Genomic DNA, 60,948 nt, shown 5'->3' on the forward strand with positions numbered 1-60,948 from the left:
GGTCCGCAGGGAGGCGAGTTTTCCTCCATTTCCGCTCGGCTGCCCGGAGCCCTGTTCTGTGAGCTCGCAATGAGTCATCGAGCCACGGAGCGGGAGGGGAGGACCGAGCCGGCCTGGAGGATAGGGGACATAGAGAGTCAAAGGATGCAGAAAGGGAGGAGAGGAGGGTTGAGGAGGCAGAATCAGGAGATAGGTTGGAGAAGGATTGAGCAGAGGGAAGAGATGATAGGATGGAAGAGGAGAGAGTAGCGGGGGAGAGAGAGCGAAGGTTGGGACGGCGCGATACCATCCGAGTAGGGGCAGTGTGGGAGGTGTTGGATGAGAGCGAGAGGGAAAAGGATACAAGGTAGTGGTCGGAGACTTGGAGGGGAGTTGCAATGAGGTTAGTGGAAAGACAGCATCTAGTAAAGATGAGGTCGAGCGTATTGCCTGCCTTGTGAGTAGGGGGGGAAGGTGAGAGGGTGAGGTCAAAAGAGGAGAGGAGTGGAAAGAAGGAGGCAGAGAGGAATGAGTCAAAGGTAGACGTGGGGAGGTTAAAGTCGCCCAGAACTGTGAGAGGTGAGCCGTCCTCAGGAAAGGAGCTTATCAAGGCATCAAGCTCATTGATGAAATCTCCGAGGGAACCTGGAGGGCGATAAATGATAAGGATGTTAAGCTTGAAAGGGCTGGTAACTGTGACAGCATGGAATTCAAAGGAGGCGATAGACAGATGGGTATGGGGAGAAAGAGAGAATGACCACTTGGGAGAGATAAGGATCCCGGTGCCACCACCCCGCTGACCAGAAGCTCTCGGGGTGTGCGAGAACACGTGGGCGGACGAAGAGAGAGCAGTAGGAGTAGCAGTGTTGTCTGTGGTGATCCATGTTTCCGTCAGTGCCAAGAAGTCGAGGGACTGGAGGGAGGCATAGGCTGAGATGAACTCTGCCTTGTTGGCCGCAGATCGGCAGTTCCAGAGGCTACCGGAGACCTGGAACTCCACGTGGGTTGTGCGCGCTGGTACCACCAGATTAGGGTGGCCGCGGCCACGCGGTGTGGAGCGTTTGTATGGTCTGTGCAGAGAGGAGAGAACAGGGATAGACAGACACATAGTTGACAGGCTACAGAAGAGGCTGCGCTAATGCAAAGGAGATTGGAATGACAAGTGGACTACACGTCTCGAATGTTCAGAAAGTTAAGCTTACGTAGCAAGAATCTTATTGACTAAAATGATTAAAATGATACAGTACTGCTGAAGTAGGTTAGCTGGCAGTGGCTGCGTTGTTGACTTTGTAGGCTAGCTGGCAGTGGCTGCGTTGTTGACACTACACTAATCAAGTCGTTCCGTTGAGTGTAATAGTTTCTACAGTGCTGCTATTCGGGGGCTAGCTGGCGAGCTAGCAGTGTTGATAACGTTAGGTTGCGTTAAAAGAACGACAATAGCTGGCTAGCTAACCTAGAAAATCGCTCTAGACTACACAATTATCTTTGATACAAAGACGGCTATGTAGCTAGCTATGTAGCTAGCTATGATCAAACAAATCAAACCGTTGTACTGTAATGAAATGAAATGAAAATGTGATACTACCTGTGAATGCGACAGGGTTGTTGAGTTCTATTCGGAAGACGTTGGCTAGCTGTTGGCTAGCTAGCAGAGTCTCCTACTATAAGGACGACAAATAGCTGGCTAGCTAACCTCTGTAAATTAAGATATCTTATCTTGGCCAGGTCGCAGTTGTAAATGACAACTAGCTCTCAACTGGCCTACCTGGTTAAATAAAGGTGAATTTAAACTTACAAAAATGAAATAAAATAATGATGCTGGCGCTGGAGGGTGGTGGCTGCAGTTTTACGGGCTCCTAACCAACTGCTATTTTGTTAGGGTTTTTTTGCATTTTCGCAAAGATTTTTCTTTAACGAGTTTGTCAAGAAAATGCCCAGGGGAGGAGGGTGGGGTACCTTGTAAGAATTTCCTACGAGTAGGTAAACCAACTCTGCCCTCCGTATTATTGGCCAACGTGCAATCATTGAAAAACAAACTGGACGATCAAGACTCCTACCAACGGGACATTAAAAACTGTAACATCTTATGTTTCACCAGAACGTGGCTAAACGACGACACAGATAATATAGAGCTGGCTGGCTTCTCCGTGCATCGGCAGGATAGAGCACCTATGTCTGGTAAGACTAGGGGTGGGGGTGTGTGTCTATTTGTCAATAACTGCTGGTGCCCAATGTCTATTAATCAAGTCTCAAGGTATTGCTCGCCTGAGGTAGAAACGTTCATGATAAGCTGTAGACCACACCACCTACCAAGAGTTCTCATCTATATTATTCATAGCCATCAATTTACTACCACAAACCGATGCTGGCACTAAGATCGCACTCAACGAGCTGTATAAGACTAAAGAAAACAAGAAAATGCTCATCCAGATTTGGAGCTCCTAGTGGCCAGGAACTTTAATGCAGGCAAACTTAAACCCATTTTACGTCATTTCTAGCAGCATGTCACATGTGCAACCAGAGAAGGAAAAAAAACTCTAGAGCACCTTTACTCCATACACAGAGATGCATACAAAGCTAAAAAAAAAACTAAAGCAGAAAGTACCAGAGACTCGCTCAATATGGAAGTCTCGCTCAATATGGAAGTGGTCAGATGATGTGAATGCTACGCTACAGGACTGTTTTGCTAGCACAGACTGGAATATGATATGGGATTCATCCAATTGCATTGAGGAGTATACAACCTCAGTCACCAGCTTCATAAATAAGTGCATCGACGTCGTCCCCACTGTGAACGTACGTACATATTCCAACCAGAACCCATGGATTACAGGCAACATCCGCACCAAGCTAAAGGCTAGAGCTGCTGCTTTCAAGGAGTGGGACACTAAAACAGACGCTTATAAGAAATCCCGCTATTCCCTCAGACCATCAAACAGGCAAATCGTCAAAACAGGACTAAGATTGAATCCTACTACACCGGGCTCTGACGCTCGTCCGATGTAGCATGGCTTGAAAACTATTACGGACTACAAAAAGAAACCCAGCCGTGAGCTGCCCAGTGATACGAGCCTACCAGACGAGCTAAATATCTTTTTATGCTCACTTCGAGGCAAGCAATACTGAAGTATGCATGAGCGCACCAGCTGTTCTGGACAACTGTGTGATCAAACAATCTGTAGCCAATGTGAGCAAGACAGGTAAACATTTACAAAGCCGCGGGGCCAGACGGATTACCAGGACGTTTACTCAAAGCATGAGCGGACCAGCTGGCAAGTGTCTTCACTGACATTTTCAACCTATCCCTGACCAAGTCTGTAATACCTACATATTTCAAACAGACCACCATAGTCTCTTTGCCCAAGAAAGTGAAGGTAACCTGCCTAAATGATTACCGCCCCGTAGCACTCACGTCAGTAGCCATGAAGTGCATTGAAAGGCTAGTCATGGCTCACATTATCACCATAATGCTGGAAACCATAAACCATAATAACACCAAAATGCTAGACCCACTCCAACTCGCATACCGCCCCAACAGATCCACAGATGACGCAATCTCAATCGGAACACCTATGTGAGAATGCTGTTCATTGAATACAACACCATAGTGCCCACATAGCTCATCACTAAGCTAAGCTAAGCTAGGACTAAACACCTCTCTCTTCAACTGGATCCTGGACTTCTGAAGGGTCGCCCATAGGTGGTAAGGTTAGGCATCAGGGCCTCTGCCATGCTGATCCTCAACACTGGGGCTCCTCAAGGGTGTGTGCTTAGTTCCTTCCCATACTCCCTGTTCACCCACAACTGCATGGGCAAGCACGACTCCAACACCATCATTAAGTTTGCTGACGACACAACAGTGGTAGGTCTGATCACAGACAACGATGAGACAGCCTATAAGGAGAAGGCCAACATTTCCCTCAATGCGAGCAAGACAAAGGAGCTGATCATGAACAATAGGAAAAGTAGTCCCAGATCCTCAAAGTTACAGCTGCACCATCGAGAGCATCCTGACTGGTTGCATCACCGTCTGGTATGACAACTGCTCGGCATCTGGCCGTAAAGCACTATAAGAGGGTAATGTGTACAGCCCAGTACATCACTGGGACCTAGCTTCCCGACATCTAGGACCTATATACTAGGCGATGACAGAAGAATTGTCAAAGACTCCAGTCACCTAAGTCATAGGCTGTTCTCTCTGCTACCACACGGCAAGCAGTACCGGAGCTCCAAGTCTAGGACCAAAAGGCTCCTTATCAGCTTCTACCCCCAATCCATAAGAATGCTGAACAATTCATTAAATGGCTACCCGGACAATTTACTTTGCCCTCCCTCCCCCTTGTTTTTACACTGCTGCTACTCGCTGTTTATTATCTATGCATAGTCAACTTTACAAATTACTTCCACTAACCTCTACCCCCGCACATTGACTCGGTACTGTTAACCCCTGTATATAGCCTTGTTATTGTTATGTAATTTTTTTGTTACTTTTTATTTCTTTTTACTTTAGTTTATTTTGTAAATATTTTCTTAACTCTATTTCTTGAACTGCATTGTTGGTTAAGAGCTTGTAAGTAAGCATTTCATGATATGGTCTACACCGGTTGTATTCAGCGCATGTGACATAACATTTGATTTGATTTAAATGAGTTTGACACCTATGGTTTAGGCAATGATTTGTCTGCCATTTATACTGCTGAGAACTGAGGCCCTGGCCTCCACTCTCATGTCTTCTCCTCCCCTCCCTTCCTCTCCACCATCCTCTCCTATCCCCCTCTCCTTAGACCAACCACTCCTCTCCTCCATCCACCCCTCTCATCTCAGACAGACCCACCACTCCCCTCTCTTCATGTGAGAATGTGACACATTCTCTCACCCTCTCCAGTAATCGGTCTGCTAAACGGGTTGGGTCCCAGCCACTGTCATCAGCCCAGAGATTGATGCACGCTGGCTGTCTGCAGGGAGCTGATAGGAGGAGCCAGGCATCGGGCCCCAGGTCGTGACAAAACCACTCCTAGGCAGGAAGGATCCTGGATTGAAGCACAGTGTGTGTGGGTGGGGGCGTGCGTGCGTTTGTGTGGATAGGACCACAGACAGGGGCAGAATACAAAATGGTTGGCCTGGAGAATCTGATTTAACTCTCTCTCCCTCCCGATTGCTCCCTCCCTACCATTCAAAGGACTCCAATATCTTCGCCTCCCGTTGGAGTCCATTCCAGGCACTCTCTCGCCCACCTATGCTGCTGGCCATTTTGCCAAGGCCACAGGTTCAGAGTCCAGAATCTGTTGGCGTGAATATGGTAGAGCAGAGCAGACACACAAGGTACTCTACAGGAAGGGTCCATCACACAGGGTTATACAGAGTGGAGCCATAGTGGAGGAAAAAAATCAGAGGATGGACTCATTGTTGCCCAGCCTTTAAAATAATTCCATCCTCTGATTAAAAGTGCCTTATAGAGGCAGCATGCTGACCTAAAGCACCACAGGAGATAGCATTACTCTGACAATGATGCACCTTAGTGAGGGAGAACTTTGTCATTTGAAAGATAATGTCATTATGACACCGAAAACATTTTGTGAATTTTAGTGGGGAGTGCAAATGAGCATTATATACATGTCTTTTCTAAAGAAATGAGTCTAGGAGGAGCTAAATGGAAATAAATTACCAAAGCACACTAGCACCTAGATGTTGGAAACATTTAATGGATAATAAATTCAGCTTCCATGCAGCTCGTAAATGAAAATAAGTTAACAAATATTAGCACACATATGCAAAGAATATTATTTTTGATTGCTACTTTTTTCTTTATGAACTGGTTTTGTGTTTGCATGCAAAGGATATTCTCAAGTGTGTTCTTTCATAATTTTCTCGGAAATGTGCATGTTCTCTTTTCACGCAAAGATTATGGATATTATTAATTGCCAAGAGAGTAACATACTGAACCACTACATGTAGAGGTACAGCTATTTTAAACGACATCAAACATCTGAAACTGCAATTTCTATGTTGATATCACATGAAAATCAAAACCTAATCATGTCAGGCTTGTTAACACTTTATTAATATTTTCTCTCTTGAGGGTTGTCGACATGAACACAGAGGCTCCAGGAGACCTCCATTCATTAATTAGCATTTGACACTAACCAGGTGGTTCTTCTGCAAAGGACCTTGGATCACATTAAAGGGCCTATGCTGGTGTAGAGAACATAACCCCAGAGGACACCCTGCTGGGCTGCCCACTGAGTACAGATATAGATACTTTCTTTAGAGCTATTCACAAAAAGATGTATTCACAAAGGCCTGAGGTGTTTTCAGAGAGTGAGAGAGAGCGGCAGATGGTTATAAAACCTTCATAATAGAACCATATTGTGTAGGATATTATTCTCAGTTACAAACATATCGAGTCAGCTCTATATTGCATTTACACCACACTGACAAATACAACACTAGACATGTCACAAATGTTGCTAGGCAGATTAAATCATAAGTGACATGTAAAAGGTAAACACATACAGGGAAGGAGGGGTGATGGAAGGAGTGCGAGAGATAGTAGAGAGAAAAAGAAAGAGCAGAGAGAGGACTTCAGGCAGGACCAGGCCATTATTCTGCATCCCTTAGTAATTTGTAGGGATTTCCCATCCCTCCATCCCTTTGTTCTCCAATCAATAGTCTCCTCTCAGAGAGAAGTGAGGCAACAGTGTTTATTCAACATTAATCATTTAACACTTTAGGCTGGTGGGAACTACAGCTTATTAAAACACTATCACTTCAAATACTGAGAAGCAACATGCAGGGAAATAAAGCATCTGACAGCAGCATTTAGGTTTGAGTACATTCTGGTCTAGAGACCTTCTAGCTAACAAAGGGATAGAAATGTGAGAAGGAGGAAGGGAGAGAAAGAGAGTGGGAAGGAGACTACTAATTATAGTTATTTCATCAGCTAGGTTATTGAGAGAGGAGAACACATTCTCTTTTATGGTAACAACCTGCCTATAACACAGAAGCAGACATTATCCTCTCTCTCGGCAGCTAGGGAAAGCTGCTCCTAAAATGATTTTGTTTTTAGTGAACATTATTGTTGTTTTAAAACCTGTTGCCAATCTCGGGGCAGTATTTTCATTTTTGAAAAAAAAACGTTCCCGTTTTAAATGGGATATTTTGTCAGGACAAGATGCTAGAATATGCATATAATTGACAGCTTAGGATATAAAACACTCTAACGTTTCCGAAACGGTAAAGATATTGTCTGTGAGTATAACAGAACTGATGTTGCAGGCAAAAACCTGAGAAAAAATCCAATCAGGAAGTGCCCCATATTTTGAAAGCGCTGCGTTCCAATGAGTCCCTATTGAGCTGTGAATGTGCCATCAACCAGCTTACGCTTTCGACGTATTCCCCAAGGTGTCTACAGCATTGTGACGTAGTTTTACGCATTTCTGTTGAAGAATAGCCGTAGGCGGCTACATTGCGCAAGTGGTCACCTGATGCCCCCAGAGAAATTATTGCGTAAAATACAGAGGTAGCCATTGCTCCAATCGGTCCTACTGAAAAACGAATTGTCCCGGTGGATATATTATCAAATAGATATTTGAAAAACACCTTGAGGATTGATTACAAACAACTTTTGCCATGTTTCTGTCGATATTATGGAGCTAATTTGGAATATTTTTCACCGTTTTCGTGACTGCAATTTCCGGGCGATTTCTCAGCCAAACGTGAAGAACAAACGGAGCTATTTCGCCTACAAAAATATATATTTTTGGAAAAAAGGAACATTTGCTATCTATGGTCCTGTAGCTCAGTTGGTAGAGCATGGCGCTTGTAACGCCAGGGTAGTGGGTTCGATCCCCGGGACCACCCATACGTAGAATGTATGCACACATGACTGTAAGTCGCTTTGGATAAAAGCGTCTGCTAAATGGCATATATTATTATTATTATAACTGGGAGTCTCGTGAGTGAAAACATCCGAAGCTCATCAAAGGTAAACGATTTCATTTGATTGCTGTTCTGATTTCCGTGACCAAGTTACCTGTTGCTAGCTGGACAAAATGCTATGCTAGGCTATCGATAAACTTACACAAATGCTTGTCTAGCTTTGGCTGTAAAGAATATTTTGAAAATCTGAGACAGGGTGATTAACAAAAGGCTAAGCTGTGTCTCAATATATTTCATTTGTGATTTTCATGAATAGGAGTATTTTCTAGGGATATTTATGTCCGTTGCATTATGCTAATTAGTGTCAGGCAATGATTACGCTCCCGCATGCGGGATGGGGAGTCAGTAGAGGTTTTAATGCAGTTCATGTTTTCTCCACATCTGGAGGGACTAGGACATATTTAAAAAGTTGTCTGCATCAATGCTCAAATTAAAACAATTACAATGTTAACAGTAGCAGGAGCATTCCATTTGATTTACCAGCATCACATACAAAAGCTGCAGAGGTGAAATGTTTTGCTGACAATAATAATAATAATATTGAACATGTATAGCGCTTTTCATTACAGAAAATAATCTCAAAATACATGAAAAGTAAAACAAACAAGAGATGGTGGAGACTGAATGTCACAAATGTCCAAATCACCTGTCTTTTCAATGCGATCTTTGTATACTGATAGCAGAAGTCGCATGTCAAGTGTAGACACTGCCAAAGACAGTCTGAAAAAACAGACCTGGCGCACTACATCAGTGCACCACATTTGTCTATTTGGAAGACCCATTTGCAACCAAACTTTAACTTCCTGACTGATGTCTTGAGATGTTGCTTCAATATATGCACATAATTTTCCAGCCTCATGATGACATCTATTTTGTGAAATGTACTCCTGCAGCAAAGCACCCCCACAACATGATGCCAACAACCCCCTTGCTTCATGGTTAGAATGGTGTTCTTCGGCTTACAAGACTCACCCTTTTTCCTCCAAACATAACGATGGTCATTATGGCCAAACAGTTCTATTTTTGTTTCATCAGACCAGTGGACATTTCTCCAAAAGTATGATCTTTGTCCCCATGTGCAGTTACAAACTGTAGTCTGGCTTTTTTATGGCAGTTTTGGAGCAGTGGGTTCTTCCTTGCTGAGCAGCCATTCAGGTTATGTCGATATAGGACTCGTTTTAATGTGGATATAGATACTTTTGTACCTGTTTCCTTCAGCATCTTCACAAGGTCCTTTGCTGCTGTTCTAGGATTGATTTGCACTTTTCTCATCAAAGTACATTCATTTCTAGGAGACAGAACACGTCTCCTTCCTGAGCGTTATGATGGCTACGTGGTCCCATGTGTTTATACTTGAGTACTATTGTTTGTACAGATGAACATGGTAACTTCAGGCATTTTGAAATTACTCCCAAGAATGAACCAAACTTGTGGAGGTCTACAATTATTTTTCTGAAGTCTTGACTGATTTCTTTTGGTTTTTCCCATGATGTCAAGCAAAGAGGCACTGACTTTGAAGGTAGGCCTTGAAATACATTCACAGTTACACCTCCAATTGACTCAAATTATGTCAATTAGCCTTTCAGAAGCTTCTAAACCATGACATACTTTTCTGGAATTTTCCAAGCTTTTGAAAGGTGCAGTCAACTTAGTGTGTGTAAACTTCTGACCCACTGGAATTGTGATACAGTGAAATAATCTGTCTGTAAATAATTGTTGGAAAAATGACTTGTGTCATGCACAAAGTAGCTGTCCTAACCGACTTGCCAAAACTATAGTTTATTATCAAGAAATTTGTGGAGTGGTTGAAAAAGATAAGTTTTTTAATGACTCCAACCTAAGTGTATGTAAACTTTCGACTTCAACTGTACCTGGGTGATGCCACGCTGCTGAAATGCGCACAAAAAACAAGAGTCCCTGAGCCACCTCTGAAGAGCATCTCTGGAAAGCATGCAGTACTTGTGATTCTTCGAGAGAAGAAACAATAAAAATGGAGTTGCATTATTTGAATCCAAAACAGGTCTATTAAGCCTATTCCAGAGCAACAAAAAACACATTTATAAAATGATGTAAAATAATAACATTATGTTCAATATGTACAAGAATACAATCTCTGACATGCTCTTCTATACAAAGCATACTGCTGCTTCGCATTCTGCTGCATGCAGGCACTTTGTCCATGCCAGACAGAGAGGAATCACTAATGGTCGACAGATCTTTGTATTTGATGAACAGGAGCCTGATAATGGACCCTTAACCATTAACACATACAACAATGGCACCGTAATGATTCATGGCATATAAGTTGCACTTATCCTCTATATACATGAGTTTACTGAAAGAGCTAGCAGACACATTGAAAGAGAATTAAGTGTAACAGAGTGCCAATCAGAAGATTGACCTGATATGAAATCAGTTAATTTCAAAAGTCCCCCCCCACCCTCATATCCAACCAAGCCACCATAGCAGACATGGAGTGACAACCTTTGGCATCATCTCCCTACTGGAGGTAAAGGTGAATGAGCTTCGTGGTGAGGTGACTGTTCTGAGGCAGGATAAGGAAGAGCTCAGAGAGGACTATTATTAGTAGAGAGATAGCTGACATCAGGGTGGAGCTACAAAGGGAGTTACCCACAACAACCCTCACTACCACATCCCCTCATCGGCAGGACCACTGCCGGCGGAGCCATGCTGGGACCCTCACGAGAGAAGACAACAAAAAGCCACCTGTGGTCCCCAGCCCACTCCATCCAAAGAACATAACTTGGGCCACCACAACCCACAACTGCAGGACACAGGCAAAGCACACCATGTTCTTCATTTGATATGACTCCAATGGGACATTTCTCAGAGAGAAACTGCTAAACAGCATGTCAGTCAGAAAGCTATTATGCCCAACAACAGCAAGTGCCTTAAATTCCATCAAGCAAAGAATTAAATGGGCCAACCATATCATAATTCACAAATCTGGCATACATCCAAGATCACAACCACTAGCCCCCAACCAAAGTGACCAGCACCATCGGGCCCCATCCAGAACAGCCAAAACCACCCTTCACCATCGAGCCCCTCCCAGAGAGGCCAGTACTTGGTCCCATTCTGTTAGCTTGTGTGGCCTACCACTTTGCAGCTGAGACCTTTCCACTTCACAATAACAGCACTTACAATTGACTGGGGAAGCTCTACTAAGGAAGAAATTTTACAAACTGACTTGTTGGAAAAGTGGTATTCTATGACGGTGCTATGTTGAATGTCACTGAGCTCTTCAGTAAGGCCATTCTACTGCCAATGATTGTCTTTGCCATGCAATGTTCAATGTGCTCAATTGTCTACACCTGTGGCTGAAATCGTCTAATCCAGGGGTGTAAAGGGGGTGTCCAGAAATGATTTTTGATATAAAGTGTATATTGGTGACCTGAACATTGACTGATTATAATCTAGTTGTCCTCTCAAGAGGAAGGTTTTTACTTTGACTAATTCCTGCAACATGACCCAGGTTATCACTCAAACAACTAGAGTGTATACCAATAGTGTTGGATCTGTGACTTGTGTTGATCATATCTTCACTAATGCTGCAGAGCTTTGCTCCTACGCAATATCAGTTCCCATTGGCTGTAGTAACCATAACATTATGGCAATAACAAGGAAATCCAAAGTACCACAGTACTATAGTTGATTATGCTTTCTCATCAATCTTTTTTTGAATTTTACCCCCTTTTCTCCCCAATTTTGTGGTATCCAATTGTTAGTAGTTACTATGTTGTCTCATCGCTACAACTCCCGTACGGGCTCGGGAGAGAAGGTCGAAAGCCATGCATCCTCCGAAACACAACCCAACCAAGCCGCACTGCTTCTTAACACAGTGTGCACCAACCCAGAAGCCAGCCGCACCAATGTGTCAAAGGAAACACCATGCACCTGGCGACCTGGTTAGCGTGCACTGCGCCTAGCCCGCCACAGGAGTCACTAGTGCGCGATGAGACAAGAATATCTCTACCGGCCAAACCCTCCCTAACCCGGACGATGCTAGGCAAATTGTGCGTCGCCCCTCAGACCTCCCTTGCGGCTGTCTGCGACAGAGCCTAGACCACTGCGCCACCCGGGAGGCTCTAAGACTTAAAATGTTTAATGTTGGTCGGTGAAGAAGGAGGAGAATCCAGATGCAGCAGTTGGAGTATTTGTATAATAATTGTGAGAACTGTTAGAGCCCCCTGGATCGCTGATGAATTGAAAAATTCTATGGTTCAAAGAAATGATTGGCTGACATACTGTTAATTGAGAAATGGTGACTAAACGTAACAAAATAAAATAAGAAATTGCATTACAAAAACAAGAAAAATTACAAGCTATGGAAAAAGACTTGAGCCCTTTAATTGGGATTTCTGCCCATAATATCATTTAATCTCCTTCGCTCATTGAAGTTGATGGGTAATCTATAACAAAACCTTTTGATCTAGCTATTAATTTCAATGACAGCTAAAGTAAACAAATTGACAAGTGAAATGACAACATTTGTTTATTGAAGATCTAATAATGAAAGAGAAGGCTGTATGAATTTTTTGGTTTGTGTGGAAGAAGTGGAAAAACAATTGTTATCCATCAATAATGATAAGCCACCTGGTATAAACCTAGATGGGGAAACTATTGAGAATGGTAGCAGACTGTATTGTCACCACTATTTGCCATGTCTTTAACCAAAACCAAAATAGTAAAGCACCCTTTGCTAGCTCAAACAGCTGCCCAATCAGTTTGCTGCCAGTTCTTAGTAAACTAATTGTTTTAACAAATACAATGCTATTTTTCGAAAAACCAGTTAACTACTGACTTTCAGCATGCATATAGGGAAGGGCACTCAACTTTTACTGCACTGACTCAGATGACTGATGATTGTCTAAAATAAATGGATAATAATATGATAATTGCAGCTGTATCGTTAGATTTCAGTGCAGCCTTTGATGGAATTGATAATGCTCTGTTATTGAAAAAACTTCACATCACCTGCCATCACATGGTTTGAGAGTTACTTATCCAATAGCACTCAAATTATTCTTCAATGGAAGATTCTCTAAAATCAGATAAGTACAGTGCGGTATCCCTTACGGCAGTTGCCTTGGGCCATTACTCTTCTCTATTTTTACAAGAAGCTAAAATTACTATGTATGCTGATGATTGCACACTGTACGCATCATCACCAACAGCCAGTGAGCTCTCGAAGACTCTAAACAAGGAGTTAGTCAGTGTCAGAGTGGATAATTAACAATAAAATGTCCTTAAAAACATCTAAAAACCAAAATAATTGTTTTTGGTTTGAAGAATTATCTTAGACCTAAACCTCAACTGGGGATGTGCATAAATGTGCACCAATTGGGAATACTTATGTTAGTTAAATTGTTACGGTTGTCTTCCATCGAAGGAGAGGAGGACCAAAATGCAGCGTGGTTAATTCGATACATCTTTAATGAAGATGAAACACAAACAATACAAAAACAATAAACGTAACATGAACACCGAAACAGCCTATGCTGGTGCAAACTAACACCGAGACAGGAACAATCACCCACGAAACACTCAAAGAATATGGCTGCCTAAATATGGTTCCCAATCAGAGACAACGATAAACACCTGCCTCTGATTGGGAACCACTTCAGGCAACCATAGACTTTTCTAGAAAACCCCACTATACCACAATCCCAATACCTACAAAAAAACAAGACTAAACACATCACATAATAAACCCATGTCACACCCTGGCCTGACCAAAATAATAAAGAAAACACAAAATACTTAGACCAGGGCGTGACATAGATACAGTTGAAGTCGGAAGTTTACATACACTTAGGTTGGAGTCATTAAAACTGGTTTTTAAACCACTCCACAAATTTCTTTAAACTATAGTTTTGGCAAGTCGGTTAGAACATCTACTTTGTGCATGACACAAGTAATTTTTCCAACAATTGTTTACAGACATTATTTCACTTATAATTCACTGTATCACAATTCCAGTTGGTCAGAAGTTTACATACACTAAGTTGACTGTGCCTTTAAACAGCTTGTAAAATTCCAGAAAATTATGTAATGGGTTCAGAAGCTTCTGATAGGGTAATTGACATCATGTGAGTCAATTGGAGGTGTACCTGTGGATGTATTTCAAGGCCTACCTTCAACCTCAGTGCCTTTTTACTTGACATCATGGGAAAATGAAAAGAAACCAGCCAAGACCCCAGAAAAAGAATTGTAGACCTCCACAAGTTTGGTTCATCCTTGGGAGCAATTTCCAAATGCCTGAAGGTACCATGTTCATCTGTACAAACAATAGTACGCAAGTATAAACCCCATGGGACCACACAGCCGTCATACCGCTCAGGAAGGAGACGTGTTCTGTCTCCTAGAGATGAATGCACATTGGTGTGAAAAGTGCAAATCAATCCCAGAACAACAACAAAGGACCTTGTGTAGATGCTGGAGGAAACAGTTACAAAAGTATCTATATACACAGTAAAACGAGTCCAATATCGACATATCCTGAAAGGCTACTGCTCCAAAGAAACCACTGCTCCAAACCACCATAAAAATGACAGACTATGGTTTGCAACTGCACATGGGGACAAAGATCATACTTCTTGGAGAAATGTCCTCTGATCTGATGAAACAAAAATAAAACTGTTTGGCCATAATGACCATTATGTTTGGAGGAAAAAGGGGGAGGCTTCAAAGCCGAAGAACACCATCCCAACCATGAAGCACGGAGGTGGCAGCATCACGTTGTGGGGGTGCTTTGCTACAGGGGGGACTTGTGCACTTCACAAAATAGATGGCATCATGAGGTAGGAAAATTCTGTGGATTTGTTGAAGAAATATCTCAAGACATCAGTCAGAAATGTAAAGCTTGGTCACAAATGGCTCTTCCAAATGGACAATGACCCCAAGCATACCCTTCCAAAGTGGCAAAATGGCTTAAGGACAACAACAAAAAATGGCTTAAGGACAACAAAGTCAAGGTATTGGAGTGGCCATCACAAAGCCCTCACCTCAATCCGATAGAACATTTTTGGGCAGAACTGAAAAAGCGTGTGCGAGCAAGGAGGCCAACAAACTTTGGCTGTATTTTAAAATATCTACATTGGTCAGTCCAACACTGTTTTTTAATTATGTCATGGAAATAAATGTATTTCCTATTCGCAAGTAATTTACGTTTTCTATGCCTTTTATTTTTTCCATGTGGAACAATTAAAAAATTGGGGAATTCTGAAAAGCTATCCAAAGATTTGTTCCATAGGGTTGTGTTTTTAGGGAGTGATATTGGTGCTTGTAGAATACGTTTAATGTTGTTCCATATTGTTATAGTGTTCTTAACTATTAAGTTGTTCATGGTCTTAGCTTTATCATTTGAAAATAGACATGTGAAAAGATTTTTGGGATGAGCATTGCTTCAGGGTTGTTTAGTGTAAGAAGGCTGTAGGATCAGTCCAACTATTGTTTAATTCTGATTTATATGATTTTCAGAGTTTTCAAAGTTTTTTAAAGAATAACATTTGGCAGCAATTACAGTGTGAGTCTTTCTGGGTACATCTCTAAGAGCTTTGCATACCTGGATTGTACAATATTTGCCCATTTATTCCTTTCAAAATTCTTTAAGCGCTGTCAAATTGGTTGTTGATCATTGCAAGACAACCATTTTCAGGTAGATTTGTCAGCCACTCAGGAACAAACACTGTCTTCTTGGTAAGCAACTCCAGTGTAGATTTGGCCTTGTGTTTTAAGATATTGTCTTGCTGAAAGGTCAATTCATCTCCCAGTGTCTGGTGGAAAGCAGACTGAACCAGGATTTCCCCTAGGATTTTGCCTGTCTGTTTATTTTTTATACTGAAACTCACCAGTCCTTGGTGATTGCAAGCATACCCATAACATGATCAAATAAAATAAAATAAAATAAAATTCAAATCAAATTGTATTTGTCACATACACATGGTTAGCAGATGTTAATGCGAGTGTAGCGAAATGCTTGTGCTTCTAGTTCCGACAATGCAGTGATAACCAACAAGTAATCTAACTAACAATTCCAAAACTACTGTCTTATACACAGTGTAAGGGGATAAGGAATATGTACATAAGGATATATGAATGAGTGATGGTACAGAGCAGCATACAGTAGATGGTATCGAGTACAGTATATACATATGAGATGAGTGTATAGACAAAGTAAACAAAGTGGCATAGTTAAAGTGGCTAGTGATACATGTATTACATAAGGATGCAGTCGATGATGTAGAGTACAGTATATACATATGCATATGAGATGAATAATGTAGGGTAAGTAACATTATATAAGGTAGCATTGTTTAAAGTGGCTAGTGATATATTTACATCATTTCCCATCAATTCCCATTATTAAAATGGCTGGAGTTGGGTCAGTGTCAATGACAGTGTGTTGGCAGCAGCCACTCAATGTTAGTGGTGGCTGTTTAACAGTCTGATGGCCTTGAGATAGAAGCTGTTTTTCAGTCTCTCGGGCCCAGCTTTGATGCACCTGTACTGACCTCGCCTTCTGGATGATAGCGGGGTGAACAGGCAGTGGTTCGGGTGGTTGATGTCCTTGATGATCTTTATGGCCTTCCTGTAACAACGGGTGGTGTAGGTGTCCTGGAGGGCAGGTAGTTTGCCCCCGGTGATGCGTTGTGCAGTCCTCACTACCCTCTGGAGAGCCTTACGGTTGAGGGCGGAGCAGTTGCCGTACCAGGCGGTGATACAGCCCGCCAGGATGCTCTCGATTGTGCATCTGTAGAAGTTTGTGAGTGCTTTTGGTGACAAGCCGAATTTCTTCAGCCTCCTGAGGTTGAATAGGCGCTGCTGCGCCTTCTTCACGACGCTGTCAGTGTGAGTGGACCAATTCAGTTTGTCTGTGATGTGTATGCCGAGGAACTTAAAACTAGCTACCCTCTCCACTACTGTTCCATCAATGTGGATAGGGGGGAGTTCCCTCTGCTGTTTCCTGAAGTCCACAATCATCTCCTTAGTTTTGTTGATGTTGAAAGTGAGGTTATTTTCCTGACACCACACTCCGAGGGCCCTCACCTCCTCGCTGTAGGCCATCTCATCATTGTTGGTAATCAAGCCTACCACTGTAGTGTCATCCGCAAACTTGATGATTGAGTTGGAGGCGTACATGGCCACGCAGTCGTGGGTGAACAGGGAGTACAGGAGAGGGCTCAGAACGCACCCTTGTGGGGACCCAGTGTTGAGGATCAGCGGGGTGGAGATGTTGTTACCCACCCTCACCCCCTGGGGGCGGCCCGTCAGGAAGTCCAGTACCCAGTTGCACAGGGCGGGGTCGAGACCCAGGGTCTCGAGCTTGATGACGAGTTTGGAGGGTACTATGGTGTTAAATGCTGAGCTGTAGTCGATGAACAGCATTCACACATAGGTATTCCTCTTGTCCAGATGGGTTAGGGCAGTGTGCAGTGTGGTTGAGATTGCATCGTCTGTGGACCTATTTGGGCGGTAAGCAAATTGGAGTGGGTCTAGGGTGTCAGGTAGGGTGGAGGTGATATGGTCCTTGACTAGTCTCTCAAAGCACTCCATGATGACGGAAGTGAGTGCTACAGGGCGGTAGTCGTTTAGCTCAGTTACCTTAGCTTTCTTAGGAACAGGGACAATGGTGGGAACAGCAGACAGGGGTAAGGATTGATTGAATGTGTCCGTAAACACACCAGCCAGCTGGTCTGCGCATGCTCTGAGGACGCAGCTGGGGATGCCGTCTGGGCCTCCAGCCTTGCGAGGGTTAACACGTTTAAATGTTTTACTCATTTCGGCTGCAGTGAAGGAGAGTCCGCATGTTTTGGTTGCGGGCTGTATCAGTGGCCTTAACGTAGGTGACTCTGCTAGCTAGCCAACTCTGCTAGCTAGCCAACAGCTAGCCAACGCTAGCCAACGTCTTCTGTATAGAACTCAACTACCCGGTCGCATTCACAGGTTGTATCACTTTTTCACTTCATTTCATTACAGTACAACGGTTTGATTTGTTTGATCGTAGCTAGCTACTTAGCTAGCTACATAGCCGTCTTTGTATCAAAGATAATTGGGTAGTCTAGAGCGATTTTCTAGGTTCGCTAGCCATCTATTGTCGTTCTTTTAACGCAACGTAACGTAAACAACACTGCTAGCTAGCCTGCTAGCCCCCGAATAGCAACACTGCAGAAACTATTACACTCAACGGAACGACTTGATTAGTGTAGTGTCAACAACGCACCCACTGCCAGCTGGCCTACTTCAGCAGTACTGTATCATTTTAATCATTTTAGTCAATAAGATTCTTGCTACGTAGCTTAACTTTCTGAACATTCGAGACGTGTAGTCCACTTGTCATTCCAATCTCCTTTGCATTAGCGTAGCCTCTTCTGTAGCCTGTCAACTATGTGTCTGTTTATCCCTGTTCTCTCCTCTCTGCACAGACCATACAAACGCTCCACACCGCGTGGCCGCGCCACCCTACTCTGGTGGTCCCAGCGCGCACGACCCACGTGGAGTTCCAGGTCTCCGGTAGCCTCTGGAACTGCCAATCTGCGGTCAACAAGGCAGAGTTCATCTCAGCCTATGCCTCCCTCCAGTCCCTCGACTTCTTGGCACTGACGGAAACATGGATCACCACAGACAACACTGCTACTCCTACTGCTCTCTCTTCGTCCGCCCACGTGTTCTCGCACACCCCGAGAGCGTCTGGTCAGCGGGGTGGTGGCACCGGGATCCTCATCTCTCCCAAGTGGTCATTCTCTCTTTCTCCCCTTACCCATCTGTCTATCGCTTCCTTTGAATTCCATGCTGTCACAGTTACTAGCCCTTTCAAGCTTAACATCCTTATCATTTATCGCCCTCCAGGTTCCCTCGGAGAGTTCATCAATGAGCTTGATGCCTTGATAAGCTCCTTTCCTGAGGACGGCTCACCTCTCACAGTTCTGGGCGACTTTAACCTCCCCACGTCTACCTTTGACTCTTTCCTCTCTGCCTCCTTCTTTCCACTCCTCTCCTCTTTGACCTCACCCTCTCACCTTCCCCCTACTCACAAGGCAGGCAATACGCTCGACCTCATCTTTACTAGATGCTGTTCTTCCACTAACCTCACTGCAACTCCCCTCCAAGTCTCCGACCACTGCCTTGTATCCTTTTCCCTCTCGCTCTCATCCAACACCTCCCACACTGCCCCTACTGGATGGTATCGCGCCGTCCCAACCTTCGCTCTCTCTCCCCGCTACTCTCTCCTCTTCCATCCTATCATCTCTTCCCTCCGCTCAAACCTTCTCCCACCTATCTCCTGATTCTGCCTCCTCAACCCTCCTCTCCTCCCTCTCTGCATCCCTTGACTCTCTATGTCCCCTATCCTCCAGGCCGGCTCGGTCCTCCCTCCCGCTCCGTGGCTCGATGACTCATTGCGAGCTCACAGAACAGGGCTCCGGGCAGCCGAGCGGAAATGGAGGAAAACTCGCCTCCCTGCGGACCTGGCATCCTTTCACTCCCTCCTCTCTACATTTTCCTCCTCTGTCTCTGCTGCTAAAGCCACTTTCTACCACGCTAAATTCCAAGCATCTGCCTCTAACCCTAGGAAGCTCTTTGCCACCTTCTCCTCCCTCCTGAATCCTCCGCCCCTCCCCCCTCCTCCCTCTCTGCAGATGACTTCGTCAACCATTTTGAAAAGAAGGTCGACGACATCCGATCCTCGTTTGCTAAGTCAAACGACACCGCTGGTTCTGCTCACACTGCCCTACCCTGTGCTCTGACCTCTTTCTCCCCTCTCTCCAGATGAAATCTCGCGTCTTGTGACGGCCGGCCGCCCAACAACCTGCCCGCTTGACCCTATCCCCTCCTCTCTTCTCCAGACCATTTCCGGAGACCTTCTCCCTTACCTCACCTCGCTCATCAACTCATCCCTGACCGTTGGCTACGTCCCTTCCGTCTTCAAGAGAGCGAGAGTTGCACCCCTTCTGAAAAAACCTACACTCGATCCCTCCGATGTCAACAATTACAGACCAGTATCCCTTCTTTCTTTTCTCTCCAAAACTCTTGAACGTGCCGTCCTTGGCCAGCTCTCCCGCTATCTCTCTCTGAATGACCTTCTTGATCCAAATCAGTCAGGTTTCAAGACTAGTCATTCAACTGAGACTGCTCTCCTCTGTATCACGGAGGCGCTCCGCACTGCTAAAGCTAACTCTCTCTCCTCTGCTCTCATCCTTCTAGATCTATCGGCTGCCTTCGATACTGTGAACCATCAGATCCTCCTCTCCACCCTCTCCGAGTTGGGCATCTCCGGCGCGGCCCACGCTTGGATTGCGTCCTACCTGACAGGTCGCTCCTACCAGGTGGCGTGGCGAGAATCTGTCTCCTCACCACGCGCTCTCACCACTGGTGTCCCCCAGGGCTCTGTTCTTGGCCCTCTTCTATTCTCGCTATACACCAAGTCACTTGGCTCTGTCATAACCTCACATGGTCTCTCTTATCATTGCTATGCAGACGACACACAACTAATCTTCTCCTTTCCCCCTTCTGATGACCAGGTGGCGAATCGCATCTCTGCATGTCTGGCAGACATATCAGTGTGGATGACGGATCACCACCTCAAGCTGAACCTCGGCAAGACGGAGCTGCTCTTCCTCCCGGGGAAGGACTGCCCGTTCCATGATCTCGCCATCACGGTCGACAACTCCATTGTGTCCTCCTCCCAGAGCGCCAAGAACCTTGGCGTGATCCTGGACAACACCCTGTCGTTCTCAACTAACATCAAGGCGGTGGCCCGTTCCTGTAGGTTCATGCTCTACAACATCCGCAGAGTACGACCCTGCCTCACACAGGAAGCGGCGCAGGTCCTAATCCAGGCACTTGTCATCTCCCGTCTGGATTACTGCAACTCGCTGTTGGCTGGGCTCCCTGCCTGTGCCATTAAACCCCTTCAACTCATCCAGAACGCCGCAGCCCGTCTGGTGTTCAACCTTCCCAAGTTCTCTCACGTCACCCCGCTCCTCCGTTCTCTCCACTGGCTTCCAGTTGAAGCTCGCATCCGCTACAAGACCATGGTGCTTGCCTACGGAGCTGTGAGGGGAACGGCACCTCAGTACCTCCAGGCTCTGATCAGGCCCTACACCCAAACAAGGGCACTGCGTTCATCTACCTCTGGCCTGCTCGCCTCCCTACCACTGAGGAAGTACAGCTCCCGCTCAGCCCAGTCAAAACTGTTCGCTGCCCTGGCCCCCCAATGGTGGAACAAACTCCCTCACGACGCCAGGACAGCGGAGTCAATCACCACCTTCCGGAGACACCTGAAACCCCACCTCTTTAAGGAATACCTAGGATAGGTTAAGTAATCCCTCTCACCCCACCCCCCCCTAAGTTTTAGATGCACTATTGTTAAGTGACTGTCCCACTGGATGTCATAAGGTGAATGCACCAATTTGTAAGTCGCTCTGGATAAGAGCGTCTGCTAAATGACTTAAATGTAAATGTAATGTAAATGCCTCAAAGCAGGCAAAAAAAAGTTATTTAGTCTGCCTGGGAGCAAGACATCCTGGTCTGTGACGGTGCTGGTTTTCTTTTTGTAATCCGTGATTGACTGTAGACCCTGCCACATACCTCTTGTGTCTGAGCCGTTGAATTGGGACTCTACTTTGTCTCTATACTGATGCTTAGCTTGTTTTATTGCCTTGCGGAGGGAATAGCTACGCTGTTTGTATTCGGTCATGTTTCCGGTCACCTTGCCCTGGTTAAAAGCAGTGATTCGTGCTTTCAGTTTCACGCGAATGTTGCTATCAATCCACGGTTTCTGGTTTGGGAATGTTTTAATCGTTGTTATGGGAACGACATCTTCAATGACTTTCTAATGAACTTGCTCACCGAATCAGTGTATTCGTCAATGTTGTTGTTGGACGCAGTGCGGAACAAATCCCAGTCCACGTGATGGAAGCAGTCTTGGAGCGTGGAATCAGATTGGTCGGACCAGCGTTGAACAGATCTGAGTGCGGGAGCTTCTTGTTTTAGCTCCAGACCAGAGAATCTTGTTTCTCATGGTCTGAGAGTCCTTTAGGTGCCTTTTGGCAAACTCCAAGCGGGCTGCCATGTGCCTTTCACTGAGGAGTGGCTTTTGTCTGGCCACTCTCCAATAAAGGCCTGAATGGTGGAATGATGCAGTAATGGGAGAACCTTCCAGAAGGACAACCATCTACTCTAGAGCTCTGTCAGAGTGACCAAGAACCTCCCTGACCAAGGCCCTTCTCCCCCGATTGCTTAGTTTGGCCGGGAAGCCAGCTCTCCACCAATCAGGCCTTTATGGTAGAGTGGCAAGATGGAAGCCACTCCTCTGTAAAAGGCACAACAACTCGCTTGGAGTTTGCCAAAAGACACCTAAAGGACTCTCAGACCATGAGAAACAAGATTATCTGGTTTGATGAAACCAAGATTGAACTCTTTGGTCTGAATCCCAAATGTCACTTCGGGGGAGAACCTGCCACCATCCCTACGGTGAAGCATGGTGGTGGCAGCATCATACTGTGGGGATGTTTTTCAGCGGCAGGCACTGGGAGACTAGTCAGGTTCGAGGGAAAGATGAACAGAGCAAAGTACAGAGCGATCCTTGATGAAAACCTGCTCCAGAGCGCTCAGACTGGGGCCAAGGGGTTCACCTTCCAACAGAACAACAACCCTAAGCACACAGCTAAGACAATGCAGGAGTGGCTTCGGGACAAGTCTCTGAATGTCGTTGAGTGGCCCAGCCAGAGCCCGGACTTGAACCTGATCGAACATCTCTGGTGAGACCTGAAAATAGCTGTGCAGCGACTCTCCCCATCCAACCTGATAGGGCTTGAGTGGATCTGCAGAGAAGAATGGGAGAAACTCCCCAAATACAGGTGTGCCATGCTTGTAGCGTCATACCCAAAAAGACTCAAGGCTTTAAATCGCTGGCAAATGTGCTGCAACAAAGTACTGAGTAAAAGGGTCTGAATACTTATGCAAATGTAATAGTTACAAATTTCCAAAAATCTGTTTTGCTTTTTCATTATGGGGTATTGTGTGTAGATTGAGGGGAAAAAATATTTAATCAATTTTAGAATAAGACTGATGTAACAAAATGTGAAAAAAATCAAGGGGTCTTAATACTTTCCGAATGCACTGTATATTGACATGATCCCATATGAAAAGGTGATTGTAGAGATGGTTGGTGCCTTCATATTGGACTTCAATCAAACCCACCATAGCAAAGTTTATGCAGGTCTTTGTTTACAAACTTCACCCTGCACTTCAGAGTATGATTGAATAGATAGAATTGTGCTCTTAGAAAAGTTTTGAATAAACTCATGCTTTAGTTTACCACCAGGGAACAGTGTGATTGGGTTCCGTGACAAGCCTGCCACATATCAACGTTTCATTTCATATGTTCAGTCCTTTTTAAGGAAGAAACAGTGGAGAAACCAGACTACTCTGGAAAAACAAGCGGTGATGATGAAAATGATGATGACTCCGTGACTGCAGGTGCATCACTGTCTATAATCGCCTCTGCTCTGCATCCACGGGTATGAACAGGCAAGCAATGCCACACACACAGATACACACAGGTATAGACACACACGGCAACTGGTAGTGCACACAAAACACACACATGGCATATATTATGGATTATTTTCACCCAGGAATGTACATGCGCATAAGCACATGAATACACACCCTTACTCATATTTACACATAATCCCCAATTTGTCCCTACACTGCCTGTCTATTCACACATGCAAAGACTTACGCAGCTTTCCACACCTCACACTATGACACAGATCCAGAGAGAGACGTCCTACACTATTCATGCTCTCAGATAGGTAATTCTGTTTCTGTTTGTTAGAAAGAGAAGAGGGGGGGTTGAAAAGAGAGAGTGTAAATGTAATAATTCTTACAGAGCAGGGCTTATGGTGAAGCCCTATAGGATCAAATCCAATTGTGGCTAGATGCACATTAAGCCCTGTCAATCAGTCGCAGCACAACACTGGCTGCCCTTCGAATCGAGAGAGGAATGTTGATGAGACTACTGGTGGTGGTGGAGGGGAGTTTCTCTCTTAGGAGCAAGAAATGAGTATAAACTCACGCATGCACACATGTGCATGTAAGGACAAACACGCACACACATGAGAACAAATGTGCACACACGCAAGGGATGAAGTATGTAGAAATGCAAGTACACACACATCTGACCCATCATCTACGCTCCAACACCAGGCACTGTACCACAGCCAATCAAACACTGAAAACAAGATTACGCCACACTGGGAACACTACTTTGTGCCAAATCCAACACATATGTGGACACACACTACAAATACACAGATACATGACACACACCCACCCAAAAGCAATGACGAGTCACTGTTTGATTAGGTTACCTTTCACAGCGAAAAGCTGTAGTAACGTACAGCCAAAAAGCATTAACGAGTCTATTTACGTTAGTGCTGGACTTTAGCTAACTGCAGAAGTAATTATCCTTCACTTCAAAGGCTCTGTCTGCATCCCAAACGTCACTCTATCCCAGCTTATGTAGTGTACTATATAAGGAATAGGTTGCCATTTGGGACGCATTCCGGTCCCACAACTTCCTGTGCAGACTGAAGCATGACAGATAATTGGCTGACCACTATGCTGCTGATGTGTTTGATGAAAGGACATCTGAGAAGAGCCCCTACAGGTTGGGTACTAAACGCATACTCGCACATGAGCATTTGCACTCACACACACAAACACGCTTGTAATTTGAGAGATAACGGGGATGCTACACATAGTCATTCAGTGGTTGAAGGTGTTAATGCCTGTTAATAAAGGTGCTATAGACATATCTGTCTTTCGGGGCAAAGCCCTGCAGAACGCGAGTAAAATCAACTTCACCCCAAATTCCATCCTCTGGCTTCAGGTACAGCCAGTCAAAACTAAAAGCCAACAGCGCCAGAAATGATTTTATTCCAAGTGCAATACTTCAGATGTACAACATGTTAGCCTTATATACACTTTAAGCACTAAGCACTTTGACATGAAAATATAGGTCCAGCTTGACTCAGACATTTTTAGATTTTTGCACTACCTTACTGACTTGTTTGTAAATATTCTGTTTTTTTTCTGTTGTGTTTTACATTTTAATATGTGATCTTGTCTGTATGTACTTTGACTGCTGCAAAATTAATTGACTCAAGGACATTAACATATATTCTGAACAACCACACAGTTTGTCAGGGCGACATCCAAGCCGTTACACTAGAGGTCCAAACCTCTCAACGAAGTATCTTCTGTTCGGATGCAGACTATGGATCGCTACAATATGACGAAAAGAGATTGTAATGGAATAATGCCCATTGGATCAATATATTAAATGTATGGGAAGTCCATTACACCATAATCTGCCTTGATTCACGACAGTTTACTCCTTTCACCTCATGACATTAATAGAATAATATCTAATCACAGTTGATTCAAATGGACACCTAATGCAGTTGTTTGACTGAAGCATGTGGCTCCATAGAGGGCATGATATCATGCCAACAGCATTGTGTTTGAATTTATTTAGTCACCTGTCAATAATTCTCTGCTGTTCTCTGACATTCAGAGATTGAGGCAGCATTCCAAATGGCACTCTATTCCCTATAAAGTCCACTACTAACCTATGGCTACCGGTCAAAGGTAGCACACTATAAAGGGAATAGGGTTCCATTTGGAACACACTCAGAGACAGACTATAAACGCAGCAAAAAAAGAAACGGCCCTTTTTCAGGACCCTGTCATTCAAAGATCATTCGTAAAAATCCAAATTACAATGAAGATCTGTGAAGATAAGGGTTTAAACACTGTTTCCATGCTTGTTCAATAAACCATAAACAATCAATGAACATGCACCTGTGGAACGATCGTTAAGACACTAACAACTTACAGACGGTAGACAATTAAGGTCACAGTTATGAAAACCTAAGACACTAAAAAGGCCTTTCTACTGATTATGAAAAACACCAAAAGAAAAATGCCCAGGGTCCCTGCTCATCTGCGTGCATGTGCCTTAGGCATGCTGCAAGGAAGCATGAGGACTGCAGATGTGGCCAGGGCAATAAATTGCAATCGCAGTGACAGACCACGTGTAACAACACCTGGATCGGTACATCCGAACATCACACCAGCGGAACAGGTACAGGATGTCAACAACAACTGTCTGAGTTACACCAGGAATGCACAATCCCTCCATCAGTGCTCAGAATGTCCGCAATAGGCTGAGAGAGGCTGGATTGAGGGCTTGCAGGCCTGTTGTAAGGCAGGTCCTCACCAGACATCACCGGCAACAACGTCGCCTATGGGTACAAATCCACCGTCGCTGGACCAGACAGGACTGGCAAAAAGTACTCTTCACTGACGAGTCGCGGTTTTGTCTCATCAGGGGTGATGGTCGGATTCATGTTTATCGTCAAAGGAATGAGCGTTAGACCGAGGCCTGAACTCTGGAGCGGGATTGATTTGGAGGTGGAGGTTCGATCATGGTCTGGGGCGGTGTGTCACAGCATCATCGGACTGAGCTTGTTGCCATTGCAGGTAATCTTAACACTGTGCGTTACAGGGAAGACATCCTCCTCCCTCATGTGGTACCCTTCCTGCAGGCTCATCCTGACATGACCCTCCAGCATGGCAATGCCACCAGCCATACTGCTCATTCTGTGCGTGATTTCCTGCAAGACGGGAATGTCATTGAGCACATCTGGGACCTGTTGGATCGGAGGGTGAGGGCTAGGGCCATTCCCCCCAGAAATGTCCGTGAACTTGCAGGTGCCTTGGTGGAAGAGTGGGGATACACAGCAAGAACTGGCAAATCTGGTGTAGTCCATGAGGAGGAGATGCACCGCTGTACTTAATGCAGCTGGTGGCCACACCAGATACTGACTTACTTTTGATTTTAACACCCCACCCCCCCTTTGTTCAGGGACACATTATTCAATTTCTGTTAGTCACATGTCTGTGGAAGTTGTTCAGTTTGTTGAATCTTGTTATGTTCATAGAAATATTTACACGTTAAGTTTGCTGAAAATAAACGCAGTTGACAGTGAGAGGACGTTTCTTTTTTTGCTGAGTTTAGTAATCAGGTTATCAAGTACAGTTATTAAATGTTCATTAGCTAGCTATTAGCAGCAGCCAATTCCAACATGCATGGCTGCATAGAAATGTAATGTACGACAGACTGAAATTATAACACTTGCATTTATATTATTTTGAAGTTGTTTGTTTGGCTTACCTTGGAAACACTCAATTCCTATTTCCCCTCTGTGTAATGTTTTTGCGGTTTGCATTAATATTTATATAAATGTACATTGGGCCCCTATCCAGCATAGCTAGTGTTTCCACCATAGCTACTGGAAAGCAGGCCTATTGGGGGGCGAAGGTAGGATAATGCTGAATATTTGCCAGTTTGGATGTTCCTCAGTTGAAAGTTAGACTGTTTGTGTGTTGTTTATGGAAGACATGCAGTTTTTAAATAAACATTAATTTAAATGTGCTATAAAACACCTCATACCCTTTTCTTCTGGTCACAAATGTCCCTAAAGAGATTCCTCTCATCAATTTGAATGTCTTTCGGCTGCAGAATTTTGACTAACCCAAAAAGTGTGTGTGTGTGCTTCATATGCGTGCGTGCACTCACGTGCACCAATGTGAAATGCTTTAAACCACTGACATTTCCTATTCCTCCCTAAGCCAGGTTGGTGACACATCTGTATGTTGGTGAGATTACGCATTCATCCCCTCCCCTCCTCTTTCTCTCTAGTTGTCACTATGGTTTCACCTGCTGGCTGCCTCCATGCCATCCTATCAACGTATCAGGCAGGGTGATGTCACGCACGTCGAGCCTCAGGCCCTGCCATGCTCTGCAGCCTGCGGCATGGTGTGTGTGTATGTGAAAGAGAGCTTCTCTCGCTGTGAGTGTGTATGCGGCGCCACATGCCACTAGGCTAATTAGAGGGCTCTTAATTCTGTCAAAGTCATTTGATGACACTGATGTGACAGATTAATATTCACACTTAACTCTCCCGTCCTCTCTCTACCTGAGTGCTTGCTGTTGTGTTGTTTACTTCCATACACAATTAGTATCGGATTGTTGATGGTTGGGGACTGAGTGAAGAGGTCTCACTGTGCAACCTGATGATTAGGAGATTGGAGGAATATGCCTATGTCACCGGCAACATTTTTCGAATCGTATAAAAATACCATAAAAATATAGGTTAACCCTTGTACTTTGTGGTATGGGTCAGATTGACCCGCACAGTTTAAACACACAAGACAGTCCAAGAATCAAGTAAAAACAGCCCAAACATTATTTTGTCTTGTCACACCTTTCGAAAAGAAGAAATACAAGAACATTTGATTTCAAAAACTCGATATTTAAAAAACATTTGCTAAACATATATTTCCTTTCTCACAAACAAGCATTTTCTGCCTGGAGCTAATTTGAGTGTGTGTCAGAGATCTGCTACTCTCACACAGAGAAGGACAAAGCTTGGGAAAGCTCCTTTTCACCCAAACATAACTATAAAAGTTGCAACCAGAACCAGTCAAAATAAAATACATCAAAGACACTTGTTAATTTTGGACCTGTGCAAATATCTGTACAGATGAAAGCCTCCGGGTCAAAATGCCCCACATGTTTTTATTCAAAATAAGATATAAACAGATATTCCACAACACATCAGTGTGTCAATATTTTGAAGTTAGGTTCATGACCCTTAATAAGGAAAAGTAATTTAATTTCATGGATAAAACGAGAGGTCAACTAGTATTTTAGACAAATTGAGGTCAAATTGACCTGCAACATAATATGAGGGTTGCTCTTTCATTCAGTGGTAAAAAACAAAACAATATTTTCTCTGAACATGTGGGCCTCAGTTGGTAGAGCATAGTTATTGTAAGGTCAGGGTAGTGGGTTTGATTCACGGTACCAAAAAAAATGCATGTATGCATGCATGACTACATGTTGCTTTGGATAAAAGCATCTGCTAAATGGCATATTGTATTATGTGAAATCCATGCACGCTGTTGGAGTGTCTTCATGAAAATATACATATCATAAAGCTATATAATGGTTTCTATATAATACTCTATGATTACACCTGGCTTCATCTGTGTCGTATGATGTGAGAGTAGAGTAAGCCTCTGTCTGCATTCTAATGGCACCCTATAGCCTATGTCGCCCTGTTGTATCCTGTACACGTGACAAATACATTTTGACTTGATGTAGGAAATAGGGTGCCATTTGGGACGAAACCTCAGTTATAGTTTTGTTTTGATTAATTATTTTGCACCAAAGAAAACAAGTGATAGATAACAATACAGTTAAAAACAAATTAAAATAGGGAAAATTAATTAACAGTTATTTGTAATGGGTGTTTTTACCATATGTTGACATGACACCTGGTATGTGTACAAGCTGCATGTTAACCAAGCTGATTCTCTAGCACACCTAACATAGCTGATTGAGGAATCTAGTTATGCCAGGGATCATGCCTTCTCATTTTCTATAGAGTCACAGCGCCCCTATGTGAACAGCCATAGAATGACATCCCATATGAATCAAATGATCGATCCTTAAATGTCCAATATCCCATTCTTCCACAAATCCAATGCTTTTAGATTTGTGGAAGTATTGCACACTCCAGGAGAAAGGAGATGTAGGTGCTTCTACACCTGCATTGCTTGCTGTTTGGGGTTCTAGGCTTGGTTTCTTTACAGCACTTTGTGACATCAGCTGATGTAAGAAGGGCTTCATAAATACATTTGAATGATATTATTGGGACGGACCGTCTGTTTTGAATGAGCATCCTTCCTCCCTTCTCCCTTGAAGTTATCACTGATGTCAAAATAATTGGTTCTGTGAAAGCTAGTACAGCCATTGCCTCCACCTACTATATGTACTCACCTGCATGCACTCACCTGACAAAGACTTCTTTGAAGTCGAAACAATGTTGATTTGGGTGCAAGAATAAAGCACTGGGGAGCTGAAATATTCTGCATAAAGGCCGCTCATTGCTTTTACTCCCCATACTGTATTAGATTGAGGGAATCACTGATCCAGCACTATGAAGATGGGAATTTGAACAGTATTAATTTTAGATGCAATCTTATCCTTCTTCAGTTTGATGTCGCTCCTGAGCTGTTCCATATGTGATCTCTGAGCGTCAATACTGCTGAAAGAGGCATGGCATGAGTAATAGATTGTATCTTAATAAGAGATGACATTGCTCAGTGATTTTATATCCTTGTCTTTTTATTGTCTGTGTTTTGATAATTTAAAAAAGGAAACAGTCCCAGCAAGACACAATAAAACAAATCTACTAAGTATAAAAGTATCAAAAACTACCTAGAAAAATAACATACAAAAAAGAATGTGGTGAAGTCTACAGCTAAACCGTCAAAATTACCCAGAAGTAACAAAGAAAAAAAACAACCCAAGGATTCACCACAAAATTTTCCAATAACCACAAAGTCTTACATGATTCTTGAAATATAAAGCAATGTAAATACTTTACAATAAATAACAAGCACATCTTCCTACATCTACAAAAAAGTTCCTAGATGTACTGTCAAATTACAGTCAAATTCATGATGTAAAAAATAAACTTTTCACAATTGCTTGCAATAAACTTTCACACCACAGGCACAAACAAATCAAAGTATAAAATTATCTTGGCAGCAAGTTTTGGGGTTTCTTGAGAACGCACATTTGGTTTCCATAACAACAAAACACTTCCCAACATGTGAGCATCTGAATTATACAGATATACAGTTGAAGTCGGAAGTTTACATACACCTTAGCCAAATACATTTAAACTCAGTTTTCACAATTGCTGACATTTAATCCTAGTTAATATTCCCTGTCTTAGGTCAGTTAGGATCAACACTTTATTTTAAGACCGTGAGAATAATAGAGAGAATGATTTATTTCAGTTTTTATTTATTTTTTCACATTCCCAGTGGGTCAGGAGTTTACATACACTCAATTAGTATTTGGTAGCATTGCCTTTAAATTGTTGAACTTGGGTCAAACGTTTTGGGTAGCCTTCCACAAGCTTCCCACGATAAGTTGGGTGAATTTTGGCCCATTCCTCCTGACAGAGCTGTAACTGAGTCAGGTTTGTAGGCCTCCTTGCTCGCACACGCTTTTCAGTTATGCCCACAAATGTTATGTAGGATGGAGGTCAGGGCTTTGTGATGGCCGCTTCAATACCTTGACTTTGTTGTCCATAAGCCATTTTGCCACAACTTTGGAAGTATGCTTGGGGTCATTGTCCATTTGGAAGACCCATTTACAACCAAGCTTCAACTTCCTGACTGATGTCTTGAGATGTTGCTTCAATATATCCACATAATTTTCCTGCCTCATGATGCCATCTCTTTTGAAGTGCACCAGTCCCTCCTGCAGCAAAGCACCCAACAATATGATGCTGCCACCCCCGTGCTTCACGGTTGGGATGGTATTCTTTGAAGCCTCCCCCTTTTTACTCCAAACATAATGGTCATTATGGCCAAACATTTATATTTTTGCTGCATCAGACCAGAAGACATTTCTCCAAAAAGTACAATCTTTGTCCCCATGTGCAGTGGCAAACTGTAGTCTGGATTTTTCATGGCAGTTTTGGAGCAGTGGCTTCTTCCTTGCCAAGTGGCCTTTCAGGTTATGTCGATATAGGATTCGTTTTAATGTGGATATAGATAATTGTGTACCTGTTTCCTCCAGGATCTTCACAAGGTCCTTTGCTGTTGTTCTGGGATTTATTTGCACTTTTCACACCAAAGTACATTCCTCTCGAGGAGACCTTGTGGTATGACGGCTGCGTGGTCCCATGGTATTTATACTTTTGTACTATTGTTTGTACAGATGAACGTGGTACCTTCAGCCGTTTGGAAATTGCTCCCACGGATGAACCAGACTTGTGGAGGTCTACACATTTTTTCCTGAGGTCTTGGCTGATTTCTTTTGATTTTCCCATGATGTCAAGCAAAGAAGCACTGAGTTTGAAGGTAGGCCATGAAATACATCCACAGGTAAACCTCCAATTGACTCAAATGATGTCAATTAGCTTATCAGATGCTTCTAAAGCCATGGCATTATTTTCTGGAATTTTCCAAGCTGTTTAAAGGCTCAATTAACTTACTCTATGTAAACTTCTGACCAACTGGAATTGTGATACAGTGAATTATAAATGAAATAATCTGTCTGTAAGCAAATGTTGGAAAAATGACTTGTGTCATGCACAAAGTAGATGTCGTAACTGACTTTCCAAAACTAGAAACAAGAAATGTGTGGAGTGGTTGAAAAGCGAGTTTTAATGACTCCAACCTAAAGTGCGTGTAAACTTCCGGCTGTATATACACACAGCTCTGGAAAAAATTAAGAGACCACTGCAAAATGATTATCTCTAGTTTTACTATTTATAGGTATGTGTTTGGGTAACATGAACATTTTTGTTTTATTCAATAAACTACTGACATTTCTCCCATATTCCAAATAAAAAGTGTAATTTAGAGCATTTATTTGCAGAAAATGACAATTGGTCAAAATAACAAAACAAATGCAGTGCTGTCAGACCTTGAATAATGCAAAGAAAATATGTTCATATTGATTTTTAAACAACACAATAATGTTTTTGACTTGACTTAGCAAGAGTTCAGAAATCAATATTTGGTGGATTTTTATATCACAGCTTTCATGCATCTTGGCATGCCCTCCACTAGTATTTCACATTGATGTTGGATGACTTTATGCCACTCCTGGCGCAAACATTCAAGCAGCTCAAATTTGTTTAATGGCTTGTTACCATCCATCTTCCTCTTGATCACATTCCAGATATTTTCAATAGGGTTCAGGTCTGGAGATTGGGCTGGCCATGACAGGGTCTTGATCTGGTGGTCCTCCATCCACACCTTGATTGACCTGGCTTTGTGGCATGGAACATTGTCCTGCTGGAACAACCAATCCTCAGAGTTGGGGAACATTGTCAGGACAACCTTGATGGCTTGATTCATGCGTCCTTCACGAAGACAAATTTGCTCGAATCCAGCCTTGATGAAGCACCCCCGATCCTCCACCAAATTTCACAGTGGGTGCGAGACCTACAAGCCACAGTGTCTCGCACCCACTGTGAAATTTGGTGGAGGATTGGTGATGATCTGGGGGTGCTTCAGAAAAGCTGTTTGAATTTTTGCGCCATGAGTGGCATAAAGTCACCCAACATCTTTAGAAAAATAGGTCAAAAAAATACAAATCTATGTGAAAGACTGGTGGAGAGCATGCCAAGACGCATGAAAGTTGCGATAGAAAATCAGGGTTATTCCGCCAAATATTTATTTCTGAACTCTTCCTAAGTTAAAACATTAATATTGTGTTGTTTAAAAATTTATATTAACTTACTTTCTTTGCATTATACGAGGTCTGACAACACTGCATCATTTTTGTTTTTTGACCAGTTGTCATTTTCTGCAAATAAATGCTCTAAATGGCAATATTTTGGGGGGGAATATGGGAGAAATTGTGTCAGTAGTTTATAGAATAAAACAAAAATGTTCATTTTACCCAAACACATACCTATAAATAGTAAAACTTGTGAAACGGATCATTTTGAAGTGGTCTCTTAATTTTCTTTCCAGAGCTGTATACAGACAAAGTGCTTTCAGAAAGTATTCAGACCCCTTGATGTTTTTCACACTTTGTTACATTACAGCCTTATGTCTAAAATGGATTAAATTAAAACAAATCCTCAGCGACCTATACACAATACCCCATAATGGCCACGTGAAAAAAGGTTTTTAGAAATTTTGCAAATGTATTAAAATAACACAGGAATACCTTATTTACATAAGTATTCAGAACTTTTGCTATGAGACTCGAAATTGAGCTCAGGTGCATCCTGTTTCCATTGATCATCCTTGAGATGTTTCTACAACTTGATTGGATCTACCCGTGTTAAATTCAAAAGATTGGACATGATTTGGAAAGACACACACCTGTCTATATAAGGTCCCACAGTTGAAAATGCATGTCAGAGCAAAATCCAAGCCATGACGTGGAAGGAATTATCCGTAGAGCTCAGAGACAGGATTGTGTCGAGGCACAGATCTGGGGAAAGGTACCAAAAAATGTCTGCAGCATTGAAGGTCCCCAAGAACACAGTGGCCTCCATCGTTCTTAAATGGAAGAAGTTTGGAACCACTAAGACTCTTCCTAGAGCTGGCCGCCCAGCCAAATAGGGGGAGAAGAGTCTTGGTCAGGGAGGCTACCAAGAACCAAATGGTCACTCTGACAGAGCTCTGGAGTTCCTTTTTGGAAATGGGAGAACCTTCCAGAAGGACAACCATCTCTGCAGCACTCCACCAATCAGGCCTTTATGATAGAGTGACCAGACGGAAGCCACTCCTCTGTAAAAGGCACATGAAAGCCCTCTTGGAATTTGCCAAAAGGCACCTAAAGACTCTCAGACCATGAGAAACAAGATTCTCTGGTCTGATGAAACCAATATTGAACTCTTTGGCCTGAATGCCAAGCGTCACGTCTCGAGGAAACCTGCCACCATCCCTACGGTGAAGCATGGTGGTGGCAGCATCATGCTGCGGTGATGTCAGGATCGAGGGAAAGATGAGATCCTTGATGAAAACCTCCAGAGCCCTCAGACTGGGGCCAAGGTTCACATTCCAACAGAACAACAACCCTAAGCACACAGCCAAACAACGCAGGAGTGGCTTTGGGACAAGTCTCTGAATGTCCTTGAGTGGCCCACCTAGAGCCCGGACTTGATCCCGATATAACATCTCTGGAGAGACCTGAAAATAGCTGTGCAGCAATGCTCCCCATCCAACCTGATAGGGCTTGAGAGGATCTGCCGAGAAGAGCAGGGGAAACACCAAATACAGGTATGCTAAGCTTGTAGCGTCATACCCAAGAAGACTAAAAGGCTGTAATTGCTGCAAAGAGACTTCAACAAAGTACTGGATAAAGGGTCTGAATACTTGTGTAAATGTGATATTACAAAATAAAAAATAAAAATTGTCTTGTCATTACAGGGTGGTGTGTGTAGATTGAGAAGGGGGAAAAAAACAATTCAATCAATTTTAGAATAAAGGCTGTAACCTAACAAAATGTAGAGAAAGTCAGGGGGTCTGAATACTATAGACAAACAAAAATATTGTAAAACTATTGTAAAAAAAAAATATATATATATATATATATATATATTTAAACATTTGATTACAGAAGGAAGAATGCCAAAGGGAAGTTTATATTTTATAAACTTCATTAACTTAAAATACAAAAAGGATATCCCCCCCCCAAAAAAAATCCCCATTTATTTTATACTGCTAAGGCTTTTTACACTTGTCTTATTGTCATAGTACTTTGAATTACCACACCGCAGTGCTTACATACTTCACCAAAAAGTATAAATACTAGTAAGAAAATCTATTGTACAGTACAAATTTCACTCAATCTACAAAATAAGTTAGTGTGTCAGACAAATATTGCAGTTATTTACAGAGTTAACATAAAAATGTAGTAGGTAGTTTTGAGTGGAAATAAATGGCATAAGGTGCAGTGGATTAAAGCAATTAAGTAGTACTTTTAAGTAGTTTTTTGTGGTATCTGTACTTTACTATTTATATTTTTGACTACTTTTACTTCACTACATTGCTAAAGGAAATAATGTACTTTTTACTCCATACATTTACCTTGACACCCAAAAGTACTCGTTACATTTTGATTTCTTATTAGCACGATAGGCAAATAGTGAAATTCACACACTTATCAACCGAACATCCCTGGTCATCCCTACTGCCTCTGATCTGTGGGACTCACTAAACACACATGCTTCATTTGTAAATTATGTCTGAATGTTGGAGTGTGCCCTTGGCGTTCCGTAAAAAAAATACAAATACAATTAAAAATGGTGCCATCTGGTTTGCTTAATATAAGGAATTTGATACTTAAGTATATTTTAAACCAAATACTTTTACTCGGGTAGAATTTTACTGGGTGACTTACTTGAGTCATTTTCTATTGTCTTTACTTTTACTCAAGAATGATAGGCGAGATGAGTGAATTGTTTTCTTCCATTTGGTGCATCATGAACGCGACCATGGAGAACAGTAGATAGGAGGGGAACTGGGGCACATTCTTTAAAGCAGCAGTCGTCAGACCAGCGGGCGAGGGCTGACGTGGAAGGGGGAACCATACCAAGCCAGGGGGGTAGCCAGGCACCTGGTAAACACAGCCAGCATAGACCTTTGGAAAGACTGACAAAGTGGAGAAGGAAGGAGAGTAGGCCAGGCTCAGGTCGGAGACAACACCATGAGCAGTAATTCAAGGGTTGGGTGTGTGTGTCTGTGTGTGTGTGTGTGTGTGTGTGTGTGTGTGTGTGTTAGTCCACGTCGCTCATGTCACTGACAGGTTCGTCCTGAACGATGCTAAGATGGTTCATGGCACGTTTGAAGGCAGTCTGAACAGCCCTACGGATGCTGGATGTTCTGCCCTCCATCATCTTGATCTTGTCGATGGTCTTGTCGATCCCCAGAGGGACCATCTTAGACTTAGGAAGCCATTGCCTGAGAAGAGAGAATAATGAAATCAAATTCAGCTACATTTCTTCTGATAAAAATCTGCAAAAATGTAGAACTTATAATACAAATTTGAGGTCTTTGTGTTGTTGTCTGTTGCTTGTGTATGAAAATTCACAGCACGTATTGAAATAACACTTAACATTGCAAATGAAGATTGTAAAATGGTATATCCATGTATGTTGCTATCAACAACAACAACAACAAATCCCTTAGCATTTAGTATTGGAGAACAGAGAAGATGTCTCACCAGCTGCGTTTGTTGTCGAAGAATAGGACGAGTAAGAGTTTTTCTTCGTTCTTGAACTGCATCCGTTCTCCGACCCGGAGGACGTCGAGGGGAGGCATGGGGATAGACACCCCGTTGTGCTGGCATCCCACCCGGGGCATGTGGGGGTCAACGATCTAACGTGGTGGAAGAGGTGTACCAGGTTTACTAGGGAGTGGTGCCTGGAGTGTTATGGCACAGTATACTTGAATACACACATGCTCAAACACACACATGCTCAAACACACACAGTTGGTGCTTGTGTTGAAAAGAGGTGCGTCCACTTAGTCCTCTTAAACTAAGGTCAAATCAGATCTGTTTATTTGACAATGGCACCATCTAGAGGACTTGGAAGATATGGACCTAGGATTTATTCTACCATGAAAGGCAAATACAAAACTTTTAGGATGTGTGGGTGTTACACCTTTCAAACAAGAGTGTGTGAACATCACTCAACTCACTCAAGATTTGATGAAGGGGGTAGCAAGCAGGGCCTTAAATTAACACCCACCAAATGCGGGTAGATTTTGATATTGGCGCATACAAATTTCTAATTCACCAGCCACATTGGTCAAAGTCAAGTATTGGCACGTGCGAGTAGTGATTTATAGAAAAATAAATGGGGCTGTAGCTGTTTAAAGTACTTATTCCTTTTGGTTTCATATCTGGCAATGCACAAATAAATAGGAATCGTAACGTTATGGCTATCTCACCTCGCGAAGCAACACTGCCTGGCTGGAGGGCTGTGTGCACTGCGAGTGAAGAGCTGAAAGGTTTGTTTTAGAAGCAATGAGAACAGGCATAAAAGTTGGTCTAACTACTACAGTGAGACTTTATCTTCTTGTTTCTTGTACACTTACATTGTTTTATTCACAAATAAGGTTGTTTTTCAATGTGAGTTTGCTTCCACTGTGGAAGAGGAAGAGTCGTTGTCAGCCTCTACTAGTCAGATTCTCACTGGCACACTAGAATCAATTCCTCAACTCCTTGCCCGTCAATTCCCGGTGTCGACTCTCATTTCTGGGTGTCAAGCATCAACTCGTCGACTCCTAAGATTCAGTATTTTTGCAAGGGAGGAAACTAGTTGCAGTGGCTACCTCTGAGAACAAAAACTCTTGCATCTATCACAGCCAAGAAAGAGCGAGCTACCGAGGGAGGGAGCGAGAGAGGATGGGCACAGTCAGGCATGAGTCTGAACCGTGCATCGGTAATCAAAAGATGTACAGGCTATCGCAATCAGTGATGACCCGTCATTCAGGGTATGTTATTCTGGCATTAATACAGGTCCCATATCCGTTTGCAAACAATGAAAAAATCTATATGTAAAATTGAGTTAATAAGGCCGCATACAAGCGGACTTTTGTTTGCTTTCTTGAGTAATGCAGCTCCAAAATGCAGGTGTGTCAGCCTAGCTCAGTGCTTTCTGTGGTGGTGGGGTGGCCAGCAGAAAATACGGAGCATATAGGTTGGTAATGTTCTCTAGTTGCACCGTGATTGGCTCAGTGTTCTGTCACAAAATCTACAGGGAGAGCTCAAATTCAAGCCCCTTGCGTGTTGCCGTAGAGTTACATTAGAAGTGCCCATCCAAGAAGGATCAAGGTCATTGGCCACAGATAAAATGAGGTCAAATCACATATCTACAGTAGCTTTGATTGGATTGATCATGTCAACGTCATACTTTCAAAATCTTACCTAGCAGTCTCTTTCTAAGCTTAAAAGGATAAACATTCAACATTGGCCATGCTGTCAATCCAGCATGACTTCTACCATATATCCAGAGATTGGCAGACTGATGACAATTTTCCCACAAGAAAGAACGCCACACCACCTTCCTGTTCAAGTGAGCACTGCACACCAAAGTGAGTCCAAAATGTATTGTATGCTGCTGCATAAATAATGTAATATGTCAGGGAGATATGTATACTGTAGCTAAGAAAGTAATACTATGTGTATGTTGTGTAGTAAACTGTTAGTAGCCCAAGTGCCTCACCCTAATAATTTGGTCCATTTTCCCCCTTTAGCCGACTGTTCTGACTTGGTGGTGCACATAGCTTATAGTCTGTTTAACGAAACATCATAATCAGATATTGTAAGAGCTTTCATTGTCTGCTTATATGCTCCCTTTATTTATCTGACTTGGTGTACAGGGAGAACACTGTAAGAACGGTCCATGTTCTGAATTCTGTTGCTGTACATTTCAAAAGTGCTGAACAAAGTTATTGACTAAGTCCGTCCTACCTCGATCATTAATTGCCTCTTACCCGCTCGTCGTCCCCTGATGCAATAGTTTATACATCTCAATTGTCAGAAACCACATTTGTTTAAGCAAGTCAACCTATGTTTTTTTTTAAAGGCAGTAAATGAGGCTGAATGAACGGTTTTGCTACCAGACAAGGTTCGTCTGATAGCCGGGTGGAACAGTGGTAAGGTGTTGGGACTGCAATTGGGACAGCTTAATGTAGGCCCAAACAGGGTGTGGGCACTGTTTGTCACCATTATAGTCCAATTAATGTATTGTTTAGTGTTGTGGCATGGATCTTTTTTAACCTTTATTTAACTAGGCAAGTCAGTTAAGAACAAATTCTTATTTTCAATGACTGCCTAGGAACAGTGGGTTAACTGCCTGTTCAGGGGCAGAACGACAGATTTGTACCTTGTCAGCTGGGGGATTTGAACTTGCAACCTTTTGGTTACTAGTTCAACGCTCTAACCACTAGGCTACCCTGCCGCCCCATCTAAAAAATGTTTTGAGTTTACCCCACCAAAATTGACATCCTAAAATGGCCACTGATCGCAATGCGGTGTCCTGCAATGTCTCGTGCAAATTCACTAGTAGGGGCTATAAAAGGAGGAGACTGAGCTATTCTACACAAAAACAGACCAAAGACTAAAACACACACTTGCTTTTTTCCTAGTAAAGAGAAAGACCAGGCGAGCCAGCAAGGGAGAGAGAGGATCGAGTCAGGCAGACAAACGTGCACATAGGCTATATCCTGGTAATATGTATCTCGCAATGTCTTGTCTTTCAAAGCCTCGCAAATTCACCAAAAGTACATTAAAGTATATAATAGGCTATCAATGGCTAAGCTATTATTCATGGTGGCAGTGAATTGAAGTTAAACATCACCAAATGCTTATTTAATGAAACCCTGTCTGGCTGTTGATATCCTAAGTCCGGGCTCTCCAATCCTGTTCCTGGAGAGCTGCCTTCCTGTAGGTTCACACCAATCCCAGTTGTAAACTAACCTGAATCAGCTTATCAAGCAGCTAATTATTGAATCAGATGCAATAGATTAGGGTTGGAGTGAACACCTACAGGACAGTACCTCGCCAGGAACACAGTTGGAGAACTCTGTCCTTGGCAATCGATCGTAAAGCAGGGCATCCCCACTAAACTTGGAAATGGGAAGTTCACTTTCTCATCCATAAATGCAAATACGGTTCAGCAGCTTAAATCATCAGGATGGGGGGCATTGTTATTAGAAAGGACGCCTACCATGGATCGCTAAAATAATGATTATGATCAGACTTAATCAATTTAAATATTATGGGGACACCTACAGTGCCTTCAGAAAGTATTCATACCCATTGACTTATTCCACATTGTTGTGTTACAGCCTGAATTCAAAATGGATTAAATAGATTTCTCCTCACCCATCAACACTCCATGACAAAGCCAAAACATGTTTTTAGAAATGTTTGCAAATGTATTGAAAATTAAATACATAAAATCACATTTACATAATTATTCACACCCCTGAGTCAACACTTTGTAGAAGCACCTTTGACATTGATTACAGCTGAGTCTCTGGGTAAGTATCAAAAGAGCTTTCTCACTCCTGGATTGTACAACATTTGTCCATTAAGCTCTGTCAAATTGGTTGTTGATCATTGCTAGACAACCAATTTCAGGCCTTTCCATAGATTTCAAGTAGATTTAATCAAAACTGTAACTCGGACTCCGGAACATTCACTGGCTTCTTGGTAAGGAGCTCCAGTGTAAAATTGGCCTTTTGTTTTAGGTTATTGTCCGGCTGAAAGGTGAATTCATCTCCCAGTGTCTGGTGGAAAGCAGACTGAAAAAGGTTTTCCTGTGCTTAGCTCCATCCAATGTATTTTTTATCCTGAAACTCCCCAGTTCTTAATGAATACAGGCATAGCCATAACATGATGCAGCAACCACCATGCTTGAAAATATGTAAAGTGGTACTCAGTCAATAGTTGTATTGGATTTGCCCCAAACATAACACTTTGTACTCAGGACAAAAAGTGAATTGCGTTGCCACATTTTTTGCAGTATTACTTCAGTGCCTTGTTGTAAACAGGATGCATGTTTTGGAATATTATTCTGTACAGGCTTCCTTGTTTTCACTCTGTCAATTAGGTCAATATTGTGGAGAAACTACAACCACCATTTTCTCCTAACACAGCCATTAACTCTAACTGTTTTAAAGTTTACTTCCTCTCCGGAAAATGAGTTTAGGAAGGATGCCTCTGTCTTTGTAGTGACTGGTGTGTACCCTATACCCTATCCAAAGTGTAATGAATAATTTCACTAAGCACAAAGGGGTATTCAATGTCAGCTTTTTTTAAATTTATACTCATCTACTAATAAGTGCCCTTCTTTGCAAGGCATTGGAAAACCTCTTTGGTCTTTGTGGTTGAATCTGTGTTTAGAATGCACTGCACAACCTTAAAGATAATTGTATGTGTGGGCTAAAGTTATTAGGTAGTCATTAAAAAAATTATGTTAAACACACCATGCAACTTTTGTGACTTGTTCAGCAATTTTTTACTCCTGAACCTTTTTAGGCTTGCAATAACAAAGAGGTTGAATACTTATTGACTTAAGACATATCAGCTTTTCATTTGTATTAATATGTAAGAAAAAATACAAATTAAAATACTAAAATACCATTTTGATATTATGGGCCAGTGACCAAATCACAATTTAAATCAATTTTAAATTCAGGCTGTAACACAACGTTAAAAAAAGTCAAGGGGTGTGAATACTTTCTGAAGGTACTGCATACATTTGGCAGCCAAGCATGAGTTATCAGTGTAGCCTATTATAGTCTAGACATGACTATGAAATAACTTCCCGCCTAGAATAAAAACCTCCAGGCTTCCATCAAGAGTGAATTCAATTTGAGGGGGGAAAAAATAATTACAAGGGGCAGTTTGGAGTAATCCTGCGTGAATCGTCTTCTGGAATAACACACATGCTTGGATAATAATTACATAACCAACGTCTCTAGTAATACCTGTCCGAATGGCGTTATAAAATGGCAAAGAATGGGCTTATCAGCGTAGAACGTGCAGCATCATCACATGGGATCGTCAAGGCTGCGTGTAGCAGAAATATCACCAAAATATTGTAGTTCCTACACATCACCTATATAAAAAAATATATATATTTAAAATGGGACTTTTATAGGCTAAGTTAATGAACAAATGGGCATCATCATGTTCATATCAGTCCTCTAGAACGCAAATGTAGTCTTCCTAGTAGGACGCAGCAATAATGAGGTGCGTACGTGTGTGTTTGTCTGTTTCAGCTCCTTTTGGGAGTTTAGCAAGAGTCGACTCTTGACTAACCACAGCAGTCGGGAGTCGACTTCAAAAATCCTGGAGTCATGCACCACTAAAGGCATCTGCATGTTTCCCAGCCAGAACAGCTTATGCATATATTATGACGACATTGTGACATTTTTGTTCATCTTTGAGGCAAGCCGAAGTTGGTAGCCGAAATCTAGTTTTTCAAGCAAATGTCTTTTAAGGGAGTATGCGAGCACACTCGTTCGGTTCGCCTTGCTGAGCATGCTGATGCCTAACGACACGTGACAACTTGAGTGGCCCCATTACCACGGTAAACTTAAAAGGGGCAGCTGAACATTTTTCTTATCTGTGATATTTTGATGAGAAATATTAAATTGAGCAATACAACACATTACTTCTTATTAGTAATACACATTCCTTGACTTAGAAACACAACTAAGCATACTGTGGCAGGTAAACAAAAAGAAGAGAGAATGAGACAGTCAGGTGTCATACATACGCTCACTGTCACTCACCAAGGCAGGATAGGAAGGGTATCCGCTACATTTTGCCCAAACTAGCTTTAGAGGTTCCAGAACAACTGTTGCAGCACTAACAGGCATCCAAATATTGTTATTGCCAACTTCTATGGATGCAGGAATAACAACAATCAAGTTAGGATGGGTTCACTGTAAATATAGCAAAACACTTCCAGAGGCATGCTAAGTTACAGCCTCAACACATACAGGTTAAATACATCACAACTCACTGAAAAATGTAATATTACAAAAATACAATTTGGAATGTAAATCATGAATATAATGGCTTTAATTTATGTTTCTCTTGCTTGCATCGTAGTATACTACTGAGAAGAAGAAAAAAACTCTGGTTATATCCTAAAGCTAGAGCCAAGAGTTGGGGCACATTTTGAGGAACTGTGCTTTTTACTGGTATTTCCAGCATTGTCCACTAATGTTGCTGCAGGTAGGAAATCCTTGGAAATGTTATGTAATTGACACAAGCTGTCTCCAATCAATCAAACAATGTCTGGATGTGCATGTGTGTTTGACAGGAGGGATTACTTAAGCCAGGGGAGGAGTAGCTCTGTGAATCATAAATCACACAACCTATTATTTTGCAGAGAATACTATTTGTAGATCAGTGATTCTACATCTCACTTTGCTCAATCTGATCCTCTCCCACAGACTTGGAAGTAGTACGGTAGCTAAAAATAGATAATTTAGGGGCCGTAAAAGGGAAAGTCAATTAAACCAAACATGGAGGTATATTGTAGAAAATTTGGGGGGTAGCCCACACTGGGATTCGAATCTGGATCCAGCGACTGTCAATGGCTTCCCATGGCTTAGGCGATCCACCCACCTAACACACGCACAACAAGACAATGACTGAGTGGAGACAGTTTGTGTCAATTAAATAACATTTCCTAGGATTTTCTACCTGCAGCAGACCTAGTGGATCATGCTGGAAATGCCAGTAAAGCAACAGTGCCTCAAAAGCTACCCCAAAACTCCTGACCCTATAGCAATAGATATACTTCAATGACTCTTAGCCAGACCTGATATGATACAATACACACAAACACACTTGCCTCCACAGTCTCCATTTTCCTGTATGATTAACATCAATACTAACAACTTACCGGCAGCAATCCTAGCAGCTCTGGCAAAGTTCCCGGTTTCTATACAGGCAATGAGCTCGTTCTTATCGTCCACAGTGTTTCTTCGGACCGGGGCCGGTTTGCCCTTACCACATGTCGGAACACTGAGGTTGCTGCTGAAATCAGGAAAAGGCATCCACACTGAGTCAGACGGCCTTCTACATGACACACTATAGAGAAATTACAAATCAAATCAATTTATATAGCCCTTCGTACATCAGCTGATATCTCAAAGTGCTGTACAGAAACCCAGCCTAAAACCCCAAACAGCAAGCAATGCAGGTGTAGAAGCACGGTGGCTAGGAAAAACTCCCTAGAAAGGCCAAAACCTAGGAAGAAACCTAGAGAGGAACCAGGCTACATAGTTGAACTACCAAGTACCACCATGTTCAGCAGTGAAAAGTGTACGAGCTAGAGATGCCGTGCCTACATTGCTTAGAGCGTTTGATTGAGCCTGCCTGTGTTTCCACAGTTGGGTCTATTCTAGTGGTTCCATTGTGCCAGGCGGGCTCGATCAAGCTCAGTTTAGGTAATTGAAAGACTAATTTTACTTGAACCCAGGTCTGTTGTGAGGTATATGCATGTACCTACCTGGTGCTGCACAGCAGAATACCATTAGTTAAGATGCTGGACTCAGAGGCACACAGTCTCCTGGTTTCTAGAGGCCTGCTGGCAGTTAGCTCCCTCTCTTCATCAATAACCTCCTCCATCACAAAACCATTAGACAGGCCTGAGGCGAGTAACACAGAGCAGTACAGTAGAGTCCGTATACTACACATAAACCAACTACAGCATAAACCTACAACATTTGAACCTTTATTCATAAAGCATCTCAGTAGGGGTGCTGATCTAGGATCGGTTTAGTCTTTTAAATTATAATTAATAAGATTACATAGACAAGGGGAACCTGATCTCTTAATTCACAAGTCTGTGAAGATCATTTTCTACTTCTTATTCATGCTCTATTTAAGAGTCCCTTTAAGATAAGTAATTTATTTTCTGACAAGTGAGAAGAACCCTATTTACCTGTGTCAATGTGTTTGACAGGGGACTCCCCGTCTCCACCCCCTCGCTGACCCCCACGCTGGAACTGTGGCTCCTCTTCCTGGTCCTGGGGTGGAGGAGGGTCTCCAGCCTGGGGATCATCACCGACAGGAAGGTCTTGGTGCCCAGCTGAGGGCACCCTGTCTGGGCCTCGCCTCTTCCTCTCCCCCCCTGGTTCTTCCCAGGGCTAGAGGTCTTGGATTTTCTGAAGAGCACGGCAGTGCGGCGGTTGACAGTCGTCCCCGAGGGTTGGCCCAGGGTGGAGGTGGCCACCACACTCACACCCCCCTCTAAGAGAAGCAGGGGGTTCTGGGACTCAGAGTGGCCATTGAGAAGGGTCTTGGTAGTGGTTGAGAATGTGTTGTTGGGTTTCTTCCGGTCAAATTTGACCTGTCCGTGGGTCTTGCTGTCCGGAGTGGGGTTGGGGTGGGGTGGATGGGTTTAAGGGTAGGGGGTTCTGAGTTACTCTCGAAGTGCAGGAAAGGAGGACAGGAGTCAGAGGGTTCCAATTTGGGAGGTAATGATTTGTCCCCTGTTGAAGTATACGAGAGAATACAGTGAGAAAAACACAGAAAGCATAACATTATATAGATCACAATGTAATATGAAATGAGGGAATTGCACATCTTGAATAAAAACACCAGAACCATTCTTAAAGCACATCATCCTTATCCTTGCAGAATTACAAGACCTCAATACAAATTATCTTGCCTTCTATAATGCATAGCTAAATAACAAATGAGACAGCAAAATATTTTAAAATCACGCAAAGTATTCTGCATTCTAGAAGGCAATCTAATAGTTACTGAGTCAGTGTAGGTTTACTGTGAATCAATTCAGGCTCCTAGCATATCAACTCCACTGTTAAAGAGAAAGCCATGCTACCATGCAGCTATACTGTATAACTACAATAGTATCCCACTTCAACACTCATCAACCAGGCAATAGGATGTCCTGAGACAAGGGATATCTATCATGTGATTCAGCATGACTACGTCATAGCAGGTTAGCATGGCTAAGCACACTATGTTTTTTTCACCTTTATTTAACCAGGTAGGCTAGTTGAGAACAAGTTCTCATTTGCAACTGTGACCTGGCCAAGATAAAGCATAGCAGTGTGAACAGACAACACAGAGTTACACATGGAGTAAACAATTAACAAGTCAATAACACAGTAGAAAAAAAGGGGAGTCTATATACATTGTGTGCAAAAGGCATGAGGAGGTAGGCGAATAATTAAAATTTTGCAGATTAACACTGGAGTGATAAATTATCAGATGGTCATGTACAGGTAGAGATATTGGTGTGCAAAAGAGCAGAAGTAAATAAATAAGAACAGTATGGGGATGAGGTAGGTGAAAATGGGTGGGCTATTTACCAATAGACTATGTACAGCTGCAGCGATCGGTTAGCTGCTCAGATAGCTGATGTTTGAAGTTGGTGAGGGAGATAAAGGTCTCCAACTTCAGCGATTTTTGCAATTCGTTCCAGTCACAGGCAGCAGAGTACTGGAAGGAAAGGCGGCCAAATGAGGTGTTGGCTTTAGGGATGATCAGTGAGATACACCTGCTGGAGCGCGTGCTACGGATGGGTGTTGCCATCGTGACCAGTGAACTGAGATAAGGCGGAGCTTTACCTAGCATGGACTTGTAGATGACCTGGAGCCAGTGGGTCTGGCGATGAATATGTAGCGAGGGCCAGCCGACTAGAGCATACAAGTCGCAGTGGTGGGTGGTATAGGGTGCTTTAGTGACAAAACGGATGGCACTGTGATAAACTGCATCCAGTTTGCTGAGTAGAGTGTTGGAAGCAATTTTGTAGATGACATCGCCAAAGTCGAGGATCGGTAGGATAATCAGTTTCACTAGGGTAAGTTTGGCGGCGTGAGTGAAGGAGGCTTTGTTGCGGAATAGAAGGCAGACTCTTGATTTGATTTTCGATTGGAGATGTTTGATATGAGTCTGGAAGGAGAGTTTACAGTCTAGCCAGACACCTAGGTACTTATAGATGTCCACATATTCAAGGTCGGAACCATCCAGGGTGGTGATGCTGGTCAGGCGTGCGGGTGCAGGCAGCGAACAGTTGAAAAGCATGCATTTGGTTTTACTAACGTTTAAGAGCAGTTGGAGGCCACGGAAGGAGTGTTGTATGGCATTCAAGCTCGTTTGGAGGTTAGATAGCACAGTGTCCAAGGACGGGCCGGAAGTATATAGAATGGTGTCGTCTGCATAGAGGTGGATCAGGGAATCGCCCGCAGCAAGAGCAACATCATTGATATATACAGAGAAACGAGTCGGCCCGAGAATTGAACCCTGTGGCACCCCCACAGAGACTGCCAGAGGACCGGACAGCATGCCCTCCGATTTGACACACTGAACTCTGTCTGCAAATTAATTGGTGAACCAGGCAAGGCAGTTATCCGAAAAACCTAGGCTACTGAGTCTGCCGATAAGAATATGGTGATTGACAGAGTCGAAAGCCTTGGCAAGGTCGATGAAGACGGCTGCACAGTACTGTCTTTTATCGATGGCGGTTATGATATCGTTTAGTACCTTGAGCGTGGCTGAGGTGCACCCGTGACCGGCTCGGAAACCAGATTGCACAGCGGAGAAGGTACGGTGGGATTCGAGATGGTCAGTGACCTGTTTGTTGACTTGGCTTTCGAAGACCTTAGATAGGCAGGGCAGGATGGACATATGTCTGTAACAGTTTGGGTCCAGGGTGTCTCCCCCTTTGAAGAGGGGGACGACTGCGGCAGCTTTCCAATCCTTGGGGATCTCAGACGATATGAAAGAGAGGTTGAACAGGCTGGTAATAGGGGTTGCGACAATGGCGGCGGATAGTTTCAGAAATAGAGGGTCCAGATTGTCAAGCCCAGCTGATTTGTACGGGTCCAGGTTTTGCAGCTCTTTCAGAACATCTGCTATCTGGATTTTGGTAAAGGAGAACCTGGAGAGGCTTGGGCGAGTAGCTGCGGGGGGGGCGGAGCTGTTGGCCGAGGTTGGAGTAGCCAGGCGGAAGGCATGGCCAGCCGTTGAGAAATGCTTGTTGAAGTTTTCGATAATCATGGGTTTATCGGTGGTGACCGTGTTGCCTAGCCTCAGTGCAGTGGGCAGCTGGGAGGAGGTGCTCATACTATATGGTATGATGGTGTGACTAACTAGGAGTTAGTGGTTACGGTTAATTACTGATCTAGCTATAGTTTATATCTAGTTTCGGCCAATAAAACAAAGAACTGAGAAGCACATGACATCCTGACACCAGTTCACTGGCGATATCTGAGTGCTTGGCCAAAGCCAGGTACCCCCTCTCCTGACGCTGAAACCCTCATATATGCATTCATCTCCTCCAGTCTTGACTAATGCAACTCGCCACTCTCCAGCATCAACTCAATGTCCTTCCATAAGCTCCAAATGGTTCAAAACTCAGCAGCTTGCCTTCTCATCAACACTAAGCCCCGGCAGCACATCACTAATGTACTCCGTGAACTCTACTGGCTGCCAACTAATTAATTACAAGATCTTCTTCCTGACCTACAAAGCCATTCACCACCCTGCTTTACCTCTTAAACTTTCTTCTCCTCTACCAAACCACACACGCAATCCATTCTGCCACAGAAGGCCATCTTGACATCCCAGGTCAAAACTACAGCGCTTCGGAGAAAACGCCTTCTCCAGGGTTGCTCCTAGGCTCTGTAACTCTCCCGAGCCATCCTTGACGAAGTTCATCACCATCTTTCAGTCCCTCCTAAAACCCCACCTCTTCGACAGGGCCTACCCCCCTCCTGTATGGGCAAATATTTACAGTACTAGTCAAAAGTTTGGACACACCAACTCATTCAAGGGTTTTTCTTTAGTTTGACTATTTTCTACATTGTAGAATAATAGTTGAAGACATCCAAACTATGAAATAACACATATGGAATAATTTGGTCAAGAAAAAAAAAGTGTTTAACAAATCAAGTAGCAACCCTTTGCCTTGATGACAGCTTTGCACAATCTTGGCATTCTGTCAACCAGCTTCATGAGGTAGTCACCTGGAATGCATTTCAATTAATAGGTATGTCTTGTTAAAAGTGAATTTGTGAAATGTCTCTTTCTTAATGCGTTTGAGCCACAAAAGACCAAGTCCATATTATGGCAAGAACAGCTCAAATAAGAAAAGAGAAATGAGAAATGACAGTCCATCATTACTTTAAGACATGAAGGTCAGTCAATACAGAAAATGTCAAGAACTTTGAAAGATTTTCAAGTGCAGCCGTAAAAACCCATCAAGCACTATGATGAAAATGGCTCTCATGAGGACTGCCACAGGAAAGGGAGACCCAGAGTTACCTCTGCTGCAGAGGATGAGTTCATTAGAGTTACCAGCCTCAGAAATTGCAGCCCAAATAAATGCATAACAGAGTTCAGACATCTCAACATCAACTGTTCAGTGGAGACTGTGTGAATCAGGCCTTCATGGTCAAATAAATCACTACTAAAAGGACACCAATAAGAGGAAGAGAGACTTGCTTGGGCCAAGAAACACAAGCAATGGACATTAGACTGGTGGAAATCTTTCCTTTTGTCCGAGGAGTCCAAATTTGGGATTTTTGGTTCCAACCGCCGTGTCTTTGTGAGACACAGAGTAGGTAAATCGTTTGGAAATTGCTCCCAAGTATGAACCAGACTTGTGGAGGTCTACAATTTTTTTTGAAGTCTTGGCTGATTTCTTTTCATTGTCCCATGATGTCAAGCAAAGAGGCACTGAGTTGTAAGGTAAGCCTTGAAACACATCCACAGGTACACCTCCAATTGACTCAAATGTTGTCAATTAGCCGAACAGAAGCTTTTAAAGCCATGTTTTATGGAATTTTACAAGCTGTTTAAAGGCGCAGTCAACTTAGTTTATTTAAACTTCTGACCCACTGGAATTGTGATACAGTGAATTATAAGTGAAATAATCTGATACAGTGAATTACTTGCACCATGCACAAAGTAGATGTCCTAACAGACTTGCCAAAACTATAGTTTGTTAACAAGAAATTTGTGGAGTGGTTGAAAAAAGTTTTAAATGACTCCAACCTATGTAAACTTCCAACTTCAACTGTATATACACACACATACACAGTATGTTCCCCAATGCAGATAACGTAACAACTTGAAAAAAACCTACCCTCGTTATCAGGGCTCTGTCCATTGGTCTTCACCCCCTCTGCCTCCCCAGCTTTACTCCTTTCTGGATGGGATGACCAGTGGGAGGAAGAGGAGTAAGAATGTGAGTGGTGGGAGGCTCTCCTAAGGCTGAGGCTCATCTCACTGCGCACATTGTTGATGGTCTTCTTGAGCAGCTTGAGGCTTTTGGAGCATGACGGACTGGACTTCATGGAGTACGTCATGTCCAGTTTCTCCAGCAGCACTTTCAGCTGCTCCTCCAGAGGCATGTGCTGCCGGTTGGCTGGGACCAATAACTGGTCCACTGGGAAAGGACAACAAGATAATACTGCCATTGGGAGACATTTGCTTGATGTTAACTAAACAATGAGTAGCCTATGTAAGTAGAACTATATTGAGGATCCAGATTAAGCAAACCCCTAGACAGAAATGCTCAAAGGAGCGTCTCAATTGACCAGGAATATGCTTTATTAATTTGGATCTGTGCAAACACTGCTGTCTGTTCCAGTATTCTACATTGACTGATTTATCCATTATATTTCTACAAACTCTTCGTCTCGCTAGGTCTTTACCATCCTCCCAGGAAAACCGAGGAGGCGCTTCAATCTTGGGCGGTTCGGAAAGGTGCATCCCACCATCCTTCTCGAAGCCGATTCGTTCCACATCCCTCTGCGTCTTCCTGATCAAAGCCCCACCCTGGTCTCGGTGACGGGCAGCCGCACGGTGGAAGAAGGTGTCCTTACAGTTGTACTTCATGCAGTTGAAGATGATGAGGTTGAAGTCGGACTCAAAGTCATTCAGGTTGCTGTAGGCCTGGTCGTCAATGCGTTTCCTCATAGTGGCGAAGTCCATGGGGTTCCTGATGTGGTCAAGGTAGTCAGGTACCTAAAGGTTTAACGATAGACAGACATATAGAAACATCTGATAGTCGGCACATACAGAGCATTGAGATGTAAATGTAAAATCCACAGTCTGATATTTTTGGAAATACTTTTTGAAGATGTTATAATCAGTCCAAATGAGATTGGCCAGATGCTATGCTAGGAGGAGAATGAAGAATTTAGATATAAATCTAGTATAAAAAAACTAAAAACCATGAAAGTTAACAAAACGTGAAAGGACAAAAGCAGCATCTCAACTCTAGTTTGGCTGACACGAAACTCCTGACTTCACAGTCTGGAGAGGCTGTTTGATGTTAGGGTTAATGAAGTTGATTAAGAAGGGGGCTGTGCCTCGGTGTCTTTCTTCCTAGAACACCCACATGTACAGCCACACACAGTCCCCGAGCACCGCTCCCTTCCATTATAACTGTTGGATTTTTTTATCCAAAATACACAAGAGGTTTAAACTCTCCAGGGAGGAAAAAAAACATTTCAGAACACCAATAATAACTTGATGAATTTCTGGCCGAATATTACATTATTATACGGACTCCTGTCCAAACCAGTGGCTCTCCCTCGCTGTGTACCAAGCCAGTCGCGTCAGCAAGGCTATCTTAGGCCGTGTGTACATGTTATAGTAAGAGCTGCTCTCCTAGCCATGGTAAGTAAGCGTTACCTCTTTGATGCTGACAGGATGGGCAAAGATATTGGACTGGTCTCTCTCCTGTAGCTGTTCCAGCACAGACCTGAGCAGAATACTGAAGGGGCCTCCAACAGGCTCTGCTGCATCTTCATCTGAGGACACACAGAGGACCATTAGCATCATGGTGTACTGTACATGGAATCATGGAGGGAGAGAGACAGGCAGAGACAGAGAGGGGGGGGGGGGGCAGCTCCAATTGATACTATACTACTAATTGTCTTATAGTTGGCTTGTGAGCTATATTTTGTAATGTTGGCTTGCAGGGACAGCTACAGTTATCTAACCTACATCTTCTCTCTTGAGTTTCTCTCTCTTGCGTATGAGCTCCAGCAATAGCCTGGCTCTCTCCAGGTCGTGTCTTAGACGATGCCACTCCTTGAGCTGCTCCTTCAGAGCCCGGCTCTCCTCCTCACTCTCCTTCTGTGGTGGGAATCACGCAAATCAGATTTAGACAAGTACAGTTAAAAAAACAATATCACCAACATTAGGGTTAGAAAACAGAGGAATTGTAATCCAACAAGGAGAGCAGTAGAGCTCTCATTTATACAAACAATCATATGCCTCTGGGTAGTTTTGGCCTGTTCTCTTTGACATTGCTACAGTAATAAGGAGAGGGGTATGTTATAATGATAGGAGTGTGAGAAGAAATGTAGTGTACCAGCCAGGGGACGTGAATTGTGTAAGAAACAGGGGGGCCGTAGTGCATGACCAGCTGACTGACCGGCTGTGCAGCATGGGTCTTCTGGTGGGACTGTTGGATGGACTGTAGTCGTCTGATGAGGGGTATGCCGTTCCTCGCCTGTCTCTTTAGAGTCCAGTAGTTTAGAGCCAGCTCCACAAATACCTTCTTCTTCTGCATAGACACCCGGTTGAGGATGGTGTTTAACCTAGGAACAGATGGAGAAGATTTTAAAATTGTTACTATGTTGCTTATTGAAGGAAAATGTCCATGTCTGAAATTGAATAACATGTTTTTTCACTTTAAGTTTTGACCTCTTTTTCTATACAGTGCTGTGAACTGTCAGTTAAGAACAAATTCTTATTTACAGTGACGGCCTACACCGGCCAAACCCGGACGATGCTGGACCAATTTTGTGCCGCCCTATGGTGACTCACAATCACTGCCGGTTGTGATACAGCCTGGATTCGAATCAGGGTGTCTTGTAGTGACGCCTCAAGCCCCGAGATGCAGTGCCTTACACCATGCCCAAACCAGACGTGCACCATCGTGTGCAAATTGATTTTGTCCCCTCACACCAAATGCAATCATGGCATGCAGGTTGAAATATATATTTTTTTATTTGGGGACAGGTCGAAAAGCATTAAACATATTTAGCTAGCTAGCTAGCTTGCAGTTGTTCGCTAAATTGTCCTATTTAGCCAGCTTGCTGTTGCTAGCTAATTTGTACAGGGATATAAACGTTGAGTTGTTATTTTACCTGAAATGCACAAGGTCCTCTACTCTGACAATTAATCCACACAGAAAACAGTCAACCGAATCATTTCTAGTCATCTCTCCTCCTTCCAGGCTTTTTCTTCTTTGAACTTTGTATGGTGATTGGCATCTAACTTTCATAATAAGGTGTATTATACCACGACCGACCGACCTCAGTTCGCCTTTCAGTCACCCACGTGGGTATAACCAATGAGATGGCACGTGGGTATATGCTTCTATAAACCAATGAGGAGATGGGAGAGGCAGGACTTGCACCACGTTCAGTGTCACAAATAGAACTGACTCCTATTTTAGCGCTTGGTAACGCAGATGCTCGTTGGCGCGTGCGAGCAGTGTGGGTGCAATGATTGAAAAACATGTATGTGTAAATATATTTTGCGATGCGAGCGGTGTAGTCAACATGTTAGACCGCTGTGCCACTCTGGTGCCCAGATGAGCATGCTTTGTAATGTTTGTAAAACAATAAATGTCTTACTAGTAAGAAGTGATGTGGTATATTGCGCTGTTATTTCATTATTTGTGACCGGAGTCTTTTAACCAAAATATCCCAGATAAGACAAACATTTTCAGCTGTCCCTTTAAGGGTGGGATGTTAGCATGGCAACAAGGACAAGGCTCGAGTCCAGTCTGCCTGTGAGATCGAGAATCTGACTAGTAGACAATGTGTCTTCGCTAGCAGTTGAAACAAACTCAAACATTGAAAAACTTAACTTGTGAACAAAACAATGTAACCATGTGTATGTGACAAATAACATTTGATTTGATTTGATTTAAAAAGCCAAGACACACAAGTCTCAATTTATTAGACTTGAGTAAATTACATCACCTTTTATGCCTGTGCTTAGCGCATCTAAAAACGTATCTTACTGCCGCACTTCAATCACAGTGAGCACAGCTCCCCAGTCAGGCAGTGTTGCTGCACATGAGGTTGGATATTATAGGATTTTTAGTTCTTTGTGCAATTAGCATTCAGCTATGATACAAAACAAGATAAATGCTTTGAAAACAGCATTTATTTTACTTCTAACAAAATGTTTATTCAAAAACACAAGTGAAATGCAGAGCCCATAGATGGGCAGGGACTCTGCTGTCCTGCTGTCCAGGACAAAGAAGAGCTTGGACTGGGCTGAGCGGGAGCTGGGGTGACATGAAAGAACTTGAAAAGGTTGAAAACCAGGCAGGCTGCTGCGTTTTGGATAAGTTGCATGGGTTTGATTGCCGAAGCGAGTTTGCCCCATTTGAGATTCTCTATTTTTGCATATTTTTTTACACTGAAAGGTATCAGATCTTCAACCGAAACCTAATATTAAATTTCAACAGCTACATGAAGTGTTTGGTTGCAGTCATTGCAGCTGAAGGTGGCACAACCAGTTATTGAGTGTAAGATGGCAAAAGAAAATTCACACAGGGACATTGGGTATTGCATAATTATGTTAAATAAATGAAATAATTATCAACATTTTGTGTTATTAATATTAATGTTTTGTTTGAAAATCTGACAATAGATCAAATCAGAAAGGGGACAAATACTTTTTCACGGAACTGTATGTTGTCTATTGTCACATTTACTGATACGTCTGGTCATCTGCAAATTATGCAAATTATTCTTAGATGAATGGTGAGTGAATCTACCTTAGGGGAGGAAAGCTAGGCACAGCCACGGGTGGGACCTCTTTTTCTGTCTCCACCTTCTTGCTCTTCATCTTCTCTGCCGTCCGTCAGTGCACTGACGCCCCTCGACTTCTCCCCTTTCAGAGGGGAACACAATCCATTTTGGGTTTTGGTGTCCTCGTAGATGGTGAGAGGTCTCTTGACCGAGCTGTTGGGGGTGTGAGACCCGCAGTAAAGTAGTCTTCTTCACTGAAAACATTGGTTCACCTGTCTCCTTAACCTCCTTGATAGGTTCCATCTTCATAAAGAGTCTGGCTTTCGGAGCACAGCTGACATGGAAGGCGGTGTAGCAGTTCGCCTTGTGACACTGGATACAGGCCCCCACCCCCTTCTTCTTACAGAGGTAGAAGGTGAGCTTCCAGCGGGCGGACAGAATGTTGCTGACTCCGTCGATGGGCTCGATGAAGACCGTGTTGGAAAACCCTACCTCCGGCACCCACAGGGCGCACACCACATGACCCCAGCGGTCATAGTCAGTCTTTTTCACTGCTCCGCCTTTATGAGGACACAGTATGCAGCCTGCGGGCTGGGTGGGCAACTGGAGGCAGTGCCAGCACAGCCACTGTCCCTCTGGGATGTAAGGGACACCGTAACACTCTTGGTGCACGGCCAGGTTGCACATGTCACAGAAGAGGATGACGTTGCTGTCCTGGCCATCTCCATCCATGCTGATGCAGCAGACAGCGTCCTCGTCTATGGTCAGCTTGTCCTGGCCCTCCTTCTCCATCTGGGTCTCCTTCTCAAAGTGGTCCACCAGGAACTCAAACACATTGTGGGACACCTGATCGTGAGAGGGAGAACAGTAAACAGTTGCACATTAATTGTGGTATTAATTAAATATTGTTGACTTTTGTTATATTGTATTATTTTCTTAGCCTGTGATTCATTTGTTTTTGTTTCTTTAGTAGGGGGATCTCGCCTGACTGCCAGTCTGTTTCTGCTCTCTTGTCTAGTTGACAAAAGAGTAGAAACAGAATGAAATCAAATCCAAGTTTATTAGTCGCGTACACAGTTTAGCAGATGTTATGGCAGCTGCAGCGAAACGCTTATGTTATTAGCTCCTAACAATGCAGTATAATGTCAAAGTTTACAATCAAAAATAAACAACCAAAATACCACTGTAACAACAATCCAAATGCAATCTATGTGTATATAGTCGTGGCCAATAGTTATGGGAATGACACAAATATTAATGTTCTGCTGCCTCAGTGTGTATGATGACAATTTGCTTATACTCCAAGATGTTATGAAGAGTGATCAGATGAATTGCAATTAATTGCAACGTCCCTCTTTGTCATGCAAATTAACTGAATCCCCAAAAAACATTTCCACTGTATTTCAGGCCTGCCACAAAAGGACCAGCTGACATCATGTCAGTGATTCATTAACACAGGTGTGAGTGTTCACGAGGACAAGGCTGGAGATCACTCTGTCATGCTGATTGAGTTCGAATAACAGACTGGAAGCTTCAAAGGGAGGGTGGTGCTTGGAATCATTGTTCTTCCTCTGTGCATGGTTACCTGCAAGGAAACACGTGCAGTCATCATTGCTTTGCACAAAAAGGGCTTCACAAGCAAGGATATTGCTGCCAGTAAGATTGCATCTAAATTAATCATTTATCAGATCATCAAGAACTTCAAGGAGAGCGGTTCAATTGTTGTGAAGAAGGCTTCAGGGTGCCCAAGAAAGTCCAGCAAACGTCAGGACCATCTCCTAAAGTTGATTCTGCTGCGGGATCGGGGCACCACCAGTACAGAGCTTGCTTAGGAATGGCAGCAGGCAGGTGTGGGTGCATCTGCACGCACAGCGAGGTGAAGACTTTTGGAGGATGGCCTGGTGTCAAGAAGGGCAGCAAAGAAGCCACTTCTCTCCAGGAAAAACATCAGGGAAAGACTGATATTCTGCAAAAGGTACAGGGATTGGACTGCTGAGGACTGGGGTAAAGTAATTTCCTCTGATGAATCCCTTTTCCGATTGTTTGGGGCATCCGGAAAAAAAGCTTGTCCGGGAAAGACAATGTGAGCACTACCATCAGTCCTGTGTCATGCCAACAGTAAAGCATCCTGAGACCATTCATGTGTGGGGTTGCATCTCGGCCAAGGGAGTGGGCTCACTCACAATTTTGCCCAAGAACACAGCCATGAATGAAGATCATTACCAACACATCCTCCGAGAGCAACTTCTCCCAACCATCCAGGAACAGTTTGGTGACGAACAATGCCTTTTCCAGCATGATGGAGCACCTTGCCATAAGGCAAAAGTGATAACTAAGTGGGCCGGGGAACAAAACATCGATATTTTGGGTCCAAGGCCAGGAAACTCCCCAGACCTTAATCCCATTGAGAACTCCCCAGACCTCAATCCTCAAGAGGCGGGTGGACAAACAAAAATCCACAAATTCTGACAAACTCCAACCATTGATTATGCTAGAATGAGCTGCCATCAGTCAGGATGTGGCCCAGAAGTTAATTGACAGCAGGCCAGGGCAGATTGCAGAGGTCTTGAAAAAGAAGGGTCAGCACTACAAATATTGACTCTTTGCATCAACTTCATGTAATTGTCAATAAAAGCCTTTGACACTTATAAAATGCTTGTAATTATACTTCAGTATTCCATAGTCAAATTTGACACAAATATCTAAAGACACTGAAGCAGCAAACTTAGTGAAATTAATATTTGTGTCTTTCTCAAAACTTTTGGCCATGACTGTACGCCAGATGAAATTTACTCAAGATAGTCCTCTTAGTACTTGTACAGCAGTAGCTATACACTGAGTGTACAAAGCATTAGGAACACATTTATAATATTGAGCTGCATCTCTTTTTGCCCTCAGAACATCCTCAATTTGTTGTGGCATGGACTTTACAACTTTACTTCCACAGGGATGCTGGCCGATGTCTCCCATGCTTCCCATAGTTGTGTCAAGTTGGCTGGATGTCCTTTGGGTAGTGGACCATTCTTGAAACACACGGGAAAAGGTTGATTGTAAAAAAACAGCAGCGTAGCACTTCTTCTCACACTCAAACCGGTGCGTCTGGCACTTACTATCATTCCCCATTCAAAGGCACTAAAATCTTGTCTTGCCCATTCACCCTCTGAATGGCACACATACACAATGTCCCAATTGACTCTAGGCTTAAAAATCCTTATTTAACCTGTCTCCTCCCCTTCATCTACACTGATTTGAAGTGGATTTAACAGGTGACATCAATAAGGTATCATAGCTTTCACCTGGATTTACGTGGTCATTCTATGTCATGGAAAGAGCAGTTATTCCTAATGTTTTGTGCACTGAGTGTATCAGAGCAAGTTACAGTTGAAGTCGGAAGTTTACATACACCTTAGCCAAATACATTAAAACTTTTTTCACAATTCCTGACATTTAATCCTAGTAAAAATTCTCTGTCTTAGCTCAGTTAGGATCACCACTTTATTTTAAGAATGTGAAATGTTAGAATAATAGTAGAGAGAATGGTTTATTTCAGCTTTTATTTATTTCATCACATTCCCAATGGGTCAAACGTTTACATATACTCATTTAGTATTTGGTAGCATTGCCTGTAAATTATTTAACTTGGGTCAAACGTTTCAGGTAGCCTTCCAAGGGTTCCCACAATAAGTTGGGTGAATTTTGGCCCATTCCTCCTGACAGAGCTGGTGTAACTGAGTCAGGTATGTAGGCCTCCCTGCTCACACACGCCTTTTCAGTTCTTCCTACACATTTTCTATAGGATTGGGGTCAGGGCTTTGTTATGGACACTCCAATACCTTGACTTTGTTGTCCTTAAGCCATTTTGCCACAACTTTGGAAGTATGCTTGGGGTCATTGTCCATTTGGAAGACCCATTTGCGACCAAGCTTTAACTTCCTGACTGATGTCTTGAGATGTTGCTTCAATATATTTTTCCTACCTCATGATGCCATCTATTTTGTGAAGTGCACAAGTCCCTCCTGCAGCAAAGCACCCTCACAACATGATGCTGCCACCACCATGCTTCAAGGTTGGGATGATGTTCTTCGGCTTGCAAGTCTCCCCCTTTTTCCTCCAAACATAATGATGGTCATTATGGCCAAACAGTTCTATTTTTGTTTCATCAGGCCAGAGGATATTCATCCAAACAGTATGATCTTTGTCACCATGTGCAGTGGCAAACTGTAGTCTGGTTTTAGAGCAGTGGCTTCTTCTTTGCTGAGAGGCCTTTCAGGTTATGTCGATGTAGGACTCTTTTTACTGTGAATATAGATACTTTTGTACTTGTTTCCTCCAGCACCTTCACAAGGTCCTTTGCTGTCGTTCTGGGATTGATTTGCACTTTTCGCACCAAAGTACTTTCATCTCTAGGAGACAGAACGTGTCTCCATCCTGAGCAGTATGACGGCTACATGATCCCATGGTGTTTATACTTGTATACTATTGTTTGTACAGATAAACGTGGTACCTTCAGGCGTTTGGAAATTGTTCCCAAGGATGAACCAGACTTGTTGAGGTCTAGAATTTTTTTCTGAGGTCTTGGCTGATTTCTTTTCATTTTCCCATGATGTCAAGCAAATAGGCACCGAGTGTGAAGTAGGCCTTGAAATACATCCACAGGTACACCTCCAATTGACTCAAATGATGTCAATTAGCCGATCAGAAGCTTCTAAAGCTTCATGACATTATTTTCTGGAATTTTACAAGCTGTTTAAAGGCACAGTCAACTTAGTATATGTCAACTTCTGACCCACTGGAATTGTGATACAGTGAATTATAAGTGGAATAATCTGTCTGTAAACAATGGTTGGAAAAATTACTTGTGCCATGTACAAAGTAGACGTCCTAACAGACTTGCCAAAAGTATAGTTTGTTATTAACAAGACATTTGTGGAGTGGTAAAAAACTAATTTTAATGACTCCAACCTAAGTGTATGTAAACTTCCGACTTCAACTGTATGTCAAGAATCTATTATATAAATAAATATGCACTGTATAACGAGTAACTCAACTGCAAAGTACAGTAGTAGAAAGATAAGAATAAGCTGTCAAGAATACAGTATTTAAATACACAGCACAAAACCCCACGGCAAAAAGGATTGACTGGCAACCAGGCTACGGGGGAGCAGCCTCACCATTAAGTTTTGTAAATTTGAAAAGGCGTAATTTAAAAAGAAAAAGCCTACCTGACTGATGCCCTCACTCCTCCTCTTATCAGTAACTACTTCCAGCCAGGTGTAGTCCTCCTCATCCATATCATACTCCACCTCCTCATCCAGCTCCTCTGACGTCTTCTCCACATACTTACTGGGGGCCTCCTGGGGACAGCTGGAAGGTTATACTCCACAGTTCAGACCTTGGCCTCTGGAAGTGTCTGTGCTGGTGCTGCCTGTGCTGCTGTAGCTCCATGTGTTGTAGGGTTCTGTGCGACCGCAGCTGCACTCCTCTTCTCCTGGCTGTTTTTTAACCGGCATCAGTGTTTGCTGAGGCTTCTCCATGTTCTCCTTGTTGCTGGTGCACTCCATAATCTCCGGCGCCATAGGGTCATCATCCGAGATCACATCCAGCTTGTCGTAGATGCTGATCCGATGCACCTGGACGTCAATCTCCATGTCCACCATGCGCTGGGCCTGGGCATAGGTCAGAGTCTGTTTGTTGGGGGACGGCCGGATCGGGGAGGGTGGCCGCTGGGGCACGGGGACCCTGTGGTGCCGAACCTTCTTCCTCATCCTCAACACCTGAACAGCTGCAAGGAGAAGAGAAACAGGTACATAGATGTGTCTATATTGCAACAAAGTAAATAAGTATGAGGGAGACAACAGAGGCAGACAGAAATTACCATCACAATACAATGTCATTAAGTTAAAAAGACTGTGTAAACAAAGATTATTTTGACTGGTTTTACCTCCTAAGGTTGTGGTAACAGAGACAAACACCAGGACAATCTAGACAAGCATCAACTGGTGAAGAAATTTGAATGGGCCAACATCTATCTGTTGATCGCCAATATGTGATATCAGTTTGAGGATTTAAAATTAA

At 43.2% G+C, this 60,948-nt stretch overlaps 1 pseudogene; it reads right to left on the minus strand.

Moving 5' to 3' along the window:
* Window positions 1-36,303: 36,303 nt before the first annotated feature.
* Window positions 36,304-60,638, minus strand: LOC124013585 (annotated as a pseudogene).
* Window positions 60,639-60,948: the final 310 nt, after the last annotated feature.

Source organism: Oncorhynchus gorbuscha, linkage group LG25 (assembly GCF_021184085.1).
Source record: "Oncorhynchus gorbuscha isolate QuinsamMale2020 ecotype Even-year linkage group LG25, OgorEven_v1.0, whole genome shotgun sequence".
Taxonomy (NCBI): Eukaryota; Metazoa; Chordata; class Actinopteri; order Salmoniformes; family Salmonidae; genus Oncorhynchus; species Oncorhynchus gorbuscha.